The sequence below is a fragment of the Orbicella faveolata genome, unplaced genomic scaffold, assembly GCF_042242905.1.
Source record: "Orbicella faveolata isolate gen_17 unplaced genomic scaffold, um_ofav_v1 contig_1, whole genome shotgun sequence".
Taxonomy (NCBI): Eukaryota; Metazoa; Cnidaria; class Anthozoa; order Scleractinia; family Merulinidae; genus Orbicella; species Orbicella faveolata.
In genome coordinates, this window is record NW_028301536.1 from 15,231,897 (window position 1) to 15,301,814 (window position 69,918).

General features: G+C 38.8%; 5 protein-coding genes and 1 long non-coding RNA gene across 12 annotated transcripts in view; 3 read left to right on the top strand and 3 right to left on the bottom strand.

The window, feature by feature from the left end:
* Window positions 1-400: 400 nt before the first annotated feature.
* On the top strand, window positions 401-28,559 carry LOC110061384 (enolase 4-like). 3 transcript variants are annotated; one of them, XM_089291538.1, is made up of 13 exons: window positions 401-592; window positions 8,762-9,011; window positions 13,070-13,114; window positions 13,598-13,681; window positions 14,387-14,661; window positions 15,625-16,006; window positions 16,608-16,736; window positions 17,020-17,082; window positions 17,857-18,021; window positions 18,509-18,634; window positions 19,154-19,346; window positions 20,557-20,624; window positions 25,970-28,559. In XM_089291538.1, exons 2-13 carry the CDS (start codon window positions 8,868-8,870, stop codon window positions 26,159-26,161), a joined length of 1,866 nt encoding a protein of 621 aa, XP_089147664.1. In that variant the 5' UTR covers window positions 401-592; window positions 8,762-8,867; the 3' UTR covers window positions 26,162-28,559. The 3 variants fall into 3 exon arrangements, with proteins under 3 accessions (XP_089147664.1, XP_089147660.1, XP_089147657.1); XM_089291534.1 differs by lacking the exon at window positions 401-592 and adding an exon at window positions 1,680-2,724; XM_089291531.1 differs by lacking the exon at window positions 401-592 and having other exon boundaries at window positions 8,046-9,011.
* Window positions 20,907-24,816, bottom strand: LOC110061327 (chymotrypsin-like elastase family member 2A). 2 transcript variants are annotated; one of them, XM_020768167.2, is made up of 5 exons: window positions 24,601-24,816; window positions 23,923-24,167; window positions 22,789-23,017; window positions 21,978-22,178; window positions 20,907-21,887 (listed from the first exon to the last, which is right to left on the bottom strand). In XM_020768167.2, the coding sequence occupies exons 1-5, from the start codon at window positions 24,689-24,691 to the stop codon at window positions 21,688-21,690; spliced, it is 966 nt and encodes a 321-aa protein (XP_020623826.2). In that variant the 5' UTR covers window positions 24,692-24,816; the 3' UTR covers window positions 20,907-21,687. The 2 variants fall into 2 exon arrangements, with proteins under 2 accessions (XP_020623826.2, XP_020623827.2); XM_020768168.2 differs by lacking the exon at window positions 24,601-24,816 and adding an exon at window positions 24,372-24,582.
* A 300-nt stretch (window positions 28,560-28,859) lies between the features above and the next one.
* Window positions 28,860-46,025, bottom strand: LOC110061313 (uncharacterized). 2 transcript variants are annotated; one of them, XM_089291548.1, is made up of 13 exons: window positions 45,834-46,025; window positions 45,519-45,649; window positions 45,317-45,375; window positions 42,236-42,321; window positions 41,536-41,605; window positions 41,269-41,334; window positions 36,293-36,545; window positions 34,902-35,045; window positions 34,375-34,466; window positions 34,115-34,167; window positions 33,619-33,689; window positions 32,710-32,836; window positions 28,860-29,413 (listed from the first exon to the last, which is right to left on the bottom strand). In XM_089291548.1, the coding sequence occupies exons 1-13, from the start codon at window positions 46,008-46,010 to the stop codon at window positions 29,285-29,287; spliced, it is 1,458 nt and encodes a 485-aa protein (XP_089147674.1). In that variant the 5' UTR covers window positions 46,011-46,025; the 3' UTR covers window positions 28,860-29,284. The 2 variants fall into 2 exon arrangements, with proteins under 2 accessions (XP_089147674.1, XP_089147671.1); XM_089291545.1 differs by lacking the exons at window positions 28,860-29,413; window positions 32,710-32,836; window positions 33,619-33,689; ... (2 more) ...; window positions 34,902-35,045; window positions 36,293-36,545 and adding an exon at window positions 38,388-40,161.
* A 6,053-nt stretch (window positions 46,026-52,078) lies between these two features.
* On the bottom strand, window positions 52,079-62,014 carry LOC110049086 (uncharacterized). 3 transcript variants are annotated; one of them, XM_089291575.1, is made up of 6 exons: window positions 57,793-58,044; window positions 57,086-57,212; window positions 55,915-56,006; window positions 55,119-55,278; window positions 54,512-54,677; window positions 52,079-53,575 (listed from the first exon to the last, which is right to left on the bottom strand). In XM_089291575.1, exons 4-6 carry the CDS (start codon window positions 55,266-55,268, stop codon window positions 53,127-53,129), a joined length of 765 nt encoding a protein of 254 aa, XP_089147701.1. In that variant the 5' UTR covers window positions 55,269-55,278; window positions 55,915-56,006; window positions 57,086-57,212; window positions 57,793-58,044; the 3' UTR covers window positions 52,079-53,126. The 3 variants fall into 3 exon arrangements, with proteins under 3 accessions (XP_089147701.1, XP_089147696.1, XP_020610518.2); XM_089291570.1 differs by lacking the exons at window positions 57,086-57,212; window positions 57,793-58,044 and adding an exon at window positions 61,750-62,014; XM_020754859.2 differs by lacking the exon at window positions 57,086-57,212 and having other exon boundaries at window positions 57,793-58,045.
* Window positions 58,294-59,024, top strand: LOC149118205 (uncharacterized). Its single transcript, XR_016207856.1, has 2 exons — window positions 58,294-58,797; window positions 58,892-59,024. It is a non-coding gene; the product is annotated as an uncharacterized LOC149118205 (long non-coding RNA).
* Window positions 62,015-63,765: 1,751 nt separating the features above from the next.
* Window positions 63,766-69,918, top strand: part of LOC110049820 (beta-TrCP-like) — an 11,608-nt gene continuing 5,455 nt past the window's right edge. The window contains exons 1-7 of the mRNA XM_089291585.1: window positions 63,766-63,915; window positions 64,014-64,248; window positions 66,014-66,200; window positions 66,918-67,008; window positions 67,658-67,795; window positions 68,760-68,878; window positions 69,488-69,593. Coding sequence (XP_089147711.1) covers window positions 63,766-63,915; window positions 64,014-64,248; window positions 66,014-66,200; window positions 66,918-67,008; window positions 67,658-67,795; window positions 68,760-68,878; window positions 69,488-69,593 — 1,026 coding nt within the window. The remainder of the gene's footprint in view (window positions 63,916-64,013; window positions 64,249-66,013; window positions 66,201-66,917; window positions 67,009-67,657; window positions 67,796-68,759; window positions 68,879-69,487; window positions 69,594-69,918) is intronic.

Consider the following 69,918-nt stretch of genomic DNA (forward strand, 5'->3'; position numbering starts at 1 on the left):
AAGTTTAAGTTCTCAGTAAATATCCACAGCATTTTTTGAGAAAATTTACTATTCTTCCAGGTAGCTTCTATTTGTGTACAAACAAGAAAGTTTAGAGAAAGAACTCGAGAACGTTGACCTGCTAAGAAATCTTAAGTATTTGATTGCAAGCAGTGGAGCGTAGGTCTTTCCAAGAATCCATGCACCATTTAACATTGAATCATTAAAAGTATTATTTAAATTTTTGATTCCTTAACACGCTTTATGAACTTTTCAAATTGTTGCAAAATATGAAATACTTGTTATGATGACATTAAAACATCTTATTGTAATGGTTTCAAAGTTGCCTTTTTTGCAGTACACGCGATTTAACCTCAAATAACGCGCATGCGTGAAAGCACTGACGCTTTTCCTAGAATGAACGCTTCATTAACTAACAGTATGAAGAAACATGACCGGATGAAATTACGGAACTACTCAATACTCGTATTTGCCTTCTTGTGCTATTAAATGAAATCTTAGTGTTGGTTGGAGGCTTTCTGATCTATCGATTCAGAAAACTGTGACAAAAATCAACAGACGCAACAGTAAATATCAAACCGTGGACAGTTAAGTATGTTTCATATTTTTGTTAGTTAAGGCAGTTATTTGATTTCGTTTACGAGCTCTGTTTGTTCAATGAAATATGATTGTCTTGTCGCCGCGTACACGAAATGTTAACCGAGAAAATAAGACTTTGTCTTTGTTCTTTGTAATCATTGCCAATTTCTGTCAAAAAGAATCAGTTGACCAGGCAAAAACCAAGACCAACTTATCCTGTAAAGTAAAGGTAATTTAAGTTAAATTTAACAGATTTCGTCAATCTGAAATAATTAAAGAAAAAGAACACGAAGAGAAGAATACTGCACAAATTGAACGGCAAATGGAAAGAAAAATAATTGTTGTAGGAGACATTCAGTTCTTCTAATGTTATGTGTAGTGAATAAAAAAGGTAAGAAGACAATTCTAGTACTGAACAGGTGAAGCAAACAGACAATAAGTACGTGAACGAGGATGTCAGTTAGTAAGTCATCAAGTGATAAGAAAAGTGAACAAGAAAGTAATTTATAGATAAGCATAACATGAAATTTTAGTTTAATAGATATTTCGTTTTGTAGATGTATCAATTTTAGCAGTGCACTTTGACTGAGTTAGCCAAAATTAGAAGGATAGTGAGTGATATACCAGTCAGTCAGTGATAGCCAGTCAGTCAGTCAGTCAGTCAGCTAGTCAGTCACTCAGTCAGTCAATTCCTGTTGTTTAGTTGTTAACAGGTTGTTAGGGCTTTGTTTGGTCAGTTGGTTAATTGATTGTTTAGGAAGTTGTTTAGATAGTTGTTTGTTTGTTTGTTTGGTTGGTTAGTTGGTTAGTTGGTTGGTTGGTTTGTTTGTGGTTGATTGGCTGGTTGCTGGGTTGGCTGGTTGGTTAGCTGGATGGGTGGATGGATGGATAGTTGATTGATTGGTTTGTTGTTTGATTTTCCTGTTGTTTGGTTGAATAATTGTTTGTTAGGTTGGCTGCTTGGTTGGCTGCTTGGTTAGTAGGATGGATGAATAGTTGATTTTTTGGTTGGTTGCTTGGTTTTCTCAGTGTTTGTTGGTTAGATAGTTGTTTGTTAGGTTGGCTGGTTGGTTGGCTGGTTGTTTGGCTGGTTGTTTGGCTGGTTGGTTGGCTGGTTGTTTGGCTGGTTGGTTGGCTGGTTGGTTGGTTGGTTAGTTAGTTGGATGGATGCATGGATAGTTGATTGTCTGGTTGGTTGCTTGGTTTTCTTATTCGTTGGTAGGTCGGTGGGTTTATTGGACGGTTGATTATTTGGTTGTCTGACTAATTAACTGACATTTTGCCTGTATAGTTCATTGTTTAGGTAGCTGGTTGGTTGTTAGGTCGGTTTTGTTGTTCTTTGGTTGTTTATTAGTTGGTTGGTTAGTTGTTTGGGTTGGTTTATATGTTATTTGGTTTGTTGTTTGATTAGTTGTTTCATAAATTGATTCTTTGGCTAGTTAATCGTAGTTTGGTTGGCGTCAGTAGGGTGGACGACTAGTTATATCAGTTGGCTGGTTGATTGGTTGATTGGTTGATTAATTTGTTAGTTGGTTAGTTCATTGGTTGATTTGTTACTTAATTAGCTGGTTAGTTGGTTGGTAAGTTTGTTGGTTGGTTTCAGTTGCATGCAAACAAGAAGGAAGGTTTAAAGAAAAACTCGAAAGCGTTAACCAGCGAAGAAATCTTAAAAAAATTGGAAAGCAAGCAGTGGAGCGTACGATTTTCCAAGAATTCATGCACCGTTTAGCATAAAGCCAATAAAAGCATTCCTTAATCTTTGAATTTCTTAATGCACTTTATTACCTTTCTGAATTCCTTTAAAGCATGAAATACTTGCTATAATTGCATTAAAACAACTGGTTCCAATGAATTGAAAGTTGTTTGTTTGCAAGACGCGTCGTTGTGTCCTAATTATGCGCATGCGTGCACGCACCGATACTTTTCTTAGAATGAACGCTTCAGTAAGTAACCGGATTCAAGCATCATAACCAGATACAAACACAGAACTATAGAATACTCATATTTTGCCTTCTTTTCCTATTAGGGAAATCTTAGTAGTGTTTGGAGGGTTTTTGATTTATAGACACAAAAAACGGTGACAAAAACCTCAAGATCTGTCTTCAAAAGGAACGCAACAGCATAGCTAAAACTGTGGACAGTTAGGTGTGTTCAGGATTTTAACTTTTTGTTAATGAGGGCAATTTTGCAAATTCTTATTACGACCTCTGTTTGTTCAAAGAAACATGATTAATTAGTTGTGAAATAACCTCAATGCAATTTTAGGATAGAAAATAAGACTTCTATTTGCCTCGTATAATGCTGATAACTTCTGAAAAAGAATTAGTTTAACAGCTCGACCGAAAAAAAACACCCGGTCTATCCTGCAAACTACAAATTATTTAAGATAAATTTCAACGATTTCACGAATGCTGAAAAACGTAAAGAAAAAGAACTCGAAAAAGAAAGAAAGATTATTGCAAAATTGGACGACAAATGGCGAGGAGATTCTTTTAGAGACAATTGCTCTTCTTTGAAATAGTCAAACTGACTGAGGTTGAGCGTGGTAAATAAGGAAGTTAACATTATGTCTAAGAATATAATACGATTATTGAACAAGTAAGTGAGCAAGAAATAAGTAATTTGATAATTAGGTTAGTAAGTAAGTGGGTTAATAAGCTATTAAGTGATAAGAAAAAGTAAATAAGAAAGTAAGTAATGAATTTTGCGCATACCATTTACCAATTATAGTGATATTAAAGCTTATTATTAAATATTAAAGCACAACAAGTAAGTTTAGTTTAGTAGATACTTCGTTATGTAGAGGTGTCATTTTTAACAATGTAACCTTACCTTAACTGAGTTGGTAAATTAGGTGGATAGACATTAACATACCAGTCAGTCATTCAGTCAGTCAGTCAGCCAGTTAGCCAGTCAGTCAGTCAGCCAGTCACCCAGTCAACCAGTCAGCCAGTCAGCCAGTCAGTCAGTCAGTCAGCCAGTCAGCCAGTCAGCCAGTCAGCCAGTCAGCCAGTTAGTCAGTAAGTCAGCCAGTCAATCAGCCAGTCAGTCGGCCAGTCAGTCAGTCAGTTAGTGATAGGTAAGTCAGTTAGTCAGTCAGCCAGTAAGTCAGTCAGTCAGTCAGTTAGTGATAGTAAGTCAGTCAGTCAGTCAGTCAGTCAGTTAGTCAGTCAGCTAGTCAGTCAGTTAGTGATAGTAAGTCAGTCAGTTACTGTTCTTTGTTTGGTTGGTCGATCAGAGATTGTAAGGGTGTTTGTTTGGTCAGTTTGTTGTTTGTTTGGGACATGTTTTGGTTGTTTGGTTGTTTAGTCGGCTGGTTGACCTGTTGCTTGGTTCGTTGATTGGCTAGTAGGTGGTTGAATAGTTGATTGCTTGGTTGATTGGTTGTTTGATCGGTTTGGTCGTTTGCTTATTAGCTGGTGGGTTAGTTGATTGATTGACTGAATTTTTGGCTACTTTATCGTTGTTTGTTAGGTTGGTTTGTTGGTTGATTGGTTGATTCACTGGTTGGTTGGCTGGTTGGTTGGCTGGTTGGTTGGCTGGTTGGTTGGCTGGTTGGTTGTTTGGTTGACTGGTTGGTTGTTTTGTTGTTTGTTGGGCTGGTTGGTTCATGGGTTACTGGTTGGTTGGTTGGTTGGTTGGTTCGTTGATGGGTAGTTAGTTAGTTGGTTGGCTGGTCGGTTAGTTGGTTGGTTGGGTGGGTGGGTGTTTGGCTGATTTGTTAGTTCGTTGGTTGCTTGATTGTTTAACTGGTTGGTTGGTTGGTTGATAAAATGATTGACTGATTAATTGATTGATTGAATGACAACTTGACCGACCGACTGACCGACTGACTGACTGACTGATTGATTTAATAATAGGTTGTCATTTTAAAAGAGAATGTGAGGTCGATAAAAATGTTGACTGCTTCCATCCTTGCTAGTAATATGCGTACACCTTTTGTGAAAATACAGCAATTTTCCAGTTACTAAGTTAGTTGTTGGCTTAGATATTTATTTAAGCAGTAAATTTATCAAGAATTTAATTAGTAAGATACTTTAAAGTAATTTACCAAGTTTGTTCACCATTCAGAATTAGAATTCAGTCAATAATTTTGCTATTCGACCAGTCAGTTAGTCATTGAGTCATTGAGTCAGTCAGTCAGTCAGTCAGTCAGTTAATCAGTCAATCAATCAGTCAGTTAGTCAGTGTTTCATTCAGAAGTACTGAAAATGTATTATCTAGCAATACAAAGAAAATCGTTCTGCCTACGTTGCTAGGTTTAACCTTATCTTCTCAGGAATTGATTATTGAGGTTTATTAGCTTTTATTCACAAAGAACAATTATTTAGCTTAGTCCCAATATTATGTTTCACTCAAAACAACATTAAAGAGAAAACTGGAGATACCTTAAGATCTATTTAGCAAACTACTGATACTTTTAAGGATTTACCTGCGTCGTTAGCATTACCTCGGTTTTTTTTACATTGGTTAATAGCATTTAGCGTGGCGATCCAAACGGCTGAGGTAAATATTCCGGCTATACATTTTACATCTTATTAAGGTCGAGATAGTCGAGATATACTTTAACATAACCTGTAGCAAAGAAAAATACAATCAATTGTTACGATGAATTTATTCACTACATTTAGCATTGACGTTGTTTGTATTTTACATTTGATTTTTTTCACGAGACCCAAAGAAAGTTTTCAATTTCTATGGTGAGCAAAGCAAAATCAGTCATTTTTATCTGGAAATAAAGTGACAAGAATATTGTTATAGTTAGTATTCAAACGGGAATAAACAATGGTGAAGAATAACGTCCACATATCGATATAATAAACAAAAAACTAGGTAAAAAATACATTCAATATGGACGTACGATATAGCAAAATTAAAACAATCACAGACAGCTTATTAAGTGAAGAGGAATATATTTTATGCATATTGAAAACGGTGGGAAGAAGTGAGGTAGTTATACGGATAAAAATCAATAAGTTTTCTTTTTTCCTTTTACGCTCTCATTATCAGGAAAATTAAACCTCGGCAAGACTGATTCAAATTCTAAATTTTTGGAAACAAAATCCTCGCGACAAAGACCACAAGGCAGAAATATAGAAAGGCTGGCAGTTCAGAAGTAAATGGAAGTGCGAGTGATATACATTGGCAGGAAGGTAGCAAGGAGGAGCTGTGCAAATGAAACAACTGAAGAGGAAGTTTAGAATTGCATTCACTGTGGATAAAATATAAGTGTGTAAGCGATTTAGACAACTAAATTTTCGACAAGTTTCATTTCTAATTCCTGGAAGTATAGATTACTTAACACATTTTGCGGAAATGTCTTTTCTCGTCGTGCAGGTTCGACGGGTGCCATAGAGTGTCTACACTATTGTACGGATGCAATCATTTCCCGGAACAACAGGATCTAGAGATTGATTGCCCTTTAATTATGGTTAATTTGATTACCGCGTTATAACCAGTAAAAACGTTATCTAAAGGCTATCTGTCAGTGGGCAAGTAGCTGAGCATGTTATGGCAGGCGAAGATTGTTGCTTAGTATTGCCGGATATATTAGAAAAGGGGAAACATTTAAGCAATGTCAGTACTCTAGCAATAACACTGTCTGCAAAGTCGGGAAAAATTGTCAAAAATATCTGTGCTTACCAGTAAAAGGTACAGCGTGGCTGTGGATAGCCCTGCTCTTGTCAAAGTGTGCTGCCATTTTCTGTAACTCTTACTCCAAGGGATTTATCGATCTCTACAACAGCTTATCAGCTTAATGTTTTAAAATTATATCGCACAATTAAAAATGGAACTGTTTAATCGCGCGAAAAAAGTAACACACACTTACCAAACAGCTTGGGAAGAATCTTGGCAATGCTGCATTGACCAAGCTGTCACTGTGTAACCACTCCTGAAGCGGGATCTTTGCTCCAAGCGTTATTGTTATGGGCCACATTAACCTCAAATTTCCATAGCTAAGAAGATTAATTTCATGATGCAAAAATATAAACATGCAGCTAGGCTACAGAAAAATAGCTGTTTTGGGTAAATTATCGTGGAGGAAGGCTGGAGAGATAGTGATGTTATATACATGTACAACAAGTTCAACCAACATTCTCTAATTACTTTAGTGTCAAAGTTGAGAGGACAAATAACTAGAAAAATTCAGCAATTTAACTAGATTGTCCTTGCAGGTAATTCCTTTCGGAGAATTATCGTTAACTGGCTTAGTAACACTAAGCAAGAGGGGAAGTCCGGATGTGAAAAATTTTCACCTAGCTAGGCTGAGAAGATGGTGAAGTTTGAGAAAACTGCATTTAATTAACTTAATCAACAAACAAACGAATGATTTTCCTTGTTCATAGGCGAAGAGGAGCATTTTCTTAAGACTAAATTTCATTCGCCTACTTGTTAACAGTCTTCTAAGAACGGTTAGGAAGGAAAGGCGTTTTAAGGGTGCCGAGAAATACCTGCTGATCACCTGGATAACACGATAAGATGTCTCTTAGCAAAGGGTCTGAATGAGGTTCAACCGCTAGCTGAGAATTGGTCAAACGTTAACCTATAAGCTAAGAAATGACAATTTTTTTAACCAATAGCTGGGAGCAGAGATCAAAATCTGCTGTTAGCTGAGAAATTGGCTAAAATGTCTACTGATAGTTGAGACAGCACCGAAAATTTGTAGGAAGCGTGAAATTACAGCACCCTCATACAGCCCTTCTTGACAGTGTGGAGGTTCATGGTCTTAATGGAGTTTGGAGAAACGTTTGTACTTGGAATGAAGGTCAGTTGTCATATAGCTCTTCATTTCAACTAAGTCCTGTGTAATCTTAGTGTGCATCAGAGCTAATTGGGCTTGCTTACACATCAGTTCATGGCTTAACTAGAATTGGAGTTAAAAATAGAACCAGTATTTACTCTTAACTTCCACTCCAAGCTATTCCAATCCCTTCTGATTTTGCATAAGATTTCTTTCTATATTCTATTATCTTTAACAAAGGTTTATTAAAAGCAAGACACTAGCAGATGACTCGCACTATAAATTCGCTGGACAGCTGATCTCCGACTTTACAGTGCCGACTGACTGCGGTAATCTTCACTGAGTCCACGAGAAATTAGCATTCATGATCGAATAATTCACTCCCAGGACAGTCCACCCGAGTTGCTGTTCTGCAAACATCACTAGCACGGATAATTTAGTATTTATCCTACTAAGAGAAAAAAATCTTCGATTTAGGAAAACGTATTGGCGTTTTCTTCGAATGTTTCGAATATTGGTACTCATCGTACAGATTATTGATTTATTGCATACATCATCGTAGAGATGAAAGATATCATTTTACACAATGTTCTTGACAATAAAGTTTTTGTAGAAACATCTTAGTGATATAAATCATTTAATTAAAGAGCAGTAGGAAAGCAATATTTCTTCCTCAAAATATTTATTATTCAGTATATTTCTAAGTTATAAATATTTACTTTTTAAATTGATCCGACGACATCTAATTCTTCGTATACAGTACATTAGCAAACTCGCAGATGATAAGTATAAACAAATTTCCACAATTAGAGAATATTGCCTTGCAATATCAGCAAATTCTCAGAAATGACAGTTCAGGAGATTTATGACGGTCAGTTAAGAGACTAATGGATTTGTTTTTAACCTCCCGCAATCAAAACGACTCAACCAACCGTATCAGACAATTCTCAAAGTCATGCTCTCAGAAACAAGAAACATGTCATCGATAAAATTAGGTTGGTATCTTCAGACTCAGTACTATGTTAACATGAAGAAGCTTAATTTACCGCCTTCAGGTCTTTTCCTCGCCCTTTTGGTCAAAAAAGACACTTGTAATCGAACTTTATGTGGGCATGATCATTCAGCCTAAGATGGTAACTAACGTAAATAAATAATTTGCAAGCCTTGAATACTGTTGTTCTCACTGTTCTACCCTTACTCATGCTGGTAATATATATTTCTTATTTTAACAGATTTAAGATCGTTTAGGGCACTCAAAACGTTAAAACTCCCTTGATAGAATGTTGATTTTTTTTTTTGCTGAAATAAACTTACAGTTTGAATTCAGAAAGTATCACAAGGTTATGTTTAGTCTATAATTAAAAGTAAATTCACTGATATAGTAGCGGTCATTTTCTTTATGTTTTGCTAATACTTCTGATAAACTGTTCGTCTTTTCAGATAGCTCGCAGGAGTTCAGGAAAATGCGAGGGGACTAGAACTAATACTTGTCTGTTCATGAAAACGAGACTGCTGTAAACAACTAAAGTTGCCTTGGCGATTCAAAATGGCGGTCAAAAATGGTGCATACAGTCTGGAGGAGAAACGGGAAGCTGTGGCTTATTTTAACAAGAATGAAGTCCCAAAACAGATTGAAGAGCTTCTCAATAAGATGTTCAAGGAAAAACCAATTGATGTATTTGGCTATATGGTACGTAGATGTCATTCTGTGCTTCTTTATGTCTTCGTACGTTGAGGTGTAAATACAATAACAACTTATTTTTTTCACTGTGCCTGTCAAAGATTTTTCTGGGATTCCTGTTCGAGTATGGGAATATCGTATCAAATACAGGGTCATGAAGGGGGGGGGGGGGGGGGGGTACCAAGTCCCAGTTCCCAGCCCGAATTTTTGCCAGATCCTAGTTCCCAGCTTAAATTTGGTCCAAATCCCAGTTACGAAATCTAAAATCTCATTCCCAGTGATTGTTTGCAGACTAATGTGTATAATTAATTAAAAGCGTGGACTGACGTCGTTTGGACACACACATACCTTCACCTGGACTGAAAAAAATCTCTCATTCTTCTGGTGAGCAGTCTTTGTCTTCCAGCCCTTGTTGGCATAACTGTATTGAAACCACTTGTATCATATGCACAATCCTCGTCAGACTCACTGGGTGCTTACCATTTGTCAGAATGAACCGGTTGGGATGACCGTTGAATAATAGTAAAGGTTTTTCCAAAACCAGCAAACCAGCCAAATGAGATGGCACTTACCATTTACAATTCGATTTCTCGTAATTGTTTTCGGCTGATGAGAGACTGGAAACTGTAACATTTACCAAATGGTAAGGAAATTTCCGTTGTTCCGTTCCGAACGGGAAAAGAGGACTACCTCTGGAGGTAGTCTCTAATTTCCGAAAGGATTTTCTGGAAAATTACTGTTCCATTTGACTTTCAACTGAAATTTCCCAATTTTTTTGCTAAATGGTAAGCACCCACTGTCTCCACTTTTGCTGCTGCTGTACTTGTCACGTTCCAGCCACGTGCAAACATGCCCATATCATTCCATCTAAAACAAACTGCTGCCCAGGAAAACTGACAGAACTTAACAATAAAACCATGTGGAGCCCAATAGCTAGAATGCAGAAATGAAAAATATCATGATTCTATGTGTCTACTGAGGTCTAATGATGCAGAATTTTAATTCTGTATTCAAAAGAATAGGCTCAATTAAGCAGTGGTGTCAAAAAACAGGGTCAGAGAGTGCTAAAAATAAAAATCCCTTTCCCATTTTCGAAATTGTTCATCCCATTCCCAGTGGTTGAATCCCAGTCCCAGTGCGGTAAATCCCATTTTTCCAGCCCGTAAAAAGGGCAAATCCCAGTTCCCATTTTACCCCTTCACGCCCCTCCAAATAATGTGTCATCACTGTCTTAGATAACAGCAAGTTGTGTTAAATGATTAAGCTTACTTGCAAGTTTTAATTTTGTATATAGCTGTATATAATAGGCCAACATGTACAACTACTGTACAGTAGTGTATCATTTTCTGGTCCAAGGTGTTTTGTTACTTTCTGTTCATGATTATAAACGTATGTGGAGTTTTATCATGGATTCCTTTGCGCACCTTTTCCTTGTACCCCGGTACATTTTGCATCCTTCCTGGAGCTGGTACAACTTTATGATAAGTTAATCTTCCCAAATTAATGGTGTCTTGTTCCACATAAATCATTCCACAGCTTCCTAGCCCACCTCTCTCTTTCCTCTGGCACAATCAACAAAAAATCAGTAAATTTGATCAGATATACCCCATTCAATATTGAAAAATATTTCATATCTCTTACTACTTTTTCAAAGAAAGCTTCAATTACATGTAGTTATCCAAACTAGCTGCCAAGAATAAAATTTTACTTTCAGTAGTATCAGTATTTTTCTTAGGGCCTGTCTCTTAGGTGGCTAATTAGCAATTATTCCACAATATCCACAATACGCGAGTGATATTCCCCAATTTTGAAAACTGTGCATGTTGCGAAAATATTTGAAGGATGATAAACACAACAGCCTCCATTTGGTGCAAACTATGCTCAAACATTTGTCCTTGGTCATTACCTGTTCCTCAAAGCTCACAGTTTTCCTCAAGCTACACTCTCGGGAAACTTTTTGCTTCTCGGATCAGATAAATATCTGCGGACAAATGTCCAAGCATATTTTCAGGCCAAATGGAGGCTGTTTATAAGTCCATGTGTATACCACAGTGGTTAGGCTAATTAAAACTTTAATTGTCTTATCCAGTCATCCAATTTTTAATAATGTCATATTTCATTAACCTATAAGTAGAAGAGTTGACATTGGTATGTAAAAATAAACTGAACAGGAATCATTACCAAAAATACACCTGACATCTTTTACATACAGGGGGTTCTGGATATTTATATCTCTTTGACTTTTAATTCACCCAAGAAAGATGCAAGGGTCTTAGACTACATATTGTTCGAGATACATGTGTGATAACTGTTATATACATGTAGTACTGCTTGTCACAATTTTTTTTCAATATTTTAGCATAAAATACAGTTTAATGTTCGAAAGCAACCATTGTATCAACTCTCATTTATCTCTGCAGTCTCCCTCTCATGTGATTTTTCATAATTGGCTCATGTCAATCAAGCATAGCATGTCATGCAAGTAATCATTTTTCCCTTCTCAGAGTGCTGCAAGTTTCCTTCAAAGCAAGATCAAACCCTCCCACCCGCCCTCTCATATTTATCTCAGCCAGTTAGTTATTACCCTGCACATAAGGGAGCATTATTGTTCTAAGGTCTTACTAGTAGTTTATTACATCTTTGTTAGCTTTTGTTGCAAATGTATAAATTATTTCTGACAGTCTTATTAATAAATTTGTGGACAGGGAATTGCTGCCTGTGGCATCTCTTCAGTGCTGTACTGAAGCCCTGTCAGGGAAGGAGCATTTGTTACTCTGGACTGGGTTAACTTTGCCCCAGGACACTATTCGAGCAACAATGTCCCCCTTGCGCTACAGGCACAGGGCACCCTCTTGGCGTGGTGTCATGTGCTGAGGCCCCTCATCTGGTGGGTACATCTGATCGGTGGGTTTGATCCAAGCCTTGCCAGCACATCTTCTGCCCAAAATTACCCACCAAATGTTGTTATTGCATGCCATAACATTAGCAGGTTCTAATTTTTTTTTCTTTTGCAATCTGCAAAAAGGGTCTGACAATGAAATATATATGTGACACTATTAAAAAATGGATCATTGGATAATGCAGTTCGAGAGTTTTCATTGGTGTAGTCATCATGGATTATCAGCCATCATACCATGCTCTACAAATATGTTAAGCGTATACTTGATATTTGGGCTTTTTACTTTTATTTTAGTCTAGTTTTCTATATTTTGGGGTTATTTTTAAAAAACAGTTATTCCACTTGTGCTTGTTGGATATGAGATGATTATGGCCAACTCGTAACTACGCACATCATTGGTTATCTATCAGCTCATATCCAATGTGAGCTCGCAGAATAATTGTTAAATATATTATATTGTTGCAAAAAAAAAAAATCTGCAGAAATTTACTCCTCTCTTAAGGCAAAGAAAAAATGATAGTTAAGTAGACACTCTCACTGGTTAAGCAGACAAGAACATTTTCTGTTCAAACAATGTTACAAGTATGCTTTAGCTGTAATTTTAGTTCCACACATTTTGCTGTAAATTGCACATTTAAATTAATTGCCTATTAAAAAATCCATCCTTTTTAAGAGAAAAAATTTAGAACCCAAAATATTTTATAAAACCAACCATAATTTTTATAAAACTTAATTCGTGCAAAAATATAGTACTACATGGTAAATTTTAGTGTATTAGTTTTGGTTTCAGATATTTATTTACTTATTGAGATCAATGCTAATATTTTTTTTCTGTCTGTATATGAGCCAAGTGGCCCATCAGGCCAGAGCTTATCCCAGTTTCCATAGCATGAAGCGACTAGGAGTATTTCTATTCCCCCCTGGATGGGATGTTAGTCCATCGCAGGGTTACCCCCAGCATTAAGTTCGCCGGTACCCATTTATACACCTGGGTGGAGAGAGGCACTGTGAGAGTAAAGTGTCTTGCCCAAGAACACAACACAATGTCCCTGGCCAGGGCTCGAACCCAGATCACTCAATCCAGAGACGAGCGCACTAACCATGAGGCCACTGCATCTCCACTAATATTGATGAATATTTAATATATTATTATTTGTGTTTCTTGCAGGGAGAGTACTTTGGGAAGCGTTCACATGCACCAACAATATCAAAGGTATCTGCTTATATCGGGGCATATATTTCTGTATTTGTATCTCAGGTCTTTAGTTTTTTAGAGTTGTTTTTCCTTTTAAAATTTTTGTTTCATGAAAATGATTTGTTTTCAGTAGTATCAGTATTATCAGTTTTAGAAATAGAAGGCATGACAAGTCTAATAAATGCAGTACCTTGCTAGTGGTAGAAGTCAACTCAAAACTTCTACTGAGCATGACTCTCTCTAGAATTGACATTGTGACATAACATTGTTACTGACATGAAGTATTTCATTACCGAGTTATCCCCCTACACCCACCCACCCTCCCAGGTGAAATGCACACAATTTGTAAGAAGGATCTGGAAAAAGTGTGAAGAAGCCCACAATTTTGTCATGTACATGTATTAATATGTTGAGAGCAAAGTCAGAGACTCTTTTTGAGTTTAATTATGACCTATATTTTATATTCATTATTGTCATGTATGCTCTGGACATTGCTTTCAGGTTTCAGCAGCAGAAATTCTCAGTAGCAGAGGGTTTCCATCTTTTGAAGTTAGCTTTGACTGCACAATAAATGGACTCTCAAAGGTATGTTGTAAATGGTTCAACTTAACATCACCTCACAAACATGTACATGTTAACATTTAATTTAATTTTATTTTAAGGTCTTACTTTTATCTGTTTATTTATTTATTTGTGTAATTATTTATTTAGTTATTTTGTCTTACCTCATAATTTCAATATCACCTTTCTATAGATAAAAAACTGTATAGAGCGGTTTTCAATTGAGTGTTGAAAGTAATCTGGCAATTACTTTGTTTTTGGTTTTACTATGGTTTGATATTGGCTGAGTAGTCTAACTGGTAGAAATATTAGTAGTTGGTTTAGTTTTGGTTTTTACGGCACTCACTTGAAAACTGCTCTAACATAGTACTTAGTTTCAAATTATTTGCTTTTTGTTTGAATTTTCTTCTTTTTATTGTTTTTTCTTTGTTTCATATAATAATATCATTCATCGTATTAACATAATCTAAAACAATTTCAATCCAGAAATTTCTAATCAGAAAAAAATTTAGTTTAAGGAGGCTCTTAAATATTTCAGACCCTCTCATCTATGGCACGTACATGCACCATGATTACAGCTACACCAGTAATGCTGGCAAAATAATACTTAATTTTATAATCATAATTTTATTTTAAGTTGTGACATAAACAAAATGAGGTACTTTTATGACGAAAGCAGTACATATTACATAGATGACAGATTGATGATGATGTGGTTCATTTTTGCAGCCTGTAGCAAGTGTTGTATCCTCTGTGGATTCCAGTCCTTGTCCAGACTCTGTTCACACCAAGGTCAAAACTCCTGACATGAAAACCAAGACTCCTGATCAACCCAAACAGCAAAAGCCAACAGAAACTGCAGTCACAAGTAGTGTGGGAGATCCAGATAGTGTTGTTAAAGGACTAGAAGTAAATGACATGATTGAGAGAATTGACGACACCATTGCACCGCTTATTGTGGGATATGACCCAACTAATCAGAAGACTGTTGATGAGATGTTACAGTAAGAAAGTTTGTCTAATTCATTTTGGGTTATAAATAAATACTTTGAGGCTTTTCTGGTCTAAAACATTTCTTAACACCACAACTACAACTACACGTATATTAAACAATTTATTTAGAGACGATGAAAAAATGTTGATGCAGTGTAACAAGGATCGTGTGCCCGGAATGCATGCAAAGGGTTACAGCCGAGTAGCCTTGTGCATGTATTGCGTACCTACATAGCCCTCTACCTGCGTTGCATAGCTATAACACTACTACCTTGTACCATAGATCTGCAATGTGCAAAGGACTTCAGCTACATGCCCCTCTGCATGCATTGCATACCTATAACACTATGACCTTGTACCAAAGGTCTGCAATGAATGCAAAGGGCTACAGCTTCATAGCCCTTTGCATGCATTGCATACCTATAACACTATGTACCATAGGCCTGTAATATGTGCCAAGGACTACAGCTTCCTAGCCCTCTGCATGCATTGCGTACCTACAACACTATCACCTTGTACCATAGGCCTGCAATGAATGCAAAGGCCTACAGCTACATAGCCCTCTGCATGCATTGCGTACCTATAACACTTTCACCTTGTACCATAGGCCTGCAATATGTGCAAAGGACTACAGCTACATAGCCTTCTGCACACATTGCATACCTATAACTTATCTTTCTCATGATGTCATGTTGAACTGTTTAGAAGATTTAACTACATGTATTTCTTTATACCAAACACACTCTTCCATGATATCAGTAGATCGAAATTAAGGCCTTAAGCGTACAAGCTTTAACAGGCCTTTATATGTTTATTGATTTACCTTCATCTTCACTTGGCTTCTTCATTCTTGTAACTGTGAAACAGTAACAAATCATGGGATTGAATGTGCAATGAGAGTTTAATTTCAGAGAAGAACGTCTGAAACAGCCTATTTACAAAATAATATTTCTTTTTTTTCCTGTGGCTTCTAGGAAACTATTAGAACAAGAAAACTCTGCTTTAAAAATTGACAGCAGTGAAGCTGTTGAAGATCAAACTGAAGAAGGTGAGGGTTCAGAGAGAGCTGAGGACAACCAAGAAGAAAGGAAAATAGACACAACCAAGAAGTCTAATGTCTCCAGGGGAGAAAGTAAACAATCACATCTATCACAAGACACTGGCAAGAAAACAGACGGCAAAAAAAGCACTGCAGGAAATAAGGAGTTACTAGCACAAACCGTCCCAGATCTGGAGGAAGACGAGCTCTGTAGAGACTGTGCCATGATTGCTATTTCCATGGGAACAGCTGTCACTGGTGCAAAGATTAAGGGAGTCTCTTTGTACGACCATTTAGCTAAAGTATTTGGAAAAGAGGTATTTTAGCATTTGATTTTAAGCACACCGTAAACTTAAATTATTTCACTCAAGAGTTTGCACATGATTGTCGAGAACAAAAGTTCACCCACCAGCTTTTTTCATGTCACTGCGTACATGCACTTACATAGCTGAAAAGCTAATTATTGAGACCGAGAAAAGGAAGAGTGAATATGTGCCTGAGGAACGTGAAAATATTGGAATTAAGAGAAAGGATTTAAGAGAATGGATTACGAAAAGAGAATGATGCAGCATCTGTGATTGGTTGTTAATCATGTGCAAAAAAACGGAACTGAGTAAGGACAAGCCTGAAAAATAAACCTCGGTTTGGAATAATTGGCTCAAATTTCAGACGTTTTGTTCCTCGAACAGAGATGGAGTAAGAAATTTGTTTTCGTGAGTTAGAGCTAGGGCTGCTCTTAACTGGATGACTTAGTTTTCTTATGCTGTCAAGTTCTGTCATCATTGTCAACAGATATACGCCATTTACATCCCTTTTGTTCTCTATTTATTAGTCGGATTTCTCACTTCTCTACTACCTGTTTAAAACTTTTATGAATATCTTGCCTTTCACTTATATCAAGACTTTATATAACTACAGTTGGATGAAAGCTTTTCTCTTCCCATTCCAATGATGACGTTACTAACAAGTGGCAAGTTCGCTGCGGGGAAACAGAATCTTATCAAGGAAGTTATCATTTTACCTCAACCAGGAACGCCCATGCAAAAGGTATCATATATAAATATGTTCTCGTTGTTGTTGTTGTTGTTGTTGTAGTGCTGAGTCGTTGTCATTGTTACTGCTGTTGCTTGTTTGTTGTCTCGCTGTATTTCCGATCTTGAAATCAGTGCATTGTTTTTTACAAGCTTCCTTAAATAACTTGACTGCTCAAATTACTATTAAATTCGTGCAAGAGGAAGGGAAGAAAAAGATAGCAACATACAGGATTTCTTCGTACTTAACGATGATGGAACAACATTTTAAGGACAATTTTTTCTCCTTCCTTTTTCAGGTCGTATATCAATTTGCCAACATACATCGGCAAATGGCAGACACTCTAGCACAGAAATATGGGGTAAGGCTCTAAATTGATTTTGTCTTTTTATTTTGTCTTCTGGTTTTCACAAGTTGAAGTATACAAAAGGATAGAAAAACTACCGTTTACATATTTGCAAGGGCGGGCCTCTCAAAATATCTTGTATGGCCCAGCTAAACAAGTGATGACGTCGAGATGCGAAGGCCTTTTAAGGTCGAATTATTTCTGCAGGGTTTTTAAGGTCGGTAAAAGCGTACTGTAGGTGTGTGAGGGGGGGGGGGGGGGGGAACCATTAAGGTTTACCTTTTCTGTTAAGAGTGATATATTTAACAATTATATACCACGAGCACGCGTTGGATTTGAGATGATAGAGATAGCCAACGAGGCGCGTAGCACCCACTTGGCTATAGCCATCTCAATTATCCAACAAGGACGAGTGGAATAATTGTTTTATCAAAAACACCCCCAAATATAGAAAACTAAACTAAAAATAAATTAAAATATAAACGCCCCCAAAAATTACGTGCATGCTTACCATATTTGTAGAGCATGGTGTAATGGCTCATATTCCATGATGGCTAATTAAGCCAATGAAAAGTCTTCAATTGCATTATTCAATGATTTTTTCAGTACTTCCCCCCCCCCCCCCGCCTTTTCCATGGGGCTCTTGTCTGATTGATTTTAGCTACGAAAAGTGGAGTTAAACACGGGTAGTGTTGGCTACATTTGCCCCACTTGGTAGAATTAACCTTCGCTTACATCCATGTTAAGACTTCAATGAGTTCAAATGTAATTTAAGGTTTGTGTTTTTAGCCGTCTGGCCGATGCACAACCGATGATGGCAGTTACACTCCTTCAATGGACAAGCCAGAGCAAGCGCTGGATTTTGTACAAGATGCCTTGTCCAGCTGTGGGTATAGCCTGGGCACTGATGTTCAAATCGCTCTCAACTGCGCAGCTTCAGAGTTTTATGATCAAGTAAGTCAGATCAAACGAAGTGATGCGGTGGTCACTGTTTTATCAAAAAGTGCAGTAGTTATATTAAAAATATAACTTCGAAAACTTCTAATCCTAGCACCTACGCAAAAGCTTTGGTCAAACTGCAAAAGCTTTGGTCAAACTGCAAAAGCTTTGGTCAAACTGCAAAAGCTTTGGTCAAACTGCAAAAGCTTTGGTCAATTTTATATACCCGACGAAAGGAGCTAAAACTGGTAAACGGAAGTGTCTGTGCGTATCATCATACCATCTAATATTCCTATTTCCACGAGAAATGATGGTGTGTAGCATCTGAAAGTAGACTTTTAATGTCTTCACTGTAACTTATGAGTGAACTCGTTCGCGTACGCGAGCGTGCGTGGGTGCGAGCGAGCGAGTACGTGCGTGTGATAGTCAATTGTTACCATCTATTTTACAAACTCAAATCCTGGCGTTCAAATATAACTACAATATATTTTGTCTTGCGCAGGAGAAGCAGAAGTACGAGATAATGTCTAACACTTTTAAAAGTCTGGATGATGTCATAAACTTGTACTGTGAACTTCATGAGAGATATCCCGGCTTCTTAGCTATTGTGGACGGAGTCAGGAGTCCGGTTAGTATAAACACGTTTAAGTGTAAACACGCGTGAGTTTAAACACGCGTGCGTGTGAACACGCGCTTTGTAACACGCGCGAGTGTAAACATACATGAATATAAACACACAAAACCTTTTCGAAACTTGTGTCGTAGATGGTTACAGTAGAACCTTCCACAATTTTCGGGTGAAACTGGAAACAATTGGAAGATTTAGACGGCAATTTCGGGGAGCTGGAAATTCTACCTTTTTCCCTGCACCGTGAATGCCATTTACCGCCCGGGGCTAACTGAAAGAGAAGGGGATACGTTCTGTCCTAAGGGCTGAATAGCTGGTTGGGAGGGATAGGAGGTTAGATAGCTACTCCCTATATATCTACGCTTACATTTTGTGTATTTCCAGCGAACTGCTTTGCCTAAATAAATTAACTGAGTGCCTCAGATTTTTCATCATGGATTTTGGGAATAAATGAGTAGTTTCATCGTTCATTAAACTTGAAAGGAATTGTCATGGTTTTCTCGTGAAATCTTTCTTCAGGACATCGAGGGTTGGAAAAAACTCAACCAGAGGATTGGAGAGAAGTGCTTTATAGTTGGCAGTGACTTGTACAGAAAACACTCCAGTATTTTAGAGTTCGGAGTGGCCGACAAGCTAAGCAGTGTTGTAGCTCTTGGCGTGGATCAAGCTAACACTATTACAGGCCTATCGCAAATGGCAAAGACTGTCGCAGGTTAGATTAACCCATAAACTTTTTTTTTTTTCATTTGGTATCTTGCCTGGAGAGAATTGACTTAGCCCGAGGTGTTGGTCAGTGACGTTGCTAAGGAACATTATCATTACGTCATAGCGGAGCTCCTGCGCGCCAAAGGCGCGCGAGCGGAGCCCCATACCTTAGAAAATTTGGTAACCCATCGATCTGAAAAATTTTGGTTGTCTCGTGACTGTCCGTACGCCAATACCTTGAAAACTAAGAGAGTAGCAGCATTACCATAGCTACATCTTTTATTTTGGGCGTCCACGTTACTCTTAATGGACAGCTGTCACAACAAGCTATCCGCTGACCAGTATCACGTGACTATATCGTGGGCTCAGGTTTAGAGCCCTGATATATTGCGTACATAATCTCTACAATCTTGGTTAGGATTGTTGGGTATAGTTTGTTAAAATTTAACTCGAAAAAATAGCAAAACCAGACGTCGAACAATTTCATGCTCACAATTGATCATTTTTTGAGTTTCTGATCCAAGAAAAAATAATTCTCTCTTTCCTTTATCGTCAGTTATTGCAATCAGGAGCTCCGCTTTTAGGCTTGGCTAAATCTATATATTACTGACTTGACAGCTTTTGCAGTGCTGTTGTTATTTTGTAGTTGGATAATAAGAGCTGTGTTAGTGACAAAGAAAATCCTGGAAATTTTTCCCTTGGCCAAAATAATTCACCGGAGATAGCAAATAAAAAACGTGCTCGCCCTATCCAATCCTGATCAACAATTTGATTGGTTGATTTTTGTGTTCAATTGGATTGAGGTACTGTGCTTAACGTTTCAAATTCGTAGACTTCATCTGCGAGTGAATGTCTGGCTGAAGAAATGGCATTTGGCAAATGCCATCTTCGTCAGGGGTTGTGAAAAAGGGGAAAAAATACTGGTGAAGGCGGCATTACCAGAGAGTCACTTTTTTGTCAAATAATAGCACTCGATCTGTGCACTACAATAATATGCTACGTAGGAGAAAACGCCACATCAGTTGTTAGCTATGAAGATATTGTTCCCGTAACGATGTTTTGAACTATGCTTCGGACCAATATTTCATCAAAACGGACACTTCTGTCTTGTTCAGTAACTTCTATATATGACATCCGTGTCGCGAGACAAGAATGAAAACCTTTAGAATAAATCCTGTAAAGTTTGAGCGATTCAACTGTGTTTTGTTTCTCTACAGATCAGGGAGGTCTTCTTGCACTGGCGGACGGACCTTGTGCAGACACTTCTTCCATTCTTGCGGATCTGGTAAGTGTGCTTTTTAAGTTTGTACTCTTCCTGTGCAGTTGTTTTTCGGACGCGAGGGATTGTTTTTTGTTGTCGTTGCACTGTTGAAAGTTAGGTTTGCCATTTACTTTCGCGCGCGTTTTAGACTTGCTGGCCCTGCATCGTTTTCGTGAGTCATAGTTCCAGGACCCACCCTCTAGATTGTCGGGTTAGGGCGGCAGAACTTCGAGTAAGAGAACTGAATATTGCAGATAAGTTGAAACAGAACAATTCATTGATGCGGATAACAACATCGGGAAAACATTTTTTTTAGTTCAATAAGTTTTTTATTTCATGGGTGATCTTTTTTATAGGTAGAGAAGCGCGGTCAGGCTTCCATAACCGACCGTTTAATTTCTTGAGTTCTTCCAAAAGCAACCTAAGATTGTTTACTCCGGGAAGACATATTGAAAGACAAGAATTAATTCTCATTAAAAATACTTCGACTCTTTTGGTAACATTAATACCAAACGAACACAAAACTGTGAGATACGGTGGAAATCTACGTTTTCTTTACATTTCAGACCTTCTGACAATAATATTTATGTTATTTAAAACGAGCAGTATTTCTTTTCAAGTTGAAACGTTTTCTTATGCGAATGAAATTGCTCTCTGAACACGGTAACTGTGGTTACTGTTTTAGATATTTCAGTTTTTTATCAATACAGTTGAAGATACATTTTCTAAAGAAAACAATTACAAAGGTTTACTGCTATTATAATAACGCTGCTTAACTTGAGGTGTGGTTTTGTATATTGCAAATAGAGTACGGCATAAGTAGACTCTAAGTAGGCATACAGGTTCCTTGAGTGAACCATTAAGAGAAACGCCCAATGCTGATTAGTTCCGGTTTTGTCCCAGACATGCTTTATTTTATACTGCGCGTTCGGACTCAATGCTTTGTTGGTAAGTTTGTGTGTGATAATCTTATGTGTGGTTTTAAACCGAAGAATGTGGTGACCAATGTAAGGCCGCGTTCGCTCGCAGCTTTCGCACCCTTTGCATGACTTTCATTCTTGTTAGCTCTCTCTGACTCTGCTGTCTGTCATCTCTTTGTAATCAGTGGTATGTCCTCAACTGGCGGCTGTTGTATGTTCATTCCTGTGACCTTTGAAATCCAGTCCAGATGGTTCACTATTCTTGTGTACACACCATACTTGTACGGCACACCGCACCCAGTGTGACCAAACGATGCCACCCCGGTCAAATACCACCTTCCCTCTCCTCCCTTGCACATCAGAGGACCTGTAAAGAAAGGAAGAAAATTGTAAAGCTGGAATAAAGTAACTCACTCTGCGAGTTAAGCCCGTAGAGTAAGCCTTGACACTTACTTACCCCCACTGTCTCCTTCACAAGTGTCTACACCCCCCTGCTGGAATCCTGCACAGAGCATGTTTTTTGTGATAACTCCGTTATATGACCGGGGGGCGTTGCACTGTTCGTGTGATATCAGTGGTAAAGCAGCCTCATGGAGCACTCTTGTTGGAGGGCCTTTGACTTTCTGTGTCCCCCAACCAGCGATGTAACACATGGTATCTAAAGCAAAAAAAACTTGAATAGGTCTAGAGTTTATGATGTTATTTCTACGAATTTGTCAAACGTTCAGTAGGATGAAAATAAAACTTTTAAGTCTGTGGATGAAGCCTAGTATTGCAGACATTGAAGTAAGAGCTAGTGAGCTGCACATTTACGTACATGTTTTACTAGTCGTCATGCTGTGCGACATGGTTGTAACCCAGAAGTCTGTGAGTTAAAAGCTAGTGGTGTGGGCGCTCGAATGAGATGCAATTGAACAGTAGCGTTTATTATGCTGCACAACATGGTTCTAACTTTTAAATCTGTGAATGAAACCATAGTTTGTGACCATTCAGATGAAAGCTATTGAGCAGTACTTTCATGTGGTACCGTTTATTATGTTGTGCAAGGCGGTGCTAGCTTTTAAGTCTGTCCGTGAAACCACAGTGTGGCCGCTCAAATAGAAGCTACTGAGCAGTACTTTGATGTGGTACTGCTTGTTATGCTCTACAAGGTGGCTCTGACTTTTCAGTCGGTTAATCAAACCCTACTTTGTGTGACTATTCAATTGAAAACTGTTACGGGTTAATTTTGGGAGTTAAAAGAGCTAATGCAATTATAAACTTCTTACCGGCTCTAAAGGGCTGCCCATTATCAAGACACATGCTTTGCACGTTGGAGGAGAACTTGACCGGACTGCTGAGCTGTATCAGGGCGATGTCATGTGTAGTTAAAATCTTCAGTCCATTGGACGTTTTCTTTGTTTCTATGTTCCATTTCGGGTGCATGACCACCTTTTCCACGGCTATATCCTGCTCGGTACCTTCCTTCTTATCCATGTTATGTTCACCAACACGTACCTTGAAATATGAATTCTCTTTACTTAATGTCATAGATTTCTTAAAATGTTAGTTCTGAGAATTTGTTATTTCATCAAGACACTATCTTCAATATCTTCTGCCATGAAAGGAAAATCAAGCTAGACTGGTGCGAGTTACTTTGTAGTGAGAGGTTTCATTTTTCTATTGCAGTTCGCCGTGTATATTTGTCTTACGTGATCAGATCTTTTCCAAGAATAGGAATGCTGCCTCTTTCCAGCTGAATTTCATAAAACAAACAGAATCTGTTTGCTTGAAATGAATGTACAGTGACACCTGTATTAAGCGGACAGTCATGGGCCCTTCGCTCGTGTCCGCTTAATAGAGGTGTCTGGCTAACACAGATTTGTTTTACAGAAAATATGTGCAGAAACGTTTGGGACTTTCTGAGGACGGTGTCTGCCTATTATGGGGCTGGCGTAAACATATAACCTACTGTAGCCGTGATATGAAGTTCAGAGTGCGGAAGCTAATTAAGTGAGCGGTAGACTTTGGATCAAAGTTATATAATTCATAGGCTATATACTAGTTGTACCACGCTTTCGAGTGATACACCATAGAATATCTCAAGAGTCGCTTGTTTTTTCTCGAAAATATAAGTGACACGTGGGATATTCTACAGCATACCACGAGAAAGAGTTGCACAACTATACCACGCCAGAGAAAATGCAGTGGTCATCACAATCAATGCGACATACGCGCAGCGCACGATGGGAAGATTGGGTGTGATACCGTTGAGTATTCAACGGCTTTCTGCTATTCTGATTGGCTGTATTTTCTATTGCATGATATAAACATGGGTATCCCATTCACCGTTAGCCAATACCAACTGTTCGTTAGGTTTGACTGAGTAATCTTTATAACAGTTGTTGTGGAACGTATATTACCCTTAACATCTCTGGATATTTACTGGCGGCTGCCATGATTGGCCCAACGTTGGCAATCGTACAGTGAGCTGCTGTAAGGACCCAGCGGTCCGATATCAGAGCGGCCCCACATTTGAAGTACTCTCCAAGCCCTGTAACAAAAATGTTCGTCATCCAAGGCCAGCTGCCGGGTTTAGCTTCATGTCCTCCGGTGATCCTTTTGTCATTTTCTTGTTCTGCCCACTTTGGTCTCACACCGCACGACTCTGAGAAGAAAGAAGTAATTATACAAGTTAACTACCAAGGTTTAGAAGTCTAACTGTTTCATCATAGCGTAATATGTGTTCTGTTAAACACAGAAATCGATAAAACAATTTCTTGACGGTTTTTGGTTAATACTTTTCGGCCATAATTCAGAAAATATTGCACGCACCGAGGTTCTTTTACCATCAATATTCGGTGCTACTTACTATATTTCCGTTGTCTGTAGTCAGCTAAAATGGCTGCTGGTTTTTAGTTTCAATTGTCCGAAATAACACAGATTATCAGATCTCAAACAACCCTGCCAAACTCTCACAGCTTCGACTTGATTCATAACGCGTTAGTAAGAAACCGTGCAATGTTTTCAATGAAAATTCCCATGGGCAAAACGTTATTTTTCTCACGAAATAATCCACAGAATTAAATATTCACTCTAACCTGCTGCTAGCGAACACACAAGAACCTGACCCAGATGACAGGTACAATACATGACCAGAAAACATGTCAGAAAAATCCTTTGTAGAGTCATTTTCTGTCGGAGCGTTCAAAGGCTGTTGCTTTCCTTTTCCCGTATTCCTTGATATGTAATTTTGTTTTCTCTATCTCACGGGTGAAGTCATAAGACTGTTATTTTTATCTATTACTCTCATAGAGTCAAATGTCAAGTACTTAAGGCGTGTCTGCTGTCTAAAGGCGGTCGTGTTTTGCTACTAATTGCTTTCTATTCGCTCTTTTCGTTTTGTTTTTGGGTTTTGTTTTATTGTTTTAGCTGCCTGATTCACCTCGAATCTTGCGTAGGTAATCGCTTTTTAAAAGTATACCATTTTTAAAAACAATCTAAACACGTTGAAACTCGAAGTTGCCACCAAACTATTGCTGTTTAGTTATCCACTCAAGTGGCTGATACGAAAAAGGTTTTACATGATAAACCTTAAGCGCCATGGATTTAAGGAAATAGAGAAACTGAACTTTTGCTCGCGTAAAAAAAGGAAGTTGTTTTGCAGTTAAATATTGCCGATATTTCCAAAGGCATCTACCCAGAAGAACTGTACATAACGGTTTTAAAACCTTAACGTCTTTTACATATCATAATGCATCACAAGTCCACCGCTTCCGTACTTAGTTAAGTTCAAACTGCTGAAATATGCCGGCGCCCAAAATGCATTTGAAAAAAAATCATAAACGTTAAAACCAGACGTTCTTTCTCAGTGGCTTTAACTGTCACCTTGTCAACGTGATGTAAACAAATAGTGCGTACGCGTGCATACGCGACAAGTGCGTGCGCGTTTTTAGAGTAGCACGCGCGTGCGCGCATCCAAAACTGTTGCTTGAAAAGTCGTGTATAAACTGTCCTCGGTATATGCATGGTTCGTGCAACACAGTTACAGTGTCCAGTCCACCTCTGGTTTTATTTCATCATTATGTCATTTTTATTGCGTGCAATGTTGTTCGCACAATGTTTAACTTACAGTCTGGGGACGATTTAGACGTAACAAGTTTATCACAGGCGGCAAGCTTATGGTAATTCCACGACACGAATTTGTTCAGAGCAAACCACGTCTGTAACACGCTCATAATTGTCACGAACGACACGAAAAATGTCGCACAATTTTAAAACAGGTATTGAGACCCTTTGGCAATCGTAGAGTTTTGTGCGGCTTTTGGAGAACAGTGACAGTGCGTTGTACAAATAGTTGCGCGTAACAAAGCTGTTTTGTCTAAATCGATTCTTAGTAATTAGTAGTCGGACCTTTTAGTCACTTCATTAGTTTCTTCTTAGCAAAGATTGATCGTTTTTATTTTTCAGGCCGTGGCTTTTGGAGCACGTTTCATCAAACTCGGTGGTCCAGTCCGAGCTGAACACGTCAGCAAGTACAGAAGGTTACAACAGATTGAGCAGGACCTGGAACAGAGAGGATGTCTGGCACCACAAGAACAGCATGTATTTCCGGTTATTAATGTAGTCGAACAGGAAGCTGAGGACAGCGAACAGAAGTAAAATATCTTTAGGCGATTTTCTATGTCTAATCAAATTCACGTTTTGTGTCAGCTTTGCTTGAGGTTAACAAAAAAAAAATGTTCTAACAAATTAGAGATAGGATCATTTTCTTTTGGTTTACTTAATCAGGTTGAAAACAAGGCAAAGGAACTATGTGGTGGAAGGAAAATTCTTGAAAAACTTAGCTTCAATTTTTTAAAGTTGTTAGTTTTATTAGTGTGTTTTATTAGTGTTTTATTATTAGTTTTATTAGTTTTATTTTTTCCTAGGTCATCTTTTATTTTGAGGTTCCTCTGGATTCGAAAGTAACTCTGAACATCTCTAAAAATTACACACTACACCGTGGCATAACCCCTTTATAAATGACACCACCTTACCCGTGTGACAGTCACAGGTTTTGTGTTAATAATACAGTGTATATTGTTTTTCTCACGATTTAGTCTCTAAGATCTACCACGATGAACAAAAATCACCAGCTGTTGAAAAGATATTAGCTAAAAGAGGTAAATGGATATATATACCAAACCAAGAAAAAGAAAAAAATATTATTTTCTCGATTTTGTCCTTTTCATAAGTATCAATCACCTTTTTCTTGACGAAATTTCATGTAAATATACCAGGCAGCAATCGCAGTGGCGAGATAATGACACTCTCCGTGAAGAGGTTGGTTTTAAACGCTTCCCGATCAGTTTGTTGTATTGCCTGCGGTTTGCAATAAGTTCCAATCAATTTACGACGGTCATAGGAAATTCGAAAAAAACCGTTAATGGTGATACACCATAGTAATCTTGTATTTGGTTAACAAGTTTCGTTCCCGGCCGTTCTTGTAAGCCCAGACATAGAGCTTTTATAATATGTACTTAAACAACTTACTTATCTCCTTCAATATCAGTCATACAGCCCACTGTAGTCTCTCTTTTGTTTATAACTGAACTTTCTTCCTCTAGTATTACTACACTTTGACTGTTTATAAGAAACCTGTAAAAGGTGATATATGATTTTTAATACATAGTTGTATAAAGTAACGGAGTATATATGTTTTCTTTTTCTTTTAACTCCACTCTTTATTATATATTAGTTCAATATAAATTATCTGTACTTTTTCTTCCCTTTTCCAGCCAACTCGAAACTCGAAAGCTCTGCAACTTTGGCTGCCGCACACGTATTTAAAACTCATCTATTTCTTATTTATACATATACCCTACATTTGTTTTTACACCATCAAAACAGCGTGAATAAAGATTTGATTTGGGTGACCCTAAGACCGACTATAAAGGAGATCAGTGTTTGGTCTGTATTTACACGGCTTAGTCCTCTGTGACACATTGAGCGAAACGGTGTACAACTTCCTTACTGACCAGGGGGGTACTACTCCCCTATATGGACTATATAGGTATGTGCGGCCCCAAAGGGTATGGCTTTTCAGCCGTTTTGGCCATAAATAGAGTAGGGCTTTTGTACAGAAGCATATCGCTTAGGTCATATGCTTCTGTTTTGCACTCTAGTTTCGAACTGGGTATGCTTTTAAATGAAGCTACTTTTTCATCGTTATCGATAGGACCATAAACAAAAGCCCTTCAAATATTATGTTTAGGGCAACTGTGTCAGTTGCAACGGTCATGAAAAGGGTATCGAATTTTTGGTCAGGTCATAAACGGGGTAGCGAAAATCGCAGATTTTGGTCATAAATAGGGTAAGGGTTTTGGGAAGCTAGTTTTTCTGGAAGTAACCCACCCTCCCCCCCCCCCCCCCGGGCTTACTGAGCACACTGAAGGCAGGGCCGAACTTCAGTAAATAGAGCTTACAAAGGATTTCCATTTATTCGTTTAGGAGAATGAGTACCTTGTAAATACCCCGTAATGCGTTACAAAATATTCTACACTTAATAGTTCATGGGAGCAGCAAAAGAACTTCAAAGAACACTTTGAAAAAATACGTGTCTACTGATAAAGGCACGCATTGTTAATTGACGGTGATTCAACTTGAACCTAGCGTACAGTGTTCCTCCAGAACACAACTATATTATTTTGATGAGTACTGCATGGTTAAGTTTACATACATTATTCTGTAACAGAAATGAGACTGTATTCATCTACAGAAAGGTGATTGTTTGGGTTAAAAAAAATTTGCGATGGGACGCTATAGATCGACATGCTTGTTGACGAGTAAACGGCGACACATCTCTCTGGCAAGATGGCCGTATAGTAGAAGCCGCCATTTTCTTTAAGTGAATTAATTAACGCTAATTATGCGTGAACTTTTGCGTAGTAAGAATGCGCAATGCACAACTTAGGAATGACCTTAAAGGTTTAGAAAAATCGCCAACTATATGTAATGAGTCTAGCTGGTTTAAGTCTCCCGTGGTGACTGGTAGTAGTAAAATATGGGTGGACGTTTATCAACGGTGTCATTTCTGTGTGTACAGGTGTTTGATGTCTTATACTTGTTTTCTTTATGTAACTTATTGACTGTAAATATTCCGTCACAGGAAACATTTTCAGCCGTGGCTTTTTTTAAAATATATCCTAGATTGTCGCCTCCTTTGCAGTCGTCACTTGAATCGTCACGCAACGCTCCTCTTCGTTCAAAGCCGTTACTTGAGAGGAGTGTTGCGTGACCATCAGTAAAGACTGCGAGGGGACATGGTGGCCTCTTGAAGTCATGAGTGCTTCCACAATAAAGTTCACAGCAAACCAGATGTATATTCAAGTTTATTTGTAACGGTGAATTATTTAAGTAAAGTCATTTTTACAACGATATGGTCACGCTCTTAATGGCTCCTTTCTGGACAGTTAATTACATCGTCAGAGTACCAAGTCTGTATTCTAATTGAACTTTTTAATCTGGTGCAGTCAATTTCAAATTGTGTTCAGTTACACTGCTCTGAATCTTCCCAAAAAAATAGCAACATAGGAAGAGGTAAGTCAACTCGAAAAGCGTCTATTCCCAAATATATAAATAAGTAATTTTCTGAGCAAATTGACTCTGCAACGTTTTTTTCTCACTAACCAAAATTCTCGAATCAAATAAAAATATCATATATTAATCTAAAACTTCTAATGTCCACTCTGCAAAAATTTCTTTAAGTCAAATGTACATGATTTTCTTGGAGCAGTCTTGTGTCTACTTAGGGACATTTTTCGTCTTTGTCTTTGAGCTCCAGAGGGATGACGTCACATCGTCGCCAGTGAAGGCCCTCAAGCGATATTCCAACTCTTTTCTGTCGTTTACCTCGCGCTGAAACTGTCGAGCCTGTGAGAAAACAAACCAAGATCAGCATATTATTTCTCCTTAAGGTGGTTCCTCATAAATAAAAGTTGCCGAACAATTTCTTTAAAACTTTCCCCGAATGTTCCCTACCAAGCACTGTTTAGAAAAATACAATAAACAAGATAGGTCACCATTCTCGCTTAAGAAATACGGTAGGTAAATCTTACCCCATTTATGCCTAACTACGCGCGTTATTTCATCAGTTCACGTTATAATTTGTGGTAGCCGGAAGCTAAGGTTATTAAAGCAATACTTTAAAAAATATATTGATAGGTAGAAAGTCTCGGGAACGTGGAACAATGTAAGATATAATTTATGGAAAAAGAACACAATTCTAGACGACATTGCCTCAAAACGTTCCTTGAATCGTCCTTTTCGAGGTCATAATTCGCATCGTCGAGTAACGGTTTTGTGCACTCTTTTAGCTATATCTCTTTTTCCTTCCGAACAATTTTTTTCTTATTTTTTTTCACTTAAATCGGACAATTTGTACACCAAAATTATACAATAAAAAATATAGGTCACCATGCTCTTTTAAGAGAAAACGAGCATTTATTTTGCTGTCGAGCTTAGCTTGAGGGAAATCTCTTACGTTGTGTACGTGCACGCGATCATATGCGCGCGCTAATGACGCAAAAATCGTGCACAGTAGGGATGCGCGCGCAATGTAATACAGTCAACTCCTGTTATAGCGGACACCCTCGGGACCGCGATTTGGTGTCCGTAATAGCGAGAGTCTGTAATAGCAGGGTGCGAGAAAATTTTTGTGTTATAATATTTGGACAGACTGGACGAACTTATTCATGGCAGCGAGACTGCAAAGAGGGCCTTAAGAGAAAAAGATGAAGAAATTTTGATTGATGGACAGAAGAAGCGGAAATCGACCAAAAAAGACAAAGACAGTCTCAAAAAGCAGAAAAGATAGACTCTATATGTGTGCAAATATTCCAAGATGCTTCTCGGTGTCCGCTATAACGAGAGAGGAAACAATAAAATTGTGACGTTGGGACCGAATAAAGTGTCCGTAAGTCCGTAACAGCGCGAGTCCGTAATAGCGAGGTGTCCTCAAGGCGGGAGTTGACTGTACTGAGGAGTCACCTTAAATTATTCATACAAAGTCAAGCATGCAGAATGAGAGAATTAACTAACTGATCACTAAGGGGTAACAAAAACATTATTCAATTGAAAGGCTCGAGTAAGCGATATATTGACCAGCGTCAGGTGAATATCTGGCATATTTTCCGACTGAAAGGTCAACAACCGGCTTATTTTTATCCTTAACGAGGTTTTCTCAAATCAAATACGATTAACATACGGACATACGGTATCGACATTGCGCGCAATGTCTGATTTTGTATACCTTTAAAATTGATGCGTTCAAAAGTAAAATCGCTTTTTACTTCTCCAACACTGCGCTTGTCAATTTTAAAGTGTGCCAGCTATCTGCAAGATTGCGCGCAGTCAGGAGCTCAAGACAATTAACTATTTCTTGGCTCCGGCTATCCGACGTCTAACACAGACTGGATGATCTGCTTCTTTCTTCCACTTGCCTCCTCCGTTACGTTACGCTACGCTACGTTACGCTACGTTACGCTACGTTACGTTACGGTACGGTACGGTACGGTACGGTACGTTACGTTACGCTACGTTGTTGTAAATATCATAACATGCTTGTTGCGTTAGCGATATTGCGGGGTGTGGACAAGCTTAAATTCCCTTGAACCAATCATTACTCGGGGTGCGTTCCTTTGCGATTTTCTGGATCAGGATCAGTGACTGGTCCTGATTCTGATCATCGCAAAAGAACGAAACCTTCATATCCACCACCCCCCCCCCCCCCTTACCCATCCTCCCATCCTCGGGCTTGCATCCAACTATCTCTAAATGTTTTCCCAAAGCCTTTTGTTTTTTCAAAGACAAGTAGAAAAGGTGTGAAAAGACAAAATATCCCGTAGGTGTCGTGAAATTTGCACGAGGCGTAAAAACGGAACTGAAGAAAATAATTCATTTACATTTCTGCCACTACCTCGCAGCGATCGGATGAACGTTCTCGCGAAGGAAATTTTGGCAAACCACAACCACAGCGACCGAAGAATGACAAAAGTATCGACCTTCCGATATTACTCTGTACATAGGAGCGTACGACAATGGTGAGCTTTACGCTAAAACTGGTTTAAAACGTCAAGGACCAAAGGTTAGGAGAAAATAGGAGAAGTGGCATCGGTTGGAAGAAGGTATGACCACTATTTTGTATCATATACTACTTTGGAGTCGATTGAGACGGTACAAGTATGCCACAAGCGATAAATTTGCAACAAGTGCACGACAACGTCACAAGCAAGTGGTAAGTTTGATTCACGCGTGTTGCACAAGTGTTGCACAGTTGTCGCAAGTTTGCCGCAAATGGCAAACTCGACCTTTATAGATACACATGTATGGTTGTTAAAAAGTAAAGGTAAAGTCTGCATGCGAGCCAAGTGGCCCATCAGGCCGGAGCTTTATGTATGGTTGTTAGCAGAATTTAATGGCAATTATGCAGTTGCTTATCAATCCCATTTTGCGATGGGTTTTCCAATTTAGTGCTTGTTTTCGCTGAAGAAAAACTGGAGATGACCTTTGCATAGAAATACGACAGGCACACATTCTACTCTCCCACAGGCCCCCGGGGGCGGGATACTCCTTTATATGGGCTATATAGGCATGTGCGGCCCCAAAGGGTAGGGTTTTTCAGTCGTTTTGGCCATAAGTAGGGCATCGATTTTGGCCATTTTGGTTGTAAATTGCGTATGGTTTTAGCACTCTAGTCTTGAATTGGGTATGTTTCTTAGAACAAGCTATTTTCATCATTATCAATAAGACCGTCAACAAAAGCCCTTCATAACTTATGTTTTGGGCAACTGTGTCAGCCGCAACGGTCATAAATAGGCTAACGAACTTTTGGTCAGGTCATAAATAGGGTAGCAAAAAACGCAGATTTTGGTCATAAATAGGGTAAGGGTTTTGGGAAGTGGGCCGCACACCCACCCAACTTCTCTGGAAGTACCCCCCTCGGGCACAGGCCCCCACGCTTCTAACTCGTAAGTCACTTCTGTCCATGCGCGCCATCTGTTTAATCGTCATGATCACACTTGACCAATTCGTGCAAAAAGCTTATCACAACAAAAACTTTGAAAAACGTCAACCCATGTAAAAGAGTAGCGTTTCATTCATTAATTTTGGAAATACTCAGTGGTATACAATGTAGGGTTAGTTGTTCAACTGAGGATACCTAAACTCACCATTTCTAAGTTCCTTCTGGCGGACTCGAGCTCTTCTTGTACCGATCCATACGCTTTATTGCGGTGTTCTTTTAATTTTTCCATGTGCACTTTGATTCTAGTCTCCAACTCGCGATCCCCTAGGGCCCTATAGAACAATTAAACAAAGCATTACAACAAGACGCGCATTTCAACGTATTATAACATGTGCAGTGTTACAATTGTCTACAAAAAGCTGCAAAAAGGTACCGTTCATCTAAAACACTAGGGAGTTTAAGGAACTACGACGGCGACGCCTAGGACAACGTCGAATCTTTGAAGTCATTTAGTTTGTTTCTCTTTGTCAAAGCTATCTCGAAACTGAATTTGGAACACAGCGTAAAATTCGAAAATAAATTTCAAAAATTATCCTTTGTGGTTCACGTTCTCCAGACAACGCGATATTTGGTCATTTCACGTTGTTGTCTTGTAGAGGACGGCAAAGAAATGTACCAAGAATTATAATGCACTTGCAATGCCACTGTATTGCTCATTCAACCATTTGTTTAGCGACGTTCCCATTGCCGTTGCCGTTGTGGTTTTCTTAAACTCCCTACTATAAGAAGAGAAACATCGCCGAAAAACCTCAACCTAGATCCTAGACTCTCTCATTTTCGTCCCTTGTCGTTGAGGATAGAGAGCCTGGGATCGAGATTGCCAAACCCAAAGTGAAACTTCCATAGCTATTATAGACTGCAAAAGCAAGTACTGTGTTCGGCAAATCTTCAAAAGAGGCACAAAAGCATTCGAATGCTAACCCTTCAATCAAAATATAGCGCGATTTTTCGGAAAACAATATCCCGCTTTATGGATCAGTTATTGTTGAGGAATTCTAAAACCTCCCTCAGTCTCAATTCAAGACCAACCCAAGCTACATGTCAAATACTGTACCTTCTTGCTGCTCCTTTTCCATCTCGTTCTTCTAAAAGTTCCTTCAATTGCTTGGCGTAGCCATGAGGAGACTGAATAAGAAACGACAATAATGTTACTTACGCGACAAAGCATTGTATAAATGCTGTCGTTTACCTCGATGATTTATTTACGAAGCTAAAAAGGGGCATCGAACGGCTGTCAAATTACTTTCTATTTCTTTGAACTTCGTTGAATTGAGAAATAAATTGGAGAAGCACACTCTGCATACTGACATCTAACATGTATGTATCTTCTAAGCCAATCAGGTGCATCCTGAAAAAGTCACGTGATTTTACTGAGAGCAATTTTCCCACGCTTCGTACCGGTTGCAACCGGTTACAACTTCTTTTTCCAGTTCTGATTAACTTGCAGCTTCATTTAGAATTATGGGTATTGTCTCTGTGGTTATTTTGATTTTTGTTTCATGGCATACGTTGAAAAAAAAACCTCGTGATGTTTTTTAGTAACTTCTCACCTTTTCCTCTTCCTTGGCTGACTTTTCCGTTCCATACGGGGCTTTTACTTCGACTGCAAAAAAGCCAAGAAGAACCAAAATCAGTAATCATCGACTATGCCATCCAAAAGTACCGAAAGAAAATTTTTATGATTTCAGCCTGTTTATCTAATAGAGGAAAACCGTTGAACAGAAGACTGAAGAAATAGCTATAAAACAAAATACCTGACATCTCTTAGGATCAAGAGCGGGATATTTTGCGAAAACTAAAAGAAACTTACCAGGTGTTGAGCCCTTCATGGCAGCAAGTTGTTGCTTTTGTTGACGCAGAAGTTTGGTCCGCTCCCTCCAGTCATCTAGAGCTTGCTTATCTCTGAAGATGTAAATTTATATTTGTTAACTCACATGTGTTGTGTAAAGATATACAGATTTAACAGGTTTCCTTGCTACTTCCAGGAAAAAAGAAAGAAAGAAAATAAGCAAAGAACTGCCCTGTAATCTTTCGCAAACAGAAAACAAATACGCAAATGCTGCGCTATTGCTTTTTAGTTTTATTTTATTATCAATTTAAATCGATAGGACTACAAAGCATCTTTTGTTTCGCGTTTGTTCAAAGTTGTCCACTTACGTCAATGCTGATATGAGCATAACCAGACATTCACAGGAAAAAAGACGTAAAATCGCGAAAAAGTATTATAACACATAATTTATCCGTTTTGGTGCGAGCAAGCTATCTTTGCTCTAAAAGAGCTGCCGAGATACTGTAATTTCCTCACAGGCTAACATTTCTTCAATTGTATCTACTCACTTTCTTTTCTGTAATATAAGAGCCTCTTTTTCGTTCATAACTGCTAAAATCGCCATCTCTTGTTGATCGGCCAATCGAGCCTCGTAATCCGGGAACCTTGGAGTTGCCTCGCCGGCGTCGTACTGGAACCGAGCTGTCCTTGAACTTCAATATAAAAAACAACCAGTTAAACATGTTAGGTGTTATGCCTTGTACGAGAAACGTCACATGACACGTTTTGACCAATCAGTATCGCGTCTATCTCATTTCGCGTCTATCTCATCTCATTTCATTTCATTTCAGTATTTATTTAATTATTTTTAATATTGTTACGACTGTCACTATTTCTTTCTTTTTCAAATTTTAATTTTTGAGGGCCATTAGGTTATCAGTTTTAATACTGTCAAATGTTACCAAGCCTTACTTACTTACATACTTACTTCAGTGATTAGCGCGCGCGCATTAAAAAATGGCGACTTTTTCTTTACGGCTGGACCTCGACATAGAGTTAAATCGTCATTTTCTCGAAAACGAGTATGGTGACCTATCATTTTTTTCTATTGTTTTGAATTGAGTAATAAATTTCTCTGTGTAAAATAATTATAGACCAATTCTCAGTGTAGAGCAAAAAACAATCGTCGGAAACGTAAATTTAGCAAGCAATCGTGACTATAATCATGGTGCTATCATAAGGATTTATTGGGTATAAACAAGGTGCTGTTGCTCCTAAACGAACTCGGGGACCCCTCATTTTTATTTCAAAATTTAAGTTCCTATAATATAAACACTCAATAGGCAAAGTTTCACAAAAATCTCAGTGCAGGTTCTATTTCAGTGGAATGACCTTAAGCTCTCATCTCTGAACAAAATGATAGCTATGGCACTATAAAATATTTGCGAACTATATATTACTTTACCCAATTAAAAACATAATATAACATAACTGAAGGGTTCGACATCCACTTTACTTTCAGCTATGAACATTTGCTAAAGCATTTTCATGTTTGCCACAGATATCACATTTTGAAAGTCCCTGACTTTTCCCTGATAAAATACAATTTCCCTGATCAAATGAATAAAAAATGTCGGATATAGCGACTTCTGGCCTCCCCTTACAGCCGTCTTTTCCGCTGATAAGTTTTCAACGAATTTTACATCGTTGAGATCACAGTCACCCCTAATGTTTCTTCCAGCCTTCAATGGTATTAAACCAGCCATGTTAAACTAATTCAATTTTCCCTTGCACAAGATAAAATTCCCTGAGTTTTCCTGACCTTGAAGAATTATTTTAACCTGACCATTTTCTGACGTGTGGCAACACAAACTTTAGTTGTCGTTATATGTGAAGCAGGATGCTCTAAATAATAAACAGTACCATGATAAAAAGGCAATTTTAAAGAACTCCTCCCTACCTTTCTGATTTAGGGCTGGTTTTCTTTTGCCTGGGAGCAGATCTAGCCGCTTCTGTCAATTCTCTAGGCCGCGCATCCGCTGACAGTCCGCCACTTGACTGCAGCCCCATTCTCTGTCTGTCGTATTCCCGTCTCACCACATCTGACCGTGAGGGTGGGGGATGGAATGTTACTGGCGCGTTGATCGGTGTAGGAAGCTCCTTCGAGTCGGTTTGACTTTTCCTGCGCCGGGTTGATGTAGAATTCTTTTTGTCTATAATCAAAAGATAGCGTTGTTATATATATATATTTTTTTTGCACCATTTTCGCAGTTGAGTTCTCAACCTCACTTTCATCAAGTTTAAACAAAGGAAATCAAGATCGTGATGGTGTTTGGATATCTGATCTTAATTAGCATAGATTTTTACTATTTTATTTCTCCGTTTTCTCCTTTGGTTTAGTTTCCATTGAGAAGATATATCAAACACCAAAGACCGTGTTTGACTTCTTTTCCAAACACCTCGAAGTTCGTCAAAAATACTCCGCTACGCGTCGTATTTTTAACTCTGTGGTCAATCATGGTCTTCCGTGTTTGATGTATTGTTTCGTTATCGAAAGAGAGTGTTTCTCATTTCTCAGACAAACGTTTTTCAGGACAGTGTAGTAGTCATGACTTAGCTTCTTTGTGTGTTGTGTGATATAGATTTAACTCACGCGAAACAATAGTGTCTTTGTAAGTTTTTTTTCCCTCCTATAAAACACTTGTTTTTAGGCAGCCAGAGCACATGAAGAATCCTATCGATATTATGACAAATTTAAGGTCATTCCACTGAAATAGAACCTGCACTGAAATTTTTGTGAAACTTTGCCTATTGAGTGTTTATATTATAGGAACTTAAATTTTGAAGTAAAAATGAGGGGTCCCCGTGTTCGTTTAGGAGCAACAGCACCTTGTTTATACCCATATAAATCCTTATAATAGCACCATGATTGTAGTCACGATTGCTTGCTAAATTCACGTTTCCGACGATTGCTTTTTGTTCTACACTGAGAATTGGTCCATTATATTTTACACAGAGAAATTTATTACTCAATTCAAAACAATAGAAAAAAATTATCACCATACTCGGTTGCGAGAAAATGACGATTTACCTCTATGGCGAGGTCCAGCTGTAAAGAAAAAGCCGCCATTTTTTAATGCGCGCGCGCTATTCACGCATGAAATTATGCGCAGTAGGGATGCGCAATGCAATACTGGGGAATAACCTTAAATGTCATCAGAGACAAACATGTCAGCTTTGTTTGTTGGCGATTGCGTATTTTTAGCATAGCCCAAAGGACCTTGCCAATCTTGAACTACGTTTTCAATCTTTTGAGTGTATTCCACGAGCACAGTGTGTATTGATAAACAGATGGATGAATGGAGAGCCTGTTAGTGTGCCTCATGCTGCACTTAATTAAATATTTGAAGCCTCTGGTTGACGCTTTGCACAAGAAGCAGCTTCCTTTTTTAGCATTATAATTTTTATTTTTTACTGTGGTTTCCACTTTTAAAGGGGCAGATAGGAGGATTTTGTGTTACACGGAAGTAATTAGCAAATATTAGTGGAAACAATAAAAAACACACCAAAAGGATTCATTTGAACGAGGTAATATGAAACATAATTTCCACAGTTTTTTAGGCTTTTCTGTGCACAAATACAGAGATGAAATTCAGCTTGTACAAATCAATGTCCCTTCAGTAGCTCCACAGAGAAAGCTCTATTCCAGATTAGTGCCAAAATTGTTGGACATGAGGCTAATTTTCACGAGCGACTCTTGTTGGAAGCCTGGTTATCATTAAAACAACCGCAGGCTGTGAACAACCACATGGCCATCTCAAAGGTCTACAAATGTTTGGCACGCGCGCGACTCTCGCGCTACGTTTAATGAATTTTACACGTAACCTTCAAGGCGCGCACGTTTAATGCGCGGCTTTTCACATGTAAAACACATGTAAACCCTTTCACATGTAAAACCTTTCACTTTCAACTGATGAAGGCTTAAGCACTTGCCTAGAGGTCTTGAAGCAAAATCTTAAAATAGTCAGCGACAAACCACTAAGCTACAACAACACTTTATCAAGTTGCATTTAATAAATCCAATTGTCTATTGTATAAAGTATGTATCATTAAAATACTGTTATTTCTTCATGAAAGATACAAGTATATTTACACAGATTTTTTTTAAAAAAACTGCTGATCATATATTCTTTTTAAACGTCTGTTTTCTACTGAGATTGTAATTAATAAAATATATCTACGTATGCATCCTGTTTGATCTAATATTTTCATGTTCTACTTGTTTATAGCTTATGTGTCATGCTTTTAGACTACAATTAGTAAAATAGACTATAAGTCTACAATAATACCAATTCAACCCGTCAGATCTACGGTTTTTCTCGACATTACGTCAGTTAAACTCCTTTTAACTACATGTATGATATTTGGGAAACTGTCGTCCTCTAACTCTCAGGACCACCCTGGCCAATATCAGAGGTACTTTTATAGTGACCAGAACAAAACACGGAAATTTCAGTGCAAAAGGAGCGTTACGCTACATTCTCAGAATTCAGTCATTTTTGGACTGAGTTTGACCGGTCGAAACAAATGGTTCCTTATTCTTCGAATTCAAATCGCAGTCTTAATTAGCGCAAGATTCAAGTACATAAAGTAAGTATGTATAGATACAGTTCCTTACATGTCATTAGACTTTGCACCTAAATGTTGCATAAATACGTGACTAAGAACAATGTACACTGTGTTCTAGACTTTCTGCAAAATCGTATTCATCTCCAAGTGGTTTTTCTCAAAACGTACTTCACTGCAAGTGAATCACTCCCATTTCAAGGAGAGTGTTCCTTTCTGAATCAATTCGTGATACTTATTTCGCGTCACCACTTTCACTTCTTTTATCATCGACCACCGTCCTCAACTTTTTCTGTGTGATGGGCGACATCCGTCCGTCAGACGTCAGCTTAAACTTGCACAGCACATCAGCTGCATCCACCTTCCTTAGATAAGGGCTGGTGCGACTCATCATCGGTCTCCATCGGCCTTGATAACTCCCCGTGTAGTAGTGTACAGTCAGCAAGCCCTGGTGGTCCGCTAACGTGGTTATTTTCCCAAGACAAGGCTGTCCTTTGATGTACAACTTCTCAGGCACTTTAATGGCGACCATATCTCCCTCGCTTATTGCCAGCGTTCCTAACCCTTTGCTGTTAAATTCGTGAACTTTTGAGTACTCTGGATTCTTAGTTTTGATATCACTAGATGCATTCTCGGTCGTAAGCGGCATGGAACTTTTAAGTTGGGAAGCGTTCTCTTTCGAAGGAGGCTCTGAAACTGCATCCTCATAGCTTGCACACCTTTTCACCGAAGGAGAGCTCTTCTTAGGGCTTTCAGTCCTGGTTCTTCTTCTCCGTTTCGTTTTCTCACTCTTGGCTTTCTTCCCTTCTTTGTTAGTATCCACAATGTATAAATTTTTGTCCAAGTCTAAACCCTTTTCCGAGGCTTCTAAACTCTTTTCGGACCGTCCACTTTTCCGCCGACTTCTTTCCAGAGGTTCCAGTTGAACTTTCCCCTCTTTCCTCTCAGAACTGTGAAATGACATGTCTTTTCTTGGTGATCTTTGTTCGTGTTTCACCGTTCTCACAGGAGATTTCTGTTCAAAATTTCGAGTTGGTTTTTCCTGCTCAAACTTTTTCGCTTTTTGCCCTCTCAGCAACCCCCCCGAGTCATCAACAGGGCGATTTTTCGGCCTCGCCGCCGCTTGGATAATTGGAGGCAGTTTGAATCTTTCCGCTTTAACGTTTCTCTCATTTTCAACTTGCTCTTCTTGGTCTCGCTCCCCTGAAACGCAGATTTAAAAGTGGATATCAGTAACGCTTCTGACTCCCTTGTGATTGTTGTTTGAGTTTAGAACTGCTCATAAAATAGTTGTTAAAATTTCCGTAATCTGTACGATATTTAACCTGAAGCTGGCGAAACAATGACCTCTTAATCTAGTCTTTCTACTCGCAAAAGTTGCTTTCTTTTCCTTTTTGTCCTGTCTCTAGTGTACATTTTATGCACCGAAATGCATGTAGTTATTATGTTAGTTTTGAAGTCAGCACATTGGAAGTCAAAGCATTAGACTGATATCCACTTTTAAATTAGCGTTCTCTCTACCCTCCGCTCACAGCACTTACATTATGTAATTAAGTTTTGAAAAGCTAAATAGAAGAAACAAAGGAAGTACGCGAAATAACTTTGTTACAAGTTAATTTACTTGTTACTAGGTGCTTGTTATATACAAGACACACAGCTTTCCTTTACAACCAACTAATTACAGTAATTCACAAGAAGGTAATAATTTAATACTAAACAAGGATACTTTAATTCATTCTTTTGCGTGACATGACATAAGGCCTTGTAAAAGGATTGGTGAAAAATGCTAAAACTGTAACCACACCTAGTTCTTAAGCCTTCAAACCTCGTCTCATGTACCAAAGTTTGGTTTTATAAATACCTTTCCAAAATTTTAAGACAACCAAGATCTATTTCAAGATCTAACTTTCAAAATTTTGATTTTAACCTTAAAAGATTTTAAGATTTCTTTGTCAAAAATACAAGGTTCCAAGATCAAAAGCATTTTGGAGATTTACCTTTTAGCTGTAGTTACCAGTACAAAGGATCTTACAATGCAGTAAACATGTAAGGCTCCTGAAATGCTCAGGCTGACATGTAACATAACAGCAGGAAAGTGGAGAACTTGATTATTGGTAAATTATTTGGCCTGACCTAGCAGTGCTTTCTGGTAAAAAAAAAGCTCCAGGTAGAAATCATTGGAGTAAAAGGAATGCAAAATGGAAACTTAAGACTTCCCTGTCCCGTTACTGAATAAAGACTTTCTTAGCTGTTGACAATTACCACTGAAAACAAAGAATCTTGCAGCGCAATAACATAACAGGGACTTACATGTGACTTCTCTATCTTGTGGTGTAGAAAACAGTAACTCCTCACTTGATGAAGATTCTGGGTGCTCTGAAAGATGCAAAACAAAACATAAATAACAACTGCTGATCAAGACAAGCACAGCATGGTTTTTGAATAAACTTTTTATAAATTAGAGTACTTTTTTTCAAAATTTAAAGCGGGAAGCTGAAAAACACAGACATGAATAACCAGGAAACACAAAAGTTTTACGTGTTTCTAAGAAAAATAAATATCACAAAGATGTTGTACCTTCTACTAGAACAGCTCCTCTTTCTTGCAGTTGTAATAAATACTGCTCTCTGAGGAACTTTAGGATTTCCTACAAAAGACCAAAAACCAAATATAAACTATGCGAGTTAACTTCTTGACAATATTGCAAATCCTGCCTAATTTACCTTCAACGTTACGAATGATATTCCTTGGATCAGACGTCATTACTGACAGCAGTTTCTCTATGAATATGTATCGCTGGTGCATATTTTGTGTTGGCTTGTAAACAAACATGGTGGGTTGGCGGTGATCGATCAATGCTTGTCATGTACCCTGCTTTCTGCAGTCGTCAGCAGTGTCATCAGTTTGTTCGTGCTTTCACTCTTTTGTCTGTCCTCTCTGGAAAATCCCCCATGCCTCAGAATTCCAATCATTATTACTCTCCCGTCCTTCGGATTTCCAGTGCAAAGAGCCCCAACCCTCAACCCCCTTGCCCTTGGAATTTCAAAAAAACATCCATTGTATAGGTATGAATATTTTCTAGAATCGCCCAATGAGAGCTTGTGTAGTATCTCAGCTATTTTATAATACTTGTTTTTAAACTAATCAGAAATGCTCAAAAGCACCCAGTTGTATGTAAACGTTATTTTATGCAACATACAGTACAACAACATACTGTGCATGTTAATATCATTTACACACAAATTCATACATGTACAAAATTTCTGAGACCATTTACCTGAGTGCCTTTTTCCACAATGAAGGAAGGAGGAAACTCTAGTGGGTTGTTGGAGAGATTGAGTCCTGATAAACTCTTTAGCAGGCCTAGATTGTATGCAAGAAAATTTAGACTTAAACAAAAGTGAACAACAGAAGATTCTGAGTAATGCATTTCCTTGATTAAGCTCCAATTTTCACGTTGTTCCCTAGCTTGCAAATCTTTCCGCAATTGAACAAGCTATATTTTTGTACAACAGATCTGAATTGTTGACAAGCAACGTGGTATTGCATTCTGTATCCTCTTAATTAATAAATCCATTCTGACTATTAGTTTAGAATTAACAATGTTTGTGATGTTGACCAGTATAGACCACATTTTAAGGGAACTACAAGTGAAGAGGGGAGTGGAGGGGGTTGGCGGACAAAGCACAAATCTTGAATAATGTGATCTTCTCCACCACCCAAAACAGCCCTTGTTAACAACAGACAGAGGAGAAATGACTGGAATGGCAGGCTATGCCTTATCTGGCACATCGCAAGAAGCAAACTGGGAATGAAAATAACGATGTTGATATTGATTGGTCAATGTCAGTTTTTGAAAGTAACATTTTTGTAGTTTACAGCTTCAACTGCATGTCCATGGATCTGAATTTCTTTGGTTTGGAAATATAACCTCCACAAGTAAGTAAAATTTTCTGTGTTTTTCAAGTTTTGGTGCTCAACTAAAATTCATGTTCATCTCGAGACCTAAAAGAGTCAATGGCTGGAACACTCAACTCTATTTAACTAATAGATTCCATGTTGTGTCTGTTCAGTAATTGATCACAGATGGCATCAAAATGTGGTAAGAACAAAAAGTGGCACACAAGGCAATAGCCAAGTGTGTCACTGATGTTCTTCTTGGGATGTTTCGACATCCCAAGAGCTTACTGACGCACTTCAACATGACTTCAACCAATTCTCCAACTGGTACATCAGCAACAAATTAGCAGTAAATGTAAAGAAGACTAAATTGATGCTGTCAGGAAGCAAAACAATGTTGTCGACATTTAATGACTTTAAGTTTTCTACTGATAAAGAGCAAGTGAATTGTGCTTCATCTTTTAAGTACCTAGGAGTAGTACTGGATGAGAAATGGAAATGGAAGATGCATGTCAATAGCCTTTTACAAAAACTGGGGCATCGCCTCTCAGTGTTCAACCGAATCTATCATATGCTCGACGAGAAAAGTCTCATAGCATACTTTAATGGCCTTGTCCTACCACACCTAGATTATGCAGATATCATCTGGGGAGATCAGCCTGGTCTAACAACACAGATGAAACACTTGCAATCATTCGAAAGTTGCATTGCAAAGAAGATTGTAAAGGGAAAAGTGACATCAGCTGAGGCCCTAACATCATTGCAGTGGGTCCCATTGCATGCGAGGCGTTTTGGTCATCGGTGTTGTCTTGTGCAAGACGCAATGAAAGAAGAGATCCCCGAACATTTCAATGTGTTCAGATCTACCATGAGCCAACAACATGGTTACAATACCCGAAATGGTTGCATGCCCAAAATTAGCAAGCCAAGAACAGAATGGGGCAGAAACAAAATGTATTATAACGCATTTAACCGACTGGACCTCACTACCAAGTGAGCTACAGAAACTTATACCAAAAAGGATTTTTAAATACAAACTGAAACAGGTTTTACTTCACCATTTTTAACCTTAGTTAGTAGTAGATTTTTAATCCTAGTCCTAGTTTTAAACCTTAGTTTTAGTATCACATTTTTAGCTTTTATTACTTCTGTATTTAGACATTTAATGTATACATGTATTTCAGACTTTTACTTTCTAGAGGACCCTCCTGAAAACCACCTGTAGATGATTGGAGGTCTCCTCTTAAAATATTAGTATATTATTATTTTTATTATTACCACATTTTGACATCTGTGATCAGTTACTGAACAGACGCATGGCAGTTTGGCTATGCAGCTGCATGGCTATTTGTTTCGTGAAAACAATCAAAATTGGAGAATAAAACAACACAACCAGGCATAGTCAATCGATAAAAATCGATATCAGAAATTAAGCCATATTGATCGCCGATTGCTATCAATTGATATCTGCAACCAATAATGATAGAACTCACAAAATTTTTTTTATTGATTGCTTTTGATTGACAAAAATTGCTAACAATCAATAATTCCTGTTGTCAGGAATATCAACTGTTATTGATTGAAAAAAAACAACAATAACCATTTAACCATAAGTCGATATATCAAGAATACGAAACACTGAAAACTGTATCTTCCTTTACATGTATTGTTCCTGGTCAATATTTATGGCGGCAAAGTGATTACTGCTATGCCTCTACGATATATTTTCCTTCTGGCTTTTTTCAAGATCTATTCTTAAGTTTGTCTCCTAAAACAAATAATTGAGATCACTAGAACATTGACTCTGTTGTTTATTTTGCTTCATCTAAATGCCAATGCTACATTGAGACTGGAGGGTCTTACACTACTCTGGCCTGAGCTTCTACTGTGTTGTAAAGACAGATGTTAAGCCCAAAATGTTTCTGTTAGTTGTTTTTGTTCAGATATGCAGACCATGAAGATAAAATGACTCCATAACACCATTACAGACAAATTTTGTCAATCATTTTGTCAATGTAACTTGTAAAAGGATAAAAATAATTTCCGATAACAATCGATTACAATCAATGAATCACTTGTTATTGATTATTATCAGCAATTGATAACAATCAAGCTCACAACTTTTTGCTTAATCAATTTTCATTGATTGCTATTGGCAATCAATATCACTCTTTGATTGATATCAATAATTATTGTTATCAAATGATATCAATTATCGGTTTATTAATTGACTTTGCCTGGTATATAAATAGGTTTTGTCACCTACTTTCTTGGAAAAAATCTGATCTTCTTTACAATTCCTTCTGCTAATGTACCCTAAGTCTGCTCTCAACACAAAAATAAACTCCCCGTTGATGGGATCTACTAGTCCATCATGGGTCCAGCACTTAATTTACACCAAGGTTTAATCCATTGTTATAGGTTTGGAATAAAGTGACAGATTCTAACACATACTGACCTAATTCTAAAGGAAGTGATTCAATCGTGTTGCCCTCAAGCAATAGATTTTTCAAATTTCTGTTGGAAAAAAAAAGTCAATATTTGAAACAATTGCTGGTGAATGTAGACTACTCTGACACACAAATGAATAGGAGTTTCCACCTTTTGGTTGCTCCAACCAATTGGATGAAAACAAAATGACTAGGGAATGACTATGAAACCTGTGTTTTCCAATGATGGGAGGAATCTCTGATATGCGGTTGTTCCGTAAATCGAGCCATCTCAAGTTTGGTAAGCAATCGAACAGCTCTTCCGGCAATGAAGAAATAGCATTCCCCTCCAGATACAAAAACTGAAAACAGAAGAACAACAAACACGTTAAAATGGAGAGGAAATACTAAAGAAAGGCAAGTAACAAGCACTTGATTTACCTTATTCAAAAGACAGTTGGTAAAACGATCAGCCCATCGTTATTTGCGTGAAAGCCATCACAATGTGCAAAAATCGTCTTAGCAATAAAAGACAGTAAAATGTACCTCTAATTGTTGTAGACTAAGCACTTCTGGTGGAACTTGTGTTAATCTTTTCTTACTAAGGTCAATAGTCGTGCTTCCCAAGGCAGAAGCTGTATTTATTAGCTGTTCCACCGCCTCGCCAACTCCTTCTCCTACCGCCATCTTGTTTTGACTCTCAGCGTTTGGTTTAGTTGCCATAGTTACAGTTAGTTGTTTATCTTTGCCTCGTTTCTGTAATTAGAACCCAGGCTTTTACGGAAATGAAAAGAGTAGAGAGATTGGTTGGCAGGTGTGGCAATATATACATGTTGTTAAACAAGCTTTTTCGGTCCTTATTGGTGAAATATCGATCGAGTTCTTTTCCATAAACTTGCAATAAAAGAACTCTACCAATATTTTCTAAGACGGACCGAACAAGCTAGCTCAATAAAGGATTTAATATAATGGACCTTTTAAAATTCTGCTGATAAATTAAAGAATCTGCAAGTGCAAGGTAAACTTAAGCGAATATTTGCGTTTTCTCAGGCTGCTTTCATGAAAGTTTAACTGAAATTGTCCGCCAGACAAAAAGAAAAAATATATTCCTACCTACGAACAAACTGTTTTCTTTTGTGGAATGTTTTGATAGAGCAATTTGTCGAGACTATTCTGAGTGGTCCATTTTAGTAGTCCTTACAGCAAAATACAGACCGCGCAATGGACCAATCAGACTTCTCCTTTTCATTTTGGACCAGTTTGCCATGTAATAACAATCCGTATGATAACCGTCAATTGTCGCATTCATAACTCAACAACAGACCTTTAATTTGATCATCAACATTCTAGAACGTGTTAGGTATTTTCTGAACAAGTTATATTTATCAGTGACAAGTGGATCTGATTAGAGATACCAAAGAGAAGACTTTTACATAAAGAATACCCTGGATACCAGACTTGACCGAAAAGCTTCTTCGTTCTGCAGGTAGAGGATAATTTTGTACCCAGATCTCACTCTGTTTGACGCTAAAAGTGAGAGGTCTGGGTTCGACATTAGAGGGGAATTCGCGGCAAGATAGCGAGGAAGTTATTTTCTAGAGTGATTGCCTGGGTGAGAGTAGTTTGAGTTATGATGCCTTTGACTGACAAACACTTTTCACCTGGCTCTGAAGGTGACTTCGGCTCAAGTTGTCCAAACGACAGTCAGGAGTCTATCATGGGCTCTTGTAACAGTTTTTTCAGAGCTCGAACACACCCTCCCAGATGATCACACTAGATGAACTACCGATATTCCCGGCCTGGCTTCAAATCCTTAACAAAATTCTATCTGGAATGACCAAAATTACATTAGAAAGTAAACTTAGTACTAAGTCTGTACATTCAGGATTTACAGATATTTTACAAACTCTGTAAATGATTCATATTTTTCAGTGTTACACTCGCCGGATGATCTGTCCAGTGTCCGTCCACTTAGTTATTTTTAGCAGATGTAGATACACCCAACACAGTTTATGCGAGAGAGTCGATCTCCAGATGCGACAATGTGCGCCGTTTATGATACATGGGTATAATTACAAGCCGTTTTGTTATGTTCAACGGCAATGTTTTGTACGTACACAATCAATTGTAGATGTTCAGAGCTAAAATCCTTCAGATCTTCAGCTGAATCACTGTTTTGTTCTGGTTTGTATGGAGCAGAGGCCCTAATTTCTCGATGCAAATGGTACCGGTAGAGACACTGGAATGGCTTCCATCCGGGGAAATTTGCTGGCTTTGCCTCGCACCACTGAAGAACAATACTAGTATCGGTCCCAGTCCACTGGACCCTAAAGTTCACTCTCTTTTCCCACAATACCAGTGAGAGGCCATGCATCAGTCGCGGCAAATGTGAACACAAAATGACGTTTCAATTTATTTGATTGGTTGGCTGCTGAACCGTGTACAGTGAATGGATGATGCAGAGAAATGCCACCTGCAGGAACTTCCAAATGGACAGCGCCACTGGAGTTAAAGTTCGCGTCGTTGATTTCTGAGGCAAACTTGTCTCCGTCGTGATGATTATAAAGCGGATCTTTATGACTTCCTGGTATGACTTGTAGACAGCCTTTAGAAGCACAATGTATTTATATTAAATCAATTCATAATTTCTGCCGCAATGGGAGAACACTTCAAACTAACACATCCGGTCAAATTTCGCTTCTTTTCTACAATAATGCACCCATCCTACTGTCCTCTGTCTTACCACGATGGATTATATTAAACTAGCTTAGCTTTAAGCTAAACTGCATGTCTACGGATAAACTCGGTTGAATAGAACAAATATATATATATAAGTTAACTCGAAGAAAATTAAACTGCTAAGAGTATTTCTCTTTTAGTGGCGACCTTTAGCAGCTGCCTCTTGTAAACAACTACCTGTTAAAAGAGTCTGCCTTCGCGAGACAAAATGGCTGAGTAAGGCCGGATAATGCTCTAATCCCCCAGGGAGAAGCATAGCACGTAAGCAAGCTCTCTCCAATTTTCACGCCACTCCGAGAGAGCTTAGCTTGCGCGAAGCCAGGAGAAGTGTTGTATGAAAAACAGTTGCAAAACGGTCTTCTTCATATATACCCTGGCCATATTCTTCACTTAGAAGGCATCTATCATGTGTAGTGACATAAACTTATCTTCGCTCTCTTACCATTTTCGCGACAGGAGCCATCAATGGAGAGGAAACCAGTCACAAGGCTTTGATTTGTGTGAGGGCAGAAAACCCAGTCTTGGTGCCATTTGATTGGATAACCACTGTGCTTTGGACATTTGAAAAACAGAAGGTCGTCTTGAATGTAACGGACGGAGGGACCTATCTAAAAACAACAACAACAACAAACATCAACAGAGGAAGTGATCCTTGAAGCCATTCAAAAGATCGACAAACACTGGTAGACAAGCAAATGTACTAGACAGCAATGATTCGATTTACTCTTTTAGACCCTTTTAATATTTTTAACTTTTGATATTTAAGAGATAGCACCTATTGGAAAAGGGCGCTTATCACGAACAGATTACTTATTTCTTTTTCAACAGTACATCTGAATGTGGTACAATGCTACTTTGAATCAAGAGGCTCAGATAGTCTTACTTTCAGACGAGAAAGAAGACTACATAAAAAAATCATCTTATCAGACCGGCTATTCTACGTCAATGTTTTGAATGTCACTTTTGATAAGGGGGTGCTTAATTATTGGGAAGGGGACTTATAAACACAGAGGAGTTTATAAATATTTAAAGGGGCATTCATTAGAAGAAGGGCGCTAAATCGAATCATTACAGCAAATGTTTTCTCCCTTCGTAAGAAGCAGTCTTCAGTTTATCACGAGCATTGAACAAAATAAAGAGTGCTCTGTCCACAGACCCTCTATTTTGTCTTTAGTTCGGCGAGATCGCAAGCTTAGCGAAATAAGGGGATACACGTGGGATATACGCGCTAAAACGCAAGGGGGGCGGGGGTCGGCTGGGGAAAGTTCAATTTTCAAATTTTTGCGCGCCCACTTGTCGGCTGCTCTCGCGCTCCGCGAAGAAAAATAACTCGTAGTAAAAAGACAAATGCCTGTGAACAGACGAAATAAAGAAAAAAATAACGAGTCCCATGCGCACACCGATCTTTGGTGGGCTGGAGTGTCACTCGGATACCCTTACCGCTGAGGTACAAGATGACCTGGGCAGCGTTGAAAACCAGATCAAGCTAACCCAGGATTAACGAGAATTTTGATTTCATTTTTTTTTTTTTCAACTTTTGGGTTAGGTTTTCTGTTTATATTGTTTGTCCTTCAGTCTTGAGATTGAGTAATCTCAAACTACATAAAACATAGGCAGTCAAAAACATTTTTATATTTAAGAAAAATTAATGCGTTTGTTACCTTTTAATCCTGGATTAGCGTTAACCGGCTTTCGAACAAGGCCTACATGTGACTAGGTTTCATACGGAATGGGACGATGTGTGCCATGCGCTGCATTCTGCTAGGATCAGTGACGTGCATGGTGGCGTATTTGCTCCCGTGTGAGGACCCAAGGGTGTTATCCCCCAGATGTCATGTCGCGTAAGTTATAAGGGACCAGAGACGAAATGCAATTCAAATTAAAACGCCTACAGTTAATTTAGCTTGATTACAAGCTCACAAACCATGTCCAGCAGTTTTTTTTCATGGTGTATTAGATGAAGCAGAGGATGAAACATCGAAGGTAGCCGAATTCGTTTCAAAACGAGCTTGGATAAAGTGTCGTCCCACTCAAGGTTGAAATTTCTGTCGGACTTTGTCATAGAAGCGCTCCTGGTGAAGTGAAAAGAAAACTTACAGTATTGCACGAACCGATGATGTACGCCAAAGCTTTATCAGTCGATTTGAGCAAAACCCATCCTCACGGCCAGCCGACCTCGCCATTATGTGAAAAAACCTCAGGGTAAATGTTGTGGCCATTGATTGGTGGAAGTGCCCTATGGTGCATTAAAAGAGAAAGTATACTCTTCGCCTCTGGGATAGTGCATTAACAATTAAGTAAGACCAAATGATAATACTAGACTGTTCACAGCCTCTCTATTACTCAACGCACGCGAAAGAAAAAGCGACCGAAGCGATCCGCGAGCTCGAAGCACGAGGGGGCAAGGGCGGGGAGGCGAACGAAGCGAGCCAAACGAAGTCACCACCCCGTACCCGTCAAGTCTCTTGTTGTGCGCTGGCCGGCGTCCAGCTTTCTCGCGAATAGGAATACGAGAAAATATAGAGGAATGTGAACAGTCTAGATAATGCACAAAAAATAGATATAGTCCCAGTATTCTTCTAACAGCCGGGTCCTGGTGTTTTTTGTGGATTTGTAATCTAACTCTGATATCTTTAGTCAGTCTATTGCCTGATTCCCTGGGCACCTCTGAAATAAATTGACTGACCTCCAGGCAATTAGTAGTTTTAATTCCTAGACCTTCCGTTTCAGTTCACGTGCTTAAGCGTGAAATTTTACGGATTCACCGAAAATTATGACATTCTCTTGGTGCTTTAGCGTGAGAACACCTAGGGATATACTGTTGGCTAATATTGTGCAATGGCTCAGCCAATCAGCTTGCAGCATTAATTTGCATTAGTGTTCAGGTAGAATTCTACTAAATACTGATAGTGAAGTTGCCATGACAACATGCCACCGCCGAAATCTAACATTTGGCATTCAAAAACTGTCCAACTGTTGAGTCGTCAGCCCGTGTGTAGCCACTCCATCTCCTAAAAAACAAAATCTGGGGGAGGACGTCACCCACCTCCGATTTTTCTTGGGAAGGTAGCTGGCCGTACACAGGCTATTTTGTTGTCTCCTTCGATGACCAAATAGCCGTCTTTCTCATACTGAAGAGACGTTAAAACAGAAAAACTGTCACTATCAGCTGGAAACAATTCAGCGCTTTTTAATCGTTGTTCATATATTCTTGATCTTTGCTTTGGCATTTAACTGTTCTCATTAGTATAAAATAATCGAGGTGAAATCATTCGCAAGCCTCTTTTATGACAAATTCATCGCGGCAGACAACATATGAAATCTTTACCTTCATTTCATAATCAGCTGCATGGCCACCGATCGCGATATTCGAACTCTTCTTTAGAAACGTTTTCTTGAATAGTATGGAACCTTAAGTACCTTTCTCTTTTGTTCCTCTGTAAGGCCCATCTTTCAAACTCAAGTTAGTTTGCAAACCTGGTTTGCTTGCCTGATCTGAAACTGATAAAATTTAGACTTTTTAAATAACTACTAGAAGCCCTAGATAGAAACCGGCTGTGAAATTAAATATGTGAACAGCATGTGGAAACTATCTCAAATGTTGAACGGGTTTCAAACCTGTTACATATGATTTTCACCCATCACCTACAATAGCATTTCACAGCCCAAGCCTTTATTGTCATCGTGACAACGTGAAGTCACGCGATACTGCCCACCATTCTCGGCCTAAACCTGTCCTTCTTTAATAGCCGGCGGGGCCTTGGCACGAGGAAAAGGTGCCTGTATGGGCTGCTTGATTCCTTACTTAAATCGTTTGAAACGGTTAACCGATTGCACCTTTTCGAAAAACAGCAACTTTCGACCTAACCAGTTAACCAAAAACTAAACTTCAAGAACTTCATTTTTAATAACTGAACCAGTTGCAACGTACGGAGTAGAAATCATTGTTGACTTACAATTCTTCAGTCAGGAAATCCAAAGCTTCAGTTCTCCACCAACCAATTAATCTTATTGGGGCGCTCGGCAAAGAATAAGGCGAGAAGCACCAGGAATCTGATTTCTGTCTTTATTAGTCTTGAGCGTAACAAGCACAGTTATCTGCTAACTAATTACCCAATTGATAGGCATGTGTGGTCTCACCGGCGGGCCGACTAACTTAAGAGTGAGATTAGACATCTTGTTTAGAACAATAACCCACTAGGCCAAACATTTTAAGCAAAGAACTAAATACCATAAACACTTAACATTCGCCGGAAAAATGACGGCAAAACAGGAACTTTAGTGGAGCTCCAAAGCAAGCCCAAACAAGACCGCCAACGGAAGCTATTGTCAGTTTAGGACGAGGAACTATTAACGGACAAAGACAAACAAAGTGAGGACAAAAACTACATGTGCGGCCCTGCGGCTGCTTGAAACACAGGACTTCCACCATGACCAAAAACAACCGATAAAATACTCAGATAAAAACCTAAACAATTCTGAAAACTCATATCGAAGTTCATAACAACGCAGTCAAAACCTGGCAGATAGTTGTTTGAATCTCCTAAGTTTATTAAAAAACAAAACCTCTTCTGTTTTCCGTATAAAACGCAAGTCACTCCTTGCATATTTAGTCCTCTGTACCGCGTTTTCAGGTAAAAGTGGACACCAGACAATTTTGGCTAAAATGTTTAAAAGTCAGCAAACGCCTCTTTTAATTAAGGAGCAACGCCAGATATTAAAGTACAGGTTGGAGATATTATCAAAATTCAGGAGTATTCAAATACAGGTTTTACTATGACGTCTATGGTACACGACTCTAGTATTTCCAACCTATTTTTAACGCCCTATGGCATGCTTTGTGTCACATTTCAACTGTTCACCGTCAGAAAACAGGCTCTTACTTGGTGTAGAAGACACGGCAGCTGATTTAAAACAACAGAGAACAGAAGTACAAGGAAGACAATAGAACCAGTAAGTTTGCGAGTCGGTGTTCTATTGTGACGTGTCCTGTGTCTTCTACACCAAGAAGGAGCCAGGAAACAGAACAGAAACCTTTAGTTCTGGGTAAACAAGTTCGTAAATTATAGGCTTGTGCAGAAATTGAAAATAATCTTTTCTTCAGTAACTGGGGATGCCGTGAATTGACTTGCTTTGTTCCGAATAGAAGAGATCCATACTTTCAGTTTCAAATGGAACCGGAAGCGACACTGGAATGGCTTCCATCCGGGGAAACTTGCTGGCTTTGCCTCGCACCACTGAAGAACAATATCGGTTCCAGTCCACTGGACCCCAAAGTTCATTCTCTTTTCCCGCAATACCAATGAGAGGCCACGCATCTGTCGCGCTAAAGGAGAACACAAAATATCGTCTCGGTCCATTTGATTGGTTGACCGCTGAACCGTGTACAGTGAATGGATGATGCAGGGAAATGCCACCTGCGGGAACTTCCAAATGGACAGCGCCACTGGAGTCAAAGTTCGCGTCGTTGATTTCTGAAGCAAACTTGTCTTCGTCGTGGTGATTATAAAGCGGACCTTTATGACTTCCTGGTATGACTTGTAGACAGCCTTTAGAAACAGAAAGTATATGAAATTAAATTATAATTCAGTTTACAATCTTCCATTACCGAAGTTTGCTGTTGTGTACTATGAAACGTGATGGCAGACTGAACAGAGTCATGTACAGACAGATTTGTATAGAATGCTGTATTTGTTAGATACCACAATGATTAAAGAAGACTGCCATACAGTAACCACATTCTTAGCCAGCGCAAACCCAATGAACCAGTAGAAAGACTCCTGAAACTGGAAGCACGATTACAACACTCCAAACATTTATCTTTTATAGCCCTTAGCATATCTTGTAAGGAGGTGCCCAAAAGCTACTACCTTAGCATGACAAAATGGGTGTTTGCGTAGCCTCTTCCAGGCGTTCAGTTAGTTGGGGCTCAGCACGAAGCAAGTCGCGCTTTTTTTATTTTTTCGCGCGCCGTTCTTCGCGCTGCGCCCCAACTAACTGAACGCCTGAAAGAGGCTAGTGTTTGCGTCACATAGTGTCACGCTTCCGTTCTTGCAAAAGCGTTGCGTGACTATCGGAAGGAACCTCTTATCTTTATTCTTATCCTTCTTATATTCCTTACGTGGCAGACCCTGTGGCCTCATGGTTAGTGCGTTCGTCTCCGGATCGAGCCGATTGCTCGATTCGAGCGAGGTTGGAGCCCTGGCCGGGAACATCGCGTTGTGTTCTTGAGCAAGACACTCACTCGTCTCTCACAGTGCCTCTCTCCACCCAGGTGTACAAATGGGTACCGGTGAACTTAATGCTGGGGGTAACCCTGCGATGGACTAGCGTCCCATCCAGGGGGGAGTAGAAATACTCCTAGTCGCTTCATGCTACAGAAACCGGGATACGCTTCGGCCTGATGGGCCTCTTGGTTCGTAGGCAGACTTTCTTTTATATATATTCCTTACACAAAAGGCATCTATGCAACTCAGATCTCTTACCATTTTCACGCCGGGAGTCGTCAATAGAGAGGAAACCAGTCACAAGACTTTGATTTGTGTGAGGCCAGAAAACCCAGTCTTGGTGCCATTTGATTGGACAACCGCCACGGTCTGGATAGTTCAAAAACAAACAGTCGTGTTGAATGTAACGGATGGAGGGACCGATCTGAAAAGCAGAGCAAATAATGTTTCAAGCAATTCAACCGAAGCAAGAAGGCATGCATACGCTTGGAAATTCCAAGAGAGAGGGGTAGGAACCAAAACTGGAATTTCCACATGGATGGGGGACTGGGGAGGTTCTAGCCTGTTCCAGGCTCTTGGTCAGTAGGGACGATCGAAAAAGCGGGTGGGTGATGAGCAGGGTCAGGCTCTTGAAAAATCGTTGGTGGGGGAAACAAGAGATGGTATTATTTTCAAGTTTCGTTTGGAGAACTTCAAGGATTTTTAATACCTAACATGGCGTGTAACTTTCTCTGCTCAGATTCTCCCAACAGCGAAATTTAGAAAGGGAACGAAAGACAGCAGAAACGAAACTTATAAGCCTACAGCAAATCCACTGAACCAAGAGATTATGATCATGGTCTTCTGACCGAACCCAGAAGCTTACCAGGTCAGAAACAATGTCCAGCAGTTTTTTGTCGTGATGTATGTCTTCAAAGACAGGATGAACCACTGAAGGCAAGTTCACGCGTTTCAAAACTGGTTTGGACGAATTGTCTTTCCACTCAAGATTGTAATTTCCGTCAGACTCTGTCATGGTGGCGGCCCTGGTGAAGCGAAAGAAGACATACAGTGTTACGACAACGGCAACGAGAACGCCACCAAACAAAAGGTTTTATGAGCAAAATAATCACTGTGTACGTGCGTTATAAATCTTTGTATATTCTGTAACTGTCCTCTTCAAAACAACAACGTGAAATGATCAAGTTTTGCGTTTTTTGAAGAACTTACGCCACGACTGCTAATTTTTCGTACTTTGATCTGAAATTGATCACTGGCGTTACATCTTTAGTTTGAGTAGGGATTTAGACCGCTCGGCTTACTGAGCAGTTCTAGATAATTGCGAAATTCAAAAGTAAAATATAAATCCATTTTTTTTTTCAGCCGTGGTGGTCACCGAGACGTTATCAGTTAATTCCAGCAATGGCCATCCCCCCTTCTAGGCCACGCCCGGAAACAAAAGTCGTCTGAAAGGAATGGTATTACCACTGTGGTAAATTGAAATGTCCCATGGATATGTCTCGCTGAGGTGATATGCCCCACAGGGCAACGAAAATAAGGCAAAATTCTACACTTCTAGGAGCATCCACTAACAGTGCTCAGTCACACCATGTAATAAGGCAAGCGATATAACTCTTTTTTTTTTTTTTAATAAAAAATAGGAAAGAATCTCTTGCTTTTACCTCAGAACAAATTCATCCGCGGCTTCAGAAAGCTTCTTCACTTTGGCAGCATCAAACACGTCTTCGATGACCAAATAGCCGTCTTTCTCATACTATGACAAAACATGTAAAAATCTTAATTGTCAGCGTGTAAGATAGCCTCCTGCGCAGACGCTCTTTTGGGCTCGTCAACCAATCTTTTCTTTCAGGTGTTACGTATATGTTCCAAAGCAAAACTGAGTATTACAATATTGAAGCAGCGGTGCGGAAAGCCCGTTCCTCGCCATTCAAGCGACGCACGCATAAGCAGAAGCATAAGAAGCTTACGCGCGACATAAGCGTAAGCACAAGCGTTCTTCTTATGCTTATGCATAGTTAATGGCTTATGCATAAGCCATTTTAAAACTATGGCTTATGCTTATGTCGGTGTTATATTCAGTGAAAACATGTTGGCACAAGCATAAAGTGCTCGCTGATCGGCTGTAAGTCTTTTGCTCTGTTATGCTTATGCTTATGCCAACACGTCCCCACGGGACACAATAGCAAAGATATCAGTGACGTCACCTATTGTTATTAATATGCCAACCAGAGAACTATTGGCTAGTGAAACAAAGGATTTTTTTGTTTATCGTTTTGGACATTTAAATAACAAAAACAATGTTTGTAAACAGATAGATTTAGGGGACCTAAATAGGGATAACCTCATGGTCCTCCTTTTCAAATACTCTTTGTACTCTGTATTTGAATAAAGTATTATCATCATATCTTCCCTATAGCGACAGACCGGTGAGCATAAGTAGAAGAAGAACGCACGGTTTTGATATTCTTATGTTTATAATTATGTCCAGCCATCCCCACCAGCGCATAAGCTTCTTTTATGCTTATGTTTATGCTTCTACGTGCGTCGCAAGTGAGGACCGGACTTAAATAAATGGAAATTTTTACCGATGTCACGCAACGCTTACCTCCTGCCACAAATTTCTTTGTTAGGGTCCCATAATTTCATGAGTTTGCAACAAATTTTTGTCAAACTTCACACATTTATTAACTTTGATATGATAATTCGAGTGGTGAGGCTTAAGTTTTGATTGAATGAAAAATTCGTAAAAGCGTGACATCGGTAAAAAGGTCCATTGCGTGACGACGCAACACTCGGCTGGACTCAGGAGACCAGAGGGACTCAATCTCTTACCTCAAGTCTTCGTCAAGAGGAGGGAAGACTCTGGTCGACTCTGGGTACGAGGTTGTCAATCAAAGTCAGAAAAACTGCCTGTGTTTCTCCAGCTAGTCACACGCACAGTGTTTTAGCGTTCTCCCGACTACAAATGCAAATACTTGTTATAAAACACCACCCAATTGCAAATTGATTTATGCGCTTTTTTCGACATTACTGATAGTTGATTTTTAAATCCGCATCCCCTGCGCTGACACGTACCGAACTATCACCTGAACAGCTGCGAAGAGAATCATGTTCGCCGCCCGCTGGAGTAACCGCACTCACGCCGTCGCTTCAGTTCTAGGTTTCTCTTGAAATGTCGAATAGCGAACACCGAGACAATTTCTATTGAAGTCTACAAATGAAGACCGCAACCGTCCAAATAGACAGTCAAACCGGACTAAATCGAGATCCCTGAATTCTGGCAATAGAGAATGAATTACATGTAGTTCAGTTAATCGCCAAAGTAATTTTGAAGATTTATTACCAATAAAAAATTTATTTAATACGCATTGCGCCTGATCACTGATTATTGTGCTAGAAGAAACTTTATCCCAACTGGTGCCCTTCTGAAAAGGTCGAAGTTAAAAACAAAATAAACTTTCAGACCATCAGCCCTCAAAGGGTTGGCTATAGCCCGGGGGTGGTAGCTAGCCGCTCATTTTACAGAACTATAACTTTACCTTTAGCTTTTGTTCCTTTGTAAGGCCCATCATTCAATTTTTTTACACTGATGGTTGGGCAATGCCAGCTGCGACGTTCCTGTATGATTGCTGAGCTAGTTTGGTGCTAGTTTCTGATCTTAAACTGTAGATTGTTCACGGCCGCTCTTTCTGAGTTCGTGTAAATGTTAATTCTTGTTTACTTAGATTGTCACGCGATCTCTCATAAGTCATTCCTGTCCAGACCCCTCCTGCTCCGCGCAGGACACCTGGAAGTACTATTTCCAAAACGAGAGCGAGTGTCTCATCGGGGTGTCCAAACACCGAGAAACAAATGAAAGCACGAGGCCTTAGGCCGAGTGCTTTTATTGTTTCGAGGTGTTTGGATATCCCGATGAAACACTTCTCATGATCACTCTTAAAGAAATAATAAACAAAGACTTCCAATTAGAATTGTTTGCTGTCTAACATTCCTTCCTCGATAATTTCAGTATCAATGATATTTTTTACCAGCGTAATTAATTTGCATTTATGGTGCGATTTAATTTATTCTGAGATGTGAAAGTTGCTGGGGTTGCCAGCATTTACAAGTTGTCGTTCAGTCAGGATGTATATCGCAAGAAAGTCGTTCGAGAGATTTCGGTAGCCGAATAGTGTGGAGGATGAGAAGAAAAGTGTTGATAATGCAGTACCGAAATCAACAGCTTATAAAGCCAAATGGTCGTGTAAGGTTTTCGAGGAATGGAAACCGCATCGATTAGTGAAGTCCTGTACTTTGGAACCCGGCGGTCTTTTTACCACGAAAGACTTTGAAGAAAGAGTGCAAACTTTGGAAACGGCCATTACAGATATGCCTGCATGCAGTCTCAACTACTGGCTGTCGAAGTGCGTTCAAGAAGTAAACAATTCTTCTGGGGAACGTTATCCTTCCCGTTAGTTGTACTCGATTATTTGCGGACTGAAGCGCCACCTTTCTGATGTAAATGGAAGTGCTGCATTGAACCCTTTGGACATGTCCGACCGAAGGTAAGTTACATTTTTTGGGGATAAAATTTGGTTCGCGTAAACTACTTGGGTGCATTGTTTTTAATACTACTTTTTTTTTCTTTCGCTTTCTTAGGTTTGTGACATTTCGGCGTGTTTTGGATGCAGAAATGAAAGAAGCAACGCGAATGGGTGTGACTTTGAAAACAAAAGGAGACACATTGTAAAAGCTTACTTCTGAGTAATAAATATTCATTGATTTTGTGCAAGTTGTCATTGTGCATATTTTAGTGGTATATACCACTATCACTGGAGAGTGGTATACTGTTTTTCATTGGGTATCCAAACACATGCACGTGATGTGGTATACATCTTGTGGTTGGTAGTTCACCTTATGAATTATTAATGAGTTTGAGAAGCTTCTGTCATACACCATAGCTGAACAACTTGATGGAAGAAGATGGGCATTCAGACCTTCCTTGTAACTATGGTTCTTGATGTTTCAAAATTGTTCAGCTTGTGGATCAGAGGATCTTTGGTAATTGCTGCTACATGCTGACTTTTGCTTATGACTACCCAACCTCGGATAATGAATTCCATGACTTTTGATATCTTCACTGAATCTCGGTTATCAGTCATTATACCTGTATTGACTTGTATGATATGGAAACTGAAATCGAGACGTGTCACTTAAGTTAGAAATGTGCGGTGGTAGGCGAAAAAAAAAAATGGCTGAGTTATGGTGCGTTCCTTTGGGGTGCTAATATGACTAATATGGATCAGGATCAGTGATCCAAGATCAACTTCTACTTGTCACAATATCAAATGGGACCATTTCGAGATCTTAGCAAGTGGGCAATGTGATCTACAGTTTAAAATCAAGGAAACAGTGTTAATACGGGACTTAAAACCCGCCCGAAATGAAAACGTCGGTAGTGAAAACTATTTCTTTATTAATTTACACCGGATGTATTTTCTTTTGTTTATTGTTTTCTAGCTAGTTGCCAATACCTCGCTTTAGTTTTAGTCTTTTTAAATTTTGTCATATTTTGAAACCGTCACTTCTGAAGATGTGTGCTGTAACATACAAAACGTCAAGTTGAATATACCATGCGTAATCTTTTTGTTATGTTTGTTACCGCTGTTTGTTTTCTCTTGATCCAAGATCACTCAGATCATGGTTCCGGTGGGAGGGGGGTGGGGAAACTCCCTTATATGGGCTTTATAGCTATGTGCGGCCCCAAAGGGTATGGTTTTTCAGCCGTTTTGGTCATACTGAAAGAGTATAATTTTGGCCATTATGGTCATAATTAGGGTATAGTTTTTGCACTCAAGTCTTCAATTGGGTACGTTTTTTTTAGAAGAGGTTATTTTTTTCATCATTATCGATAAGCCCATCAACAAATAGTCTCCTCCGCAGCCGTTTTTTTGGATGTCACGCAACGCTCCCCCAAAGTTTCTTTGGGGGAGTGTTGCGTGACATCCCAAAAAACGGCTGCGGAGGAGACTAATCAACAAAAGTCCTTCATAAATTATTCCACAGCAGTTTAACATTGGTCTGAACTAGGGAACTAATTTTAAGGCAAGTCTGAAACAGGGTATCGGATTCAAGGGTCAGGTCATAAATTTGGTCAGGTCATAAACAGGGTAGGGAAAATCGCAGATTTTTGGTCATAAATAGGGTAAGGGTTTTGGAAAGCGGGCCGCACACCCCCACCCAATTTTTCTGGGAGTACCCCACGGGTCCGTGACAGGGTCCGAGTCCGTGATCATCGGTTTCTTTGATATACCATGGCATCACACTGATCCTGATCCAGATCACCCCAGAGGAACGTACCCTAATGCAGTTTCTCGCCACGATTTCCGTGCGCATGTACACAAGCGCATTTCCATGCATATACATAACATAAGAGATATTCCGTCGAGCTAAGCTCGACAGGGAAATAAATGCTCGTTTTCTCCTAAACGAGCACGATGACCACTCTTTCAGTTTGTAAAATAAATTTAAATGAAATACGGTATGCAGAAAGTCGCGATTTTGCTGAACTGAAAGTTAAAAATTCTTTAATCAGCTCACCATATAGATTCCAAATCTATTTTGTTGAACGGCTCCAACATCTAATGCAAGAAATAACGTTTTCAGAAATCATAATACTTCTTTCTGATTACATTTTATTTATAAGAAAAATAAACTAAAAAACATGACGTTTCGGCATCATCTTGTAGCCATTATCAAATGAAGATTAACTGAACCTTTTTACATCTGCATCTGATATTAGGATGCTTAAGAAACCACGACGGCGACGCCGAGGACAACGCCGATTAAGAAATGATTTTATATCTTACCTAGGAATCTCGCGATACCCTAGAGTCATTAACTTTGTTTATCACTGTCAAAACTATCACGAAACCGAATCTAGGACACATCGATAAATTCAAATTAAAAATTTAAAAATAGCCTTCATGGTTCACGTTCTCCAGACAACGCGAAATTTGGTCATTTCACGTTGTTGTTTCGCAGAGGACGGCAAAGAAATGTACCAAGAATTATAACGCACGTGCACAGCCATTGTTCTCCTCGTTAAACCTTTTGTCGTTGCCGTTGCCGTTGCCATCGTGGTTTTCTTAAGCTCCCTAATGGCGACAAGATGCCAACGAAAATCATGTTTTTACGTTTATTTTTCTAGTAAAATGCCTTTCTGATTACTTACTGAAAAAGGGTCCTAAAAGAAAATCTCCAGGGTCAAATAGTTACTATTCATACTGCACAAAAAAGAGCTCGGTGGCCCTCCATTTTTATTACATGTTTGTGATCATTCAAGTTTTAGATCGACAATTTTAAATACTCCCTCAAGTTGAAAAGGTTTGTCCGTATCCTGCAACAAATGCAACTGAATGAAGAACATCCCCAGAAACAGAAAGAAATCACGTGAAGACCAAAAAACCAACAATATTTCGTTCAGAAAGCCTATTCTTCAGTTTAAAGTTTGTTACCTCGCGTTTGGGTCTTGTCCTTTTATACTTCAGTGAGTGTCTTGATGATTTCTCTCCCCTCTTGTGCAAGGCGTATATTTCTCAGCAACGCTATTTCTTTGGATCCTCTGTTAAATCTGTCTCGTTCAGTTTTCCAGAATATAGACGGCTTTAGAGGGGATTGCCCGAGGAATATTCCGGAAGAAATCTCTGTCTGACCTGTCTCGCTTGGTTCCTTTTCCACACGTGTACACGTGTTTTTGTTAAAAAAAGTGAACACCACGCCACACTGATTTTGCCGCCTGTTTATACCATCACTTCGTTTAGATCACACTAAAGTGTCCACATGAGGTAACCAGCCACCACCAATGGTCACCAATGTGAAGAAAGATCAGCACCGCTGGAAATGATTGAAGCGTAACAAAGCGCTTCCTAGATATGCGGAGTATTCCCTCATAAAATGAGGTACGCCTAAAATGAGCGAAAAAAGAAGCCTGAAAAAGTGAATACAAATGATGCAAGGGACCGCAAACGAAAATGCTGCTGCTATACGGTAGGATCTGTAAAAGAAATCTGATCATATACAAAAATAGAAATATAAAAGTGATTTGAAGGACTCTGTGAAAACGGGTTACCGCGGAGCGTGATGAAAACTCTGGGAGCTTTATTTTTGTTACATCCGTGAAGCGATTAATGAGAGATCTGATACATGAATGTATGAAATAAAACAAGAATAAGATGCGGGAATGGATCTTTGCAGGCGCTAACTAACATTGTAAGCAACCGAAAATAAAGCCTCATTATATATGTTCAGGATTGACGCGAAAATTAGGAAAGAGGAAACTGGTGCGCAGTTCAGTGGATGACGCTGTCGTTGCCCTCTGAGCTCATCTCATCATTGCTCTTCATTCGTGCATAAGGACTAACAGGATTGAGTTGACCGTCTTAGTTATCCTGATCGGTGTTCATGTGTCTACAGGGTCCCACCCTTTCTAAATTTCAACGGAAAAACTCTGGGAACGAGAGTGTTCATCTTAGGCTCGATGCTTCACATGACTATCAGAAAGGGACAAAAAAATAATTCGGCGAGAGCACAGCCTCGCCCCGTACTCACAGCTAATGAACATCCTACAATACCTCTCGTAAGACACTTGGTTATAGAAGCAAAATTAATATTCCGGAAAAAAAGCGAGGGAGGGGGAGGGGAAGGGCGATGGGCTTTTTAATACTCCCTAAATCCACGTATGATGCAGCAGTGGAAGAAATTATTCCAGTTCAACTCCGACTTGCACACTCAACATCCCCAGCATTTCTCCTTTGCATCTCAGTAAATTCCTTCCGTTTCTTCCGACTCCTCTGCGTGAGCCTTTCCACGTTACAAGCAATGAAGAACGTCAGTCAAAGCCTCTTTATTTTTTTTAACTGATAATTTTTTTCCGTACAGTATATAGGCCACGTTCGATATATCAATATTCTAACATGGCTCCGAGGCTTTCAGGACAAACTTCTATTTATATTTGGTGATGTTGTTTTCTTTGTATCCAAGTCTCTTTTGGGAATTGAGAGGCAAAAGGAAGTTTAAACTTTTGCAATTTTGACCCGAAAACTTCGGAGCCATGTTAGAATATTGACTTATCGAACGTGGCCTATTGCAGAAGCTTTCTAACCAAGAAACGTACCTCCTTTAATGAAAAACAAAAACAAACAAACAAACAAACAAAAACAAAACAAAAAAAACCCTCCCGGTAGTACCCAAACAGAGTTGAGCTTTGTCGACACTATCACGTGACTACAACATGGGATTGGGTCGAAAGGATACATCACGCTTGAAGAGAAAAGGTTTGTTTTCAGGCAGTGTCTCAGTTACTTTTGCCCCTGGATGAAACTACATGATCTGAGAAAACAGAGAGGTAAGGGAAAGATTCCAGATTAATGTCCTATTTTTGCGATAGGCATAAAAAAGACGAAGAGATACCGGAATTTGTTTCCGCTTTCGCCTCGCCAGGGGTCTGGAAATATTAATTATCAGCACTGCTCATGCGTAATAGAATTTTTCGTGATGTCACGATCTCAGGAAGGTTCGCTATCAAACAGAAGGAAGAGAGTTTTTTCGGACTTCTAAAAAAACTTCGGTATTTTAGAACTATGGAGGACGAGATGATTGATTACGGCTTCGAAGAAGATAGTGTAAGGAGAGAATTAGTGCTATGAAGGTTCATATGATCTCTTAAAGCCCATCATCTCACTAAAACGTTTGACTAAAACATCATTCCCCTTTCGTTTAGGTTATGGTTATCGATGGCGACGAGGAAAAGTCCAGTGAGAAGGAGAGCGAAAGAAGCCGAGAACTTTTCATTCAACAAAGTGAAGCTTGTGCCAAGCATTTTGAGAAATGGTCAGAAACCCAACAAGTCGAATTTGTAGAATATCTGCTCTCCAAAATGTGCCATTACCAACACGGACATATCAATTCGTATCTAAAGCCCATGTTGCAAAGAGATTTTATAACTGCTTTACCTGGTAAGTTGATTACGCCGTTTTTAGCCGAGGCATGTTTACCTTTCCCTTTGCGGTAGGCTTAAGCGGGTGCTCCCTTTGTAAACTGTGTAGCAAGATGGATTTGAAGTCATTCCAGGAAACGAAAGGATACTAAACATTTTGTGTTGATAATATTCATCAAATGCTCGATGCGTCGTTCGTATCATAGTTACTTATGCATCGATGTGTTGATTTCGTCGTGTTTATTATTTTTGGTGGCGGCTTCTTACGAAACTCGCCGAGATTTTCGTGGTTAAAAATACTTTCCCCTGTATTTGTTAGGGAACCAATATCGATATCATTGCGTGTGTCATAATAAAATACTTGAATTGCCATGTTAATAGCGAGTGCGCCCCACAACGCTAATTTTAAGTCGTATTCGTGAGTTCAAGGTATGTTTGCTCAAGATTTATGTACGTTAGGAATTAATTCACGTTATAAACAAATAAAAGAAATCTAAAATAGTTCACCAGAGTAAGTTTAGTTGTCATAGGAAGCATAAGGTTCACAAAAATCGGAGTTAAGACAGGCCATGACCAGCTTTTGATGTAAGCTCAAATTGTTGTTAGCTTTTCCTCAGGCCAGTTGTGTTTTTGAGTTTGAAACCTTGCGTAAATTATTCTAAGATTATCATCTTTGGTGTTGTCCAATTCATTGTCTTACTTCAATCAAAGTGTCTTGTATTTGAACTTGCTTGAGCTTTAGATAGCTTTAATATTCCATGCATGCCACATGCTCTTTATAACTTGGTCATAAATCTTTCAAGTTGTACATGTGAAAAAGTACTTCTTAACAACAGAATGTGCCAAATGTACATGAACAGGGAGGACTTGTTTTGATGGAGGTACAAACATTGAGTGCAAGTTTTGTTTTTACTCTTAAAGAAACCATAAAGATGAATCAGAGAAAAACAATAGAACTCAGTGCAGTACAGGTCAATGAACTAAGTCATTTCAGAAAAATGACCCATTCCATGTTGTCGTTTCCCTTGGTTTTGAAATGGGTTTTGATTAACAACCTGTTATGTTAAATTGTTCACATTCATGCAGATCAAAAACCTTTTCATTTGGATGATTTTGCACCAGAACTGTTTTGAAAGTGTTGAAGTTGAGACAAAAGGCAATTCGTTATATCAGATCTTTGCAATTTGTGGAACTCAATTATAGCAGACATCCCAATTGGTAGTAATGCCTGTTTCAAAGACGTGCCTCTTTTTAATAGTATGGGCCAATCATTGCAAACTGTACAAGCTGTAAATCACATTTCATGAGGCAGTAAATTAAGGTACCATGTCAAGTCTACATGCAGCTAGTGGTAACTAGTTACATGTTGATTCACATCTGCAGTGAAGCATGAGAGTACTTTGACACTAGATCTCAAGTGAGAATGAATCTAGGACTGGAACATGTGTTTGTTGTGAGTGGGAATTTGTTATATGTGTATCTTAATCTGGGCAAAATATTTACAAGAGATAGTCTGATTAACGCCATTAAAATGGCCACAACTTTTCTTTTTTTCATCCAGTTGTTCCTCAAAATTAATTATAGTGTGCATATGAAATAAAATTTTGCACTTTGGACAGTACTAGAACACAACACTTTTTTGTGTTATTGTGACTTACAACAACATTGTTAATCAAGTCTGATGGGAATGCAAGCTTCTTTTGTATAGCTTCTTATAACACATTTGCTATGAAAAATTGCCATGATTTCTTTTAGTGATTGTTCTTTCCTGTTCTGTTCTACAGCTAAAGGTTTGGACCATATAGCTGAAAATATCCTGTCCTTTTTGGATGCCACTTCCTTGTGTGCTGCAGAAAGAGTTTGCAAGGAATGGAACAGAGTAATTTCAGATGGAATGCTGTGGAAAAAGCTCATTGAAAGAAAAGTCCGAACAGATCCTTTGTGGAGAGGATTATCAGAAAGAAGAGGATGGTATGGGCTTGAATGATATACAAATTAGAGTAGAAAAGTTTGTTATGGGGCTGCATTGTGGCTCATCAGGTTCAATTCCTGTTTCCACAGCATGAAGCAATAACGCATGGATGATATCCAGACCACTGCTGTCTATCCTTTCCCAGAACAAGAGAAAGACCACTTTTTGAAATATTACTCACTATTGAGCAGTTTCAAAAAAAAAAAATGAAAACCCAAATTCCAACTTTAATGTCAAGCCAATTATAACAAAGGCAAGCCAATCAGAATTCGAACAAATACCTGTACAAGTGGCAAAACAAGTCATGGTTGTGTACAATGATTGGTTATCAGTGTTATCAGATTTTATCTTGTGGCATAATGTGACTTTTAAATAGTCAGTTCAACTAATTTATCAACAGTAAGACACAGTGTTGCCTCAAATTTCAAAACACGGAGAAACAACAGAGTTCAAAATACGACACACAGTGGAGTATTTGACAAACTTTGATTTGTTTGGAAATTTTATGAAACACTGTAGTTGTTTTGTTCACGTATAATTTCCTTTGTTTAAACATGATGAATTATGAATGTGTGGGAAACTATTTACACAATTACTAAGTCCTGATGTATTTTTATGTCTTAAAATCAAAGTGATACCTCTGCATGGAACATGTTGTTTGTGTAATTTGTTTTGTGACTTGGTGTTGACCAATAATCCATTGTTTGTATTTTTAGGGGCCAGTATTTATTCAAAGCTCAAGTACCAGACCCCCCTACCAATGCTTTCTTTAGGAGACTGTATCCTAGAATAATAGAGGACCTTGAGGTAAGCCATGTTGTTAAAGGGGCAGTCAATTTTCTTACAAAATTCACGACCTCTATTTGCAAATGCAGATGAAAAATTAATTTTTGTTTTAATCAGGGACACCTAACAATCAAAGCTGATTTCTGATCATCATAGGTTATACTTTCATGCAAACTGCAATGAACTTGAAGAAAGAGGCCCAACATCATTTATCTGTTTTTCTTTGCCATTTTCACCCATTTATGCACCTTTAGCTTATTAAATTTCTTTTTTCTTGTTCAATTCTGCGATCAGGTTGAAAGTACAGTGATAATATTGCTATAAATTGCTGGACCTAAATCCTTATTAATTACAGTGGAATCCTGATTTTTTGAACCTCCAAGGGAAACGATAATATTGGTTCAAGAAATCAAAGAGTTCGAGAAATCTGGGGTAAAATTACAGTGTTTGACTGAGGAGAGGGAACAACTTTTGGTTCGAGTCATCGAGAGGTTCGAAAAAATGAGGGTTCAAGAAATCAGGATTCCACTGTATTGGTAATTTTTAATTATTAATTATTATTAATTATTATATTTATGATTATTCACCATGAGTTCAGCCACTCATTGGTTGACTGTCACAGAAATAGTGTATTAATGATGTGTTTTCTTTCCCTTCTTTTTTGAAACAGACAATTGACACAAATTGGCGTTGTGGTCGCCATGTTCTTCATCGCATCCTCTGCCACAGTGAGAATAGCAAAGGAGTCTACTGCTTGCAGTATGATGACCAGAAAATAGTTAGTGGACTTAGAGATAACACAATTAAGGTATGTATTTAAGTGCTCAACTCTGATCATGGACCTAAGAAAGCTGACCAGTGACCCAACACATTAAACTGTAACTTTTGGTCATTTCACATGGCCAACATCCCCAGACACCTTACAAATCTCCTCTGGTCCCCTTTCTTTAAAAAGTGCTCAGCCTTGTCTTGGAATACTGAATCCTGATCTCTAAGCGATTGATGCATTGGATTAACTTAATGGACCTAACAACTGTATGTTTAAAGAGCTTTGCAAAGGGTTCTTTCTGAGTATAAAGAAAATTTTTCCTCCACACCCTACTTTCTCTGTTACTTCTATGTTGACAGGTGCCTGGAGCTTTGTTGTGGATGAGGTTGTTGCCCTCTTCTTTTGTTACCTTCATCTAAAGGCCAAGTAAAGGGTGCAACATTTCCTTCCTCAAAAAATGTTATTGCCTGTATTACCACCCAAACCTACCTTAAACTTTTGAACATTTAATATTTAAAGGTGGTTCTGAATCTACTCCCACAATTTTTTTTTAAACTTGGCAAAAGGTGGATCATAAGATGCTAATTGCAATTTGGTAGGAAAAAAATGGTGGTCACTGGACTCACTTTTGAGTGATTAAGCCCTCACAACTAAATTTAAGGGTGTTTTCGTCAGCTCATACCATTTCTATGGTAACTTGTTATGCCAAGAAAGTGACTATTAGTTATTCACCAATGCTTGGGTATTTGTTTAATGCTATTAATGCAGTGTCAACTGAAAAATAGTGGCAATATGAGAAGTGCTTAAAAATGCTGGAAACTGTTGAGAGCCACCTTAAACGAAAATGTTGGTATTACTTCCCTTAAATCTAATGTACCAGTCAATTTATCCTGGCAACCTCTTGGTGAAGTCTTTTTAATTACAATATTATTTCAGCAATAGGGTATGAATTCAGCAAAAACATGGTTGAATAACTTTTTGATTTTCTGTTTATTTCCCATAGATATGGGACAAAAACACTTTAGAATGTGTGAAAGTGTTAACAGGCCACACTGGATCTGTTTTGTGTCTTCAATATGATGAGAATGTTACAGTGACTGGTTCAAGTGATTCCACAGTCAGGTATGCTTGTCACACTCCTTACTTCTAATAATCCCTGTAGTGCATTTAGAAGTGATAAGACTATATTCAATATTTTAGACAGATTAGTGGTGAAAGTAAAAAAAAAAATGATGCTACAATACTTAAACGTGAAGAACATGCACCAGTTATCTTAGAAGCCTGAGCTCATTATTTGAGTGGGAGGGCCAAATGAGAAATGATTTTACTTGAGATGTCTAGTGCACATGTAGCAAGGCCCTTGTAAAATGGAAGAGAGGCAAATGCCTTCCCACCTGACCCATCCAAACTCGACCATAAGAAATACCGAAACCATAAAATTCTATACACAATATAGACACTTCTAGTATTTTATCCTACCACCCATACTGAGCTTGATTTGTTGGGAAAGTTGCAAACCGGCAATCATGTATGTTGGTGAAGGTTAGGAGCTTTGACATACTGATTGAGATACTGACATATGTGTGAGGAACCAGATAGATTTCTTCAGCCTGGCTCACATGAACCTGTCTAGCCCCACACGCCAGCTTACAATTTTGTAACCTATAGGATTATGTCGGAAAGACTGTTGGCAGTTGGTATTGTATCACATGATGATTGTTTATTTTGCAGAGTATGGAATGTCCATACTGGCGAAATGTTGAACACATTGATCCATCATTGTGAGGCTGTGCTTCATCTAAGATTTCAGGAAGGAATGATGGTGACCTGTTCAAAGGTACCTACTGATGTACTTTTTATGCACTAATTATTTAATAATTTTACAGAAAGCTGCTTAAACTTGTACTTTAGTGGTTTAATGCCGATGGTTATTGGAGTATGTATCAATGAACAACATCAACTGCTACTTTTTTCCTCATGCCTTTCAACCGACTTTGATTTACTAGCACAATGTTTCTTTTTATTTCTGATGATGTGGTCTAAGAATAATAAAAAGCACTGCATAGGCCATTTGCATGATGGCGTCAATTGACTATGTCAACTACCAGAATTCTTCCCTTTTCCTTTTAAAATTTTAATTAGGGTAATTTTTTACTTAAACT

Bases quoted from the DNA above. Each gene is read 5' to 3' on its own strand.
- LOC110061384 (XM_089291538.1), top strand. From the start codon at position 8,868: ATGGCGGTCAAAAATGGTGCATACAGTCTGGAGGAGAAACGGGAAGCT. The intron at 13,115-13,597 runs GTATCTGCTTAT...CATTGCTTTCAG, and splicing joins ATGCACCAACAATATCAAAG to GTTTCAGCAGCAGAAATTCT. The intron at 18,635-19,153 runs GTTAGTATAAAC...ATCTTTCTTCAG, and splicing joins TGGACGGAGTCAGGAGTCCG to GACATCGAGGGTTGGAAAAA.
- LOC110061327 (XM_020768167.2), bottom strand. From the start codon at position 24,691: ATGACTCTACAAAGGATTTTTCTGACATGTTTTCTGGTCATGTATTGT. The intron at 23,018-23,922 runs GTAATATACGTT...TCATATTTCAAG, and splicing joins AATATCCAGAGATGTTAAGG to GTACGTGTTGGTGAACATAA. The intron at 21,888-21,977 runs GTAAGTAAGTGT...CTTTCTTTACAG, and splicing joins TTGTGAAGGAGACAGTGGGG to GTCCTCTGATGTGCAAGGGA.
- LOC110061313 (XM_089291545.1), bottom strand. From the start codon at position 46,010: ATGGCAACTAAACCAAACGCTGAGAGTCAAAACAAGATGGCGGTAGGA. The intron at 41,606-42,235 runs GTAAATGGTCTC...GGTCTTTTGTAG, and splicing joins TTGTGGAAAAAGGCACTCAG to GAAATCCTAAAGTTCCTCAG. The intron at 40,162-41,268 runs GTAAGTCCCTGT...TCTGCGTTTCAG, and splicing joins ACAAGATAGAGAAGTCACAT to GGGAGCGAGACCAAGAAGAG.
- LOC110049086 (XM_020754859.2), bottom strand. From the start codon at position 57,825: ATGATGGGCCTTACAAAGGAACAAAAGCTAAAG. The intron at 56,007-57,792 runs GTAAAGTTATAG...GTTTTGTCATAG, and splicing joins CAAAGGAACAAAAGCTAAAG to TATGAGAAAGACGGCTATTT. The intron at 55,279-55,914 runs GTAAAAGCAAGA...TCGCTTCACCAG, and splicing joins GCGGATGAATTTGTTCTGAG to GGCCGCCACCATGACAGAGT.